This window comes from Phyllobates terribilis, unplaced genomic scaffold (assembly GCF_046119375.1).
Source record: "Phyllobates terribilis strain yellow unplaced genomic scaffold, ASM4611937v1 Scaffold_5__5_contigs__length_657084704, whole genome shotgun sequence".
Lineage (NCBI taxonomy): Eukaryota > Metazoa > Chordata > Amphibia > Anura > Dendrobatidae > Phyllobates > Phyllobates terribilis.
In genome coordinates, this window is record NW_027362765.1 from 263,354,866 (window position 1) to 263,426,954 (window position 72,089).

Sequence of the window (72,089 nt, forward strand, 5' to 3'; positions counted from 1 at the left end):
GGGCTTCTAGCAGTGTGTGGGACTTGGTCTATTAGTCCATCTATACTGACCTCCATCAGGTTGCAAATTAAAAATAATTTTTTTCTGCATCTAGCTCTGAAAAAATATTTGGGCTTCTAGCAGTGTGTGGGACTTGGTCTATTAGTCCATCTATACTGACCTCCATCAGGTTGCAAATTGAATAAAAAAATTTTCTGCATCTAGCTCTGAAAAAATATTTGGGCTTCTAGCGGTGTGTGGGACTTGGTCTATTAGTCCATCTATAGTGACCTCCATCAGGTTGCAAATTAAAAATAATTTTTTTCTGCATCTAGCTCTGAAAAAATATTTGGGCTTCTAGCAGTGTGTGGGACTTGGTCTATTAGTCCATCTATACTGACCTCCATCAGGTTGCAAATTAAAAATAATTTTTTTCTTCATTTAGCTCTGAAAAAATATTTGGGCTTCTAGCAGTGTGTGGGACTTGTTCTATTAGTCCTTCTATACTGACGTCCAGCAGGTTGCAAATTGAATATAATTTTTTTCTGCATCTAGCTCTGAAAAAATATTTGGGCTTCTAGCGGTGTGTGGGACTTGGTCTATTAGTCCATCTATACTGACCTCCATCAGGTTGCAAATTAAAAATATTTTTTTTCTGCATCTAGCTCTGAAAAAATATTTGGGCTTCTAGCGGTGTGTGGGACTTGGTCTATTAGTCCATCTATACTGACCTCCATCAGGTTGCAAATTAAAAATAATTTTTTTCTGCATCTAGCTCTGAAAAAATATTTGGGCTTCTAGCAGTGTGTGGGACTTGGTCTATTAGTCCATCTATACTGACCTCCATCAGGTTGCAAATTAAAAATAATTTTTTTCTGCATCTAGCTCTGAAAAAATATTTGGGCTTCTAGCAGTGTGTGGGACTTGGTCTATTAGTCCATCTATACTGACCTCCATCAGGTTGCAAATTGAATAAAAAAATTTTCTGCATCTAGCTCTGAAAAAATATTTGGGCTTCTAGCGGTGTGTGGGACTTGGTCTATTAGTCCATCTATACTGACCTCCATCAGGTTGCAAATTAAAAATAATTTTTTTCTGCATCTAGCTCTGAAAAAATATTTGGGCTTCTAGCAGTGTGTGGGACTTGGTCTATTAGTCCATCTATACTGACCTCCATCAGGTTGCAAATTAAAAATAATTTTTTTCTTCATTTAGCTCTGAAAAAATATTTGGGCTTCTAGCAGTGTGTGGGACTTGTTCTATTAGTCCTTCTATACTGACGTCCAGCAGGTTGCAAATTGAATATAATTTTTTTCTGCATCTAGCTCTGAAAAAATATTTGGGCTTCTAGCGGTGTGTGGGACTTGGTCTATTAGTCCATCTATACTGACCTCCATCAGGTTGCAAATTAAAAATAATTTTTTTCTGCATCTAGCTCTGAAAAAATATTTGGGCTTCTAGCAGTGTGTGGGACTTGGTCTATTAGTCCATCTATACTGACCTCCATCAGGTTGCAAATTAAAAATAATTTTTTTCTGCATCTAGCTCTGAAAAAATATTTGGGCTTCTAGCAGTGTGTGGGACTTGGTCTATTAGTCCATCTATACTGACCTCCATCAGGTTGCAAATTAAAAATAATTTTTTTCTTCATTTAGCTCTGAAAAAGTATTTGGGCTTCTAGCAGTGTGTGGGACTTGTTCTATTAGTCCTTCTATACTGACCTCCAGCAGGTTGCAAATTGAATATAATTTTTTTCTGCATCTAGCTCTGAAAAAATATTTGGGCTTCTAGCGGTGTGTGGGACTTGGTCTATTAGTCCATCTATACTGACCTCCATCAGGTTGCAAATTAAAAATAATTTTTTTCTGCATCTAGCTCTGAAAAAATATTTGGGCTTCTAGCGGTGTGTGGGACTTGGTCTATTAGTCCATCTATACTGACCTCCATCAGGTTGCAAATTAAAAATAATTTTTTTCTGCATCTAGCTCTGAAAAAATATTTGGGCTTCTAGCAGTGTGTGGGACTTGGTCTATTAGTCCATCTATACTGACCTCCATCAGGTTGCAAATTGAATAAAAAAATTTTCTGCATCTAGCTCTGAAAAAATATTTGGGCTTCTAGCGGTGTGTGGGACTTGGTCTATTAGTCCATCTATACTGACCTCCATCAGGTTGCAAATTAAAAATAATTTTTTTCTGCATCTAACCCAGCCAATAGTTTTGGCCTAATACCACAGTTTGGCCACTCAGCTCTGCTCGGTTACCATCCATTGTTTTTTTGTGCAAACAACTCCAGAGTTGTGAATTAGTTAACCACCAAAATGAGTGGAAAAAGGCCTGCTGCTGGTGGAAAGGGGAATAGGCGTGTTGGGAAGTGGAAAAAAGGTTGTGTCCGTGGGGTAGGTGCAGAAGAAAGACCATCTTCCAGCCAAACTAAAATGTCTACTTCTTTTAGCGGACAATGTGATAAGATCCCTTTCTTACGGCCACGCCAATCGCTACAAATTCCTGATGAGGCACAAAAACAGCAGGTGCTTCAACGGATATCAAGTGCTACTTTAAGTGGGCTCTCCTCCACATCAACTTCAACATCACAAATACTCCAGTCCTCAAAGGTGTCACCCAAATCGCACTTGCTTCCTCACAGCTCCCAAATCTCCAGCTGCCCGTCTGAGTATGAGGTAGAACAGATGGTTGAGTCTGCAGAGCTGTTTACTCATACTATAGCCTGGGAATCAGAGGTCGACTCCAGCGCTTCTGTGAATCCAGACGAGGAAATGATCTGCACTGATGCCCAGAATCTTTATGAGTCGGATCCAGGACCAGACGCAGAAGGTTCTGACCATAATGTAGACCCTCATTCCCAAACTGTAACTCCTGTTGGTGGAGACAATGAGGAAGACGATGATAAGACTCAAATACCTGATTGGAGCGACAACTTTAGTTTTTTGTCAGGGCAGGAACAGGTTGGCTCTGAGGACGACGGGTGTGATAACGCACAGGGTGATGATGATGAGGTCGGAGATCCCACTTACTGTCAACCCACAGTCAGCCAAGAGATGAGGTCAGCAGAGGAGGTGGAGGAAGATGCTAGTGACGACGAGGTCAGGTTGCGCCTTCCTGGACAGAGACGTAGTACTGGAAGCACGTCAACAACTGCATCCTCAAACACAACTCTGCCTCTCACCACAAGTCGTGGTGGCTCTTCAGGTCGCATGGGTGCTAAGCCTTGCATAGCCTGGGCATTTTTTCAGATCGATAAAGATGACCCAACTCGTGTTATCTGTAACATTTGTCAGCAAAAGCTAAGTAGAGGCCAAAAAATACATAGTTTGAGTACTTCATGCATGAACCGGTACATGGACATGAAGCATAAGTTGCAGTGGGAAGCTCAGTGTGCTACAATGCGGTCTAGCCGGCCGGGCCAACCACCGTCTGCCATATCTTGTGCATCCGCGGCCTCTTCATCCTCTGTGACTGGGGGGACAGCAGTCACACCTGTTTTGGGGCGCAGACCTGCCACCTCTTTACCCGCAACAGCCAGCGTGATTGGCAGGTCATCATTTTCTTTGGAGGTGGTAACACCAGCTGGTCTTGAGCGCTGTCCGACATCGATAGCACCACCTTTGGATCAAGGCAACCTAACATGTCCGCCTGCATCTTCCTCACAGACCGGCAGTTTGCCGGGGACACCCTTATCAACCCCGTCTAAGCACAATAGCCAGCCCTCGGTCCCTCAGATGTGGACAAGTAAAAGACCATTTCCTCCTAGCCATGAGAAAGCTAAGAGGTTGAATTTCACCATCTGCAAGCTCTTGGCTACAGAAATGCTGCCTTTCCGCCTGGTGGACACAGAGGATTTTCGAGACCTTATGTCCGTCGCAGTGCCCCAGTACCAGATGCCCAGTCGGCACTACTTCTCAAAGAAAGGTGTGCCTGCGCTCCACCAGCATGTCGCACACAACATCACCGCTTCTTTGAGAAACTCTGTGTGTGACAGGGTGCATTTCACCACAGACACTTGGACGAGTAGGCATGGACAGGGGCGTTACATGTCGCTGACTGGGCACTGGGTAACTATGGTGACAGCAGGACAAGGGGCTGCTGTCCAAGTCTTGCCGTCCCCACGAGTTGTGCGTCAATCCTCTTTATGTCATTTTTCCTCCACTGCTTCTGCCTCCTCAACCTCCTCTCGGTCTTCCACCTGCACCCAAAGCCTGTCTGGTCATGCCACAAGCTTTCTAACTGCGCAGAAGGGATCCTGCACACCTCCTTACTATGCTGGCAGTAGGGCTCAACGTCATCAGGCGGTTTTTACATTGAAATGTCTGGGAAATGTGAGTCACACAGCTGAGGAGTTGTGGTCAGCTCTGGAGAACCAATTTCATGAATGGTTGTCTCCACTGGACCTGAAACCAGGGAAGGCCGTGTGCGACAATGCTGCAAACCTGGGTGCGGCCCTTCGCCGGGGCAATGTCACACACGTGCCTTGTATGGCTCACGTGTTGAACCTGGTTGTCCAGCAATTTTTAGCCCACTATCCCAGACTAGATGGCCTTCTGCAGAGGGCACGGTCGCTGTGTGCTCACTTCCGCCGTTCGCATCCCGCAGCTCAGCGACTTACATCTCTACAGAAGTCGTTGGGCCTGCCACTTCACCGGCTAAAATGCGATGTGCCTACCCGGTGGAATTCAACTCTGCACATGTTGCAGCGACTGTGGCAGCACCGACAAGCCCTGGTGCAATACGTTCTGACGTATAGCCTGGGCCAACGAGATTCAGAGGTGGGGCAAATCACGCTGGAGGAGTGGTCTCAGATCAGGGACCTATGCACCCTTCTGCACAGGTTTGAAATGGCGACGAAGATGTTTAGTGCTGACGATGCCATTATCAGCATGACTATTCCGGTGATTTACATGCTGGAGCACATGTTAAACAGAATTCGGAGTCAGGTGGTGGCACAAGAGGAGGTGGAGGAAGTAGAGGAGGAGGAGTTGTATGCGGAAGGGCTAACATCTGCAAGGTCCAGACGGTCGGCAGCACCAGGGCGGCAGGCATGTGAGGGTGGGGGAGATGATTTTACCAGGGCGCATGGTAGCAGCCAAACTAGTGAGGAAGGTGCAGGAGCCCAGGAAGAAGTGGAGGACGAACTGATGGAAGACTCATCAGATGAGGGAGACCTTGATCACATTTCTGTTGTGCGAGGTTGGGGGGAGAGGACAGAGGAAGGAAGCATGATTGTTACCTCGCCACCAACACAACAGGGACTTGGTGCTCCTGGATGCGCAACACACATGAGTGCCTTCTTGCTGCACTACCTGCAACATGACCCTCGAATTGTGAGAATTAGAAATAATCCTGACTACTGGGTTGCCACACTGTTAGATCCCCGGTACAAAAGTAAATTTGCAGAAATTATTCCTGCCATAGAAAGGGATGCACGCATGCAGGAGTATCAGCAGAGACTGTTGCAGAATCTTACATGTGCTTTTCCACAAAATACCAGTGGTGCACGTAGTGAATCTCACAGTTCCAACTTGCCAACCGTGGGACCGTCAAGTGTTCAGCACTCAAACCGTAACAGAACCACAGTATCTGCTGGTAACATCAATTTTGCGGAATCATTTCACCACTTTTTTAGCCCATCCTTTGCAAGGCCACAGGAGACAAGAAGTCTGACACATAGTCAACGCCTAGAGACGATGGTACAGGAGTATCTCCAAGTAAACATTGAAGCCACGACTGTGTCACTGGACCCTTGCTCTTTTTGGGCTTCCAATCTGGATAAATGGCCGGAGCTAATCACTTACGCCTTGGAGATCTTGTCATGCCCCGCAGCCAGCGTTCTGTCTGAACGTGTGTTCAGCGCTGCTGGTGGTGTGCTGACAGATAAGCGCACGCGGCTCTCCACTGATAATGTAGACAGACCCACGTTCATAAAGATGAACAAATCATGGATCCGAAACGACTTTTCTACCCCTGTGTCATCCTGGGGAGAGTAAAAGCTTGATGATTGGTTAAAATCACCCTACCAACCGTTTTAAGCTTTCAAATTACTAATCATGTTTATCTGTATCTTGACTGGAAAATAATTTGGGCTTTGTAGCAGTGTGCAGCACTGATCCTATTAGGCCATCTATAATAAGCTTCACCAGATTTAAAATTAAAAATAATTTTTAGCTGCATCTAGCCCGGAAAATAATTTTGGGGCTCCGAGATGCGCAAGACACATAAGTGCCTTCTTGCTGCACTACCTGCAGCATGACCCTCATATTGTCAGAATTCGAAGTAATCATGACTACTGGGTTGCCACACTCTTAGATCCCCCAAACTTTTCGATCAACCTTTTCATTTTAATAAAGACCAAAAAAATGGTCATTTTTGAAATTATAAGCATTAGCAGGTTGTTAGAAACTGAAATCAAACAGTTTTCAACTCAAAACTTTATTCTAGGTGATGTTACATTTTCACATAGGACCCCTTGTTCGAAAGGAGCTTCTGAACTCTCTCGTCCATTGAATTTGTCAGGTTTTGGATGGTTTCTGCTTCAATTGTTTTGCATGAGGACAGAATACCCTCCCAGAGCTGTTGCTTAGATGTGAACTGCCTCCCGCCATCATAGACACTCCTTTTAATGATGCTCCAAAGGTTCTGAATGGGGTAGAGGTCAGGGGAGCATGGGGGTCACACCATAAGTTTGTCCCCTTTTATGCCCATATCAGCCAGAGATGCAGATGTTTTATGTGCAGCATGAGATGGTGCATTATCATGCAGAAAAATGATCTTGCTGTGAAATACACGGTTCTTCTTCTTGAACCATGGCAGGAAGTGCTGTTTGAGAAAATCCACATACATTATAGAGTTCATCTTTAGCGCCTTCAGGGATCCTAAAGGGGCCGACAATCTCTCTCCCCATGATTCCAGCCCAAAACATTACTCCACCTCCTCCTTGTTGGCGCTGTAGCCGTGTTTGCGTGGGGTGTCCATCAACCAGCCATCCTCCACTCCATTCATCTGGACCATCGAGCGCTGCACGGCACTCATCCGTGAACAAAACAGTTTTGAAATCAGTCTTCATGTAATGTTTGGCCCACTGGAGCCGTTTCTGCTTGTGTGAAGTGGATAGAGGAGGTCGACAGGATGGCGTATGCACAGCTGCAAACCTCTGAAGGACCCTGCATCTTGTTGTTCGGGGGACGTTGGAGGCACAAGCAGCTTCAAAAACTTGTCTGCTGCTATGACAAGGCTTTTTTGCCGCTGCTCTTTCAACCTGACGTAATTGCCTGTAGGAAAGAGTCCTCAATTTGCCCTTATCAGCACGCACACGTGTGTACTGTGAATCAGCTACATACTTCTTGATTGCCAAGACACTTCATCCTGATCATCGCACAATGTTGATTGTAGTCATGCCTTGACCTAAACACTCCACAATTTGTTGCTTCTCAGCAGCCGACACATCCTTTTTCTTTCCCATTTTGGCAGAAAATGTAGGCTGCTTAATAATGTGAGAGAGCCTTCTTAAGTAGTCTTGCCTTTCATTGGACACACCTGCCAAACTAATTAGCACAGGTGTCTGCAATTGCTTACAGTGATATAAAGAGCCCTGACACACATCACCATCAATGAGTTTAACTGACAAACAAACAAATTCTTCCCTTATCACTCCTAAACACTTTTTGCATAATAATTTGGAACGCGGTGTACATGTGCTTTTCCACAAAACACCAGTGGTTCACGTAGTGAATCTTACAGTTCTAACTTGCCAACCGTGGTCTGTATGGAATTGTTCAATAAAGGGCCCAAAATTAAGATAACATAGATGGGAGAGGTCTCTATGAATAGGAATTCCTAAGTATTTGATACCCTGTGAGGGCCAGGCAAAGGGAAAGTTGGACTGGATGGAATCCTATATGGATTTAGGGAGGGAGACATCGAGGGCCTCAGACTTCGCTGCATTGATTTTAAAATTTTACCATGTAACAAAGTGATCTATTTCAGCCATAACAGCAGGGATGGATATATGTGATTGAGTAATATATACTAGGACATCATCAGCAAATAGAGAGCACTTGTACTCGGTGCCTCCCACCTCAATCCACCTAATATTGGGGTTATGGCGAATTGATGAGAGCAGGTGCTCCGTCACTAGGATGTATAAGAGAGGGGACAGAGGACATCCCTGCCTTGTCCCATTGGTGATTGTGAAAGGTGATGAAAATGTTCTGACGCACCCCCTGGGCCTTGGGACACCCGGAGCCGGACCCTTTTTGGTGGATGCTGGTGGTTGTAGTCTTCGTGGCGGCGATCCGGTTCCGTGGCTCAGGGCGGTCAAACCAGTGGCGGAACTATTTATGTGGTTTTGATGTTTAAATGTCCGACTACGCCACCCGTGGATTGCGGTCAGAGTGAACCGCCGCTACAGGGCAGACCGCTAAGGCTGGTGTTGTGGGTGCAGCAGAGCGTAGCATAACTCCCCACGGGAGGAGTATAGCCTCAGGGCAGTGTATGCGGAGGATGGGGGTGATGGTGCAGGGCAGCAGCAGTAACAACACGGAGTCAGTGATGCAGTTCAGGGCCTTTACTCACAGTTCTTATTATCCAGACCACGTCTGCAGGTAACGGCTGCCCACGTCGTACTGTGATCACCAGGTGAGGGGCTCAGACAACTCCCAGATAACTTTGGAGCGCTTCACAGGACCCCCTTTGTGTGTCCTTTGTCTGGCCTTTCTTACCAACACTTCTGTCCGGCTGCCTCGGGCCTCCTCTTGGTAAACTTGGCGCCAGTTTCCCTGACCCTATGTGGTGCCTTCCTAGCGGGTGGAGCAAGGGGCTGCGCCACATAAAATGTCAGAGCCTCCGGTTTCTAGCTGAGGGTCGTTTCCTGCCTCCACTAGTTCGGGGACCGGTCTCCCCCTTTGGCCTGACCCCTCCACGCAGGTGGATTCGGGCGTGCGGTGGCGACTCGCCCGTCCGCACCCCTGGGATCCCTTCATTCCTCGTTCCTGGAGCCTTCTCCGCTCCTCTTCCTTCCTTCTCCCTCTTGCAGGCCTGGGCCTCTGTTACTAGGCCCGCCTCCGGAGCAGAGCTCATGCAGAGCCCCTGCTCCCTGCCACTTCTGCTCAGACTTCTCTGCACTGAACTAAGATGGTGCCCACCTTTTATACTCCCTTCTCAATGCACCCAGGAACTGCTTCCTCCCTGCTCCTGCACTGCAGGGTTCCCCTTCCTCAGTGTTCCCTCCCCCCACTCCAGCCAGGGACAGGGACTGTCGTGCCCATCTCAGGGGCATATTGGTCGCCCTGCCCCACGGCAATGTGGTGTAATGCATGCAGGTGTCGGGTCCTGATCCACACTCCATCCTTATCTGAGAGTGAGATATCACACCTCTGGGTGAGGTGCAATACGTCTGTAGCAACCGAGCCCTCGGTGCTACAGTTCCATTTATCTTCAGCCTAGGTGACGTATTGTGATACAGGGCCGTGATTTTGGCTATAAAAGGGTCCCCTAGACCCCTACCCCAAGCTTTTTAAGAGAATCATATATGGCGTGCCAGGAGACTCTATGGAATGCTTTCTCAGCATCCAACGAGAGTATCTACTTACAAATTTTTAACTGCATCTAGCCCAGGAAATACTTTGTGCCTAGTAGCAGTGTCTGCTAGTCAGCGGATTATCCCGGCTGTTAAGCAAGCTACACCACCTGTAGTTTGGACACTTAATTTTTTCAAAGGAAATGCTTCGGGACCACGGGATACTTAGTGAAGAGCATCAGGAGGCACCCCAAGGCATAGGGGCTGGGACTGGCACTAGGATGCCTTGCGGTGGACAGCCGAGCTCGATCCTTATAAAAGCTTTTTAACTGCAGCAGCTTTAGTGGACGCTACTGGAGCTGGAATTACGCGGCTGCTGGCATGAGACTTGCCCTCCAATAGATCCTTGTAAATGGATTTAAAGTGTATTCATTCAAATTAGAGGGACAATTTAAATTAAAAAGCTTAGAGCTGCCTCCACCACAGGGGGGCTCTCTCGACCCACCAGCGGACAGGCACCAGTATTGGGAGAGGGGGGCTGGCCGTCAGGGTTCACCGCGGCTCTGGCACAAACCCGGCGACACGGAGGTGGCACGGGCAGGAGCGGACTGGCCGTCTCGGCTTCTCACTTTTTGGATTTTAGAAGGGCATGACATGCCTATATCTGTGTCTCCCCCTCCTTTTACTCCTCCACCTCTTTTCTTTTCGCATGACTATATGTACTTGTCACTTTTCCATGTGTTAGTTGTGTCTTCTGAGCAGTTTGTCAGCTTTTGGACACCTTTGAAGGTGTTTTCTATGTGTTTCTATGTGTTTTTGTTTGCCTGCCATTGGTTTTAACGGTGTTCGAAGGTGTTCGACGAACAGTTCGGCGAACACACGGGTGTTCGACGAACCGAACCGAACTCGAACACTACGGGGGTGGCTCAACACTACTGCCTGTTTCCTGCCAGCCTGCCTGGAGACCCTTCCATCACTTGCTGTGACCACCTTCCTGGTAAACCTAAAGACTGCTACTTGCCCTGCTTTCTCGAACTGTGACCACCTGTCGGCTACCAGAGACTTCCGCCTGCTTGCCGTGTCCATCCGCCATGCCGGTCAGTCCCAGCCATCTGACCCGTGGGAGCCACCTGCTCTCTTACAAGGTGGTCCCCAGAGTAGCACCTGGTCCATCAGCCCGGATCTTCCCTGGTCACGGTGTCGTTAGCTGCCGTACGACCAGGGTCGGTTCGGGTGGATACTTAGTCACTCCCCTCTGGGTCCCTTGCACCTTGGCACAGAGGTTCCACCACCCGGACCCGTAACATGTAGTCTTTCAACCTCCGTCACGTCAATTCGTCAATGCCAAAACATTAGCAGCAGCAGCAGAGAAAGTGGCAGAAGCAATTTCTGTGAGTCCTTTCACACATTTTTTAGACCAACTCGTGCACCAGCACAACAGAGTACAAGTCTGACACGTGGAGAATGACTGGAGAGGATGGTGGAGGACTATCTAGAGCTCAATATGAATACCATCAGTGAGGATTTTGAACCTTTTACATTTTGGTCTTCAAAAATGGATGAATGACCTGAGCTCGCCTGTCAAGCCTTGGAGGTTTTATGATGCCCAGCAGCCAGCGTTCTCTCAGAACGTGTGTTCAGCGCTGCTGGTGGTGTCCTGACAGATAAGCGCACCCGACTGTCCCATGAAAGTGTTGACCGCCTAACTTTCATCAAGATGAACAAGTTTCAAAGGACTTTTGCACCCCAATTGCAGACTGTACAGAGTAGGCGATGTTGTAGTTTTTAGTGTGCTGCATTGATTTTGCGGAATTGAAGTCTTTGATATGGCTTTTGTGCCCGCTCTTGCTGCGGCTGCAGGTTTTAGGCCCTAATTTTTGGAAATGTGGAGAATACAGATTTGGTCTCTCAATCCATTGGGTTGGCTGTAGTGGAAGAGGTGTTGGTCCTCATTATACTACTTATACTCTAGTGAAATTGATGCCTCTTTAGTGGTTTTAGGCCCAAATATTTTCAAATGGGAACAGTCCTGGTTGGGTCTCCATCTACTGTGATGGCTGTAGGAGAAGAAGTATCGTTCCTAATTGTACAATTTCTACTGTACTGAAATTGATGCCACTTTGTTGGTGTCTGCCAGTAATTTTTGGAAATGTGGGGAATCCTGATTGGGTCTCCATCCATTGGGTTGGCTGTAGTGGAATAGATGTCGGTCCCCATTTATACTACTTATACTCTAGTGAAATTGATGCCACTTTGGTGGTTTTAGGCCCAATTGTTTTCAAATGGGAACAGTCCTGATTGGATCTCCATCTACTGTGTTGGCTATAGGGGAAGAGGTGTCGTTCCTAATTGTACAATTTCTACTGTACTTAAATTGATGCCACTTCGGTGGTATTAGGTCCTAATTAAGGGAAATGTGAACACTCCTGATTGGGTCTCCATGTGCTGGGTTGGCTGCAGTGGAAGAGGTTTTGGTCTCCTTTACAATAGTTATACTCTAGTGAAAATAAGTTTTTGGTGCAGATATTGATCTCCACACAGGGGTACACAGGCCTGATAAACTCAACATGGGTATACAAAGCAGACTGCATCTCAGCTTAAAATTGTTTGGGGCAGATATTCTTCTCCACACAGGGGGAAAAAAAAGGTTGTGTCCGAGCAGCTTCCTGACCCTCCACTTTACTGTGCTGTCAGGGCAAGAAGAAGAGGAGGGTGACTCTGAGGGCGAGGAATGGGATATCACATTGGATGATGATGAGGTTGCACGTCCAACTTGGTGTGAACCCAGAGGCATGCAGTTGAGTAGCTCATCTGAGAAGGTGGAGGAGGAAGATGAGGAGATTACTTTGCGTGACTTGCATCTTATGGTTCAGACACAGAGTGATGCAAGCAGAAAGAGCACTACATCCTTTGCCACAACCGTGGTAGTGACCAGCAGTGGCCGCTGGTCTGCAGCTCGCAGGGGCGGCAAGGGTTGCCTAGCCTGGGCCTTTTTTTGAGATCGCAAAGGATGAGCCAGCTCACGTTATCTGAACCTTTGCGATAAAAAACTCAGTAGAGGGAAAAAGTGCAATACTTTGACTACTACATGCATGAACCTTCCCAAGTGCAATCAACATGCGTTTCTCTGGCATCTCACTGCGATTAAATGCGGACCTCAACAACCATCCGCTGCCCCATCAACAGCATCCGCTGCTTCTTCCTCCTCCTCTGTTACCATGCCAAGTATTGGCACACAGGTCTCCCACTGCAGAACCTCTGCTTCTCTACCTGCTCCAGTCTGGCTGAGTGAGAACCTGTCAGCTGTAACGGAAGTGGACATGCCTGCTGTGTTTGTTTCACCGAGCACACCACATCTTTCTCAATCCACCGTAACATCTCACCCTGCACCTCATTCACAGTCCAGCAGTTTGTCCGTTTCACCGTACTCCGCCGTCTCTCAGCACTGCAGCCAGCTCTCGGTCCCATAGTTGTGGTCACGTAAAAAATAGTTTCCTCCTACACATGACAAAGCTAAGAGGTGGAAATCTACCATCTCCAATCTGTTGGTCACGGAAATGGTGGTGTCAGGCTCTAATTTTTTGATTTGTGAACACTCCTGTATGGCTGCTTTTTTACTGTGGAGGTAACCGGAAACCCTGAAGGAAAACCCCGCAAACACGGGGAGAACATACAAACTACTTTCAGATGTTGTCCTCTATCCTCGTGAAGGAGTTAGCTCGTTGTCTAGGAGACCGATCACCGCTGCTGTCTACCTTGTGAACATTGTGTTGAAGCTTGCAAGGTGTCACTGGTTTACCGTGACATTGAAGAGCCAGAAGACCTCAGCGTCTAATTCCCCCCACTCCTGCAGTCATTAAAAAGAAGCCTTACGCCTTCATATTAATCGGTGCAGGGGTTAATCTGCTCTGTTGTGAGCTCCAGGAAGTTTACCATTATTTAGGCTCTCTATAGATTTGTCCCGTGCATCTCCCCTCCTGTGATAACGCTGTACCCCAACACATCAGACTGGCGCCTACCGTGGAAACCTTGAAAAGGAAGCTGTAGACCCACTTCTTGTGACAAGCGTACAATCTGCGGTAACCTTCACTCCAGCATACCGCTGCACAACTTGCTGTACCCTGACCTACTGTATCCTCACCCATCCCTTGTAGATTATTTGTGCGCCCTGGTGGGCAGGGTCCTCTCTCCTCTTGTACCATTCGGTGACCCCTTTTGACATGTAATGCGCCACGGAAAAAATGTTGCTGTAATAGTAATAATAATTATAGTACTTGTACTCTTGGTCAATTGATGGCACTTTCCAGGTGTCTGCCCCTAATTTGATTTGTTTGGGCTTCTTTTGGGCCAGTTTTAAGGTGTTGCGTATGCTTTTTTTTTGTCCCCCCATTGAATCCTATGGCGTTCGGTAACATTTGACGAACATTCGACGAATAAATCGGCGAATATTGCAAATTCGGCGATCGTAATCCGAATCGAATATTGAAACATTCGCTTATCTCTACTAGTAAACCTGATTTGTATAACCCAGCTGCCACCTTTGATGGGTAGCTTTCTGCCTATGCACAGTGTACAAAGAAAGCTACCAATCAGTGGTGTGGGCAGAGTCAGGGCGCAGTCAGATGGTCGTATTACTCGAGCGAAGATCTCATTGCAATCCACGGACTGGCCCGCCGGCTCTCCTGACCTGAGTGTGTATTTCAATGCAGCTGTCACGCTCAGGGCATGACAGCCAACAGCCAGTCTGATGATTGCGATGTGATCCTCGTGCGAGTAATACGGATATCTGATTGTTCCCTCAGGCTGCGTGCCCACGTTGCGTATTACAAGCGTATATGCTGCGGAATTTCCGCAGCGTAAACGCTTGTAAAACGCATGTATATCCGCACCCCATGGTCCCCAATGGCATTCCGCAATGTCAATGCCCATGCTGCGGATTTTTCCGCAGCGTATATGCTGCGGTCAAAAATCCGCAGCATGTTCATTAATTTTGCGTTTCCGCATGCGGATGGTACCCAAGTCTGGAGGAGAGGAGACTCTCATCCAGACCCGGGTACCAAAGAACCTGTGAAAAAAAGAATAAAATAAAATTTATACTTATCTTCTGATGTCTTCCCGGTGTTTTCCCGCCATCGCGAGGTGTGTGAAGGACCTGCCACGTCATTGAGTCATGTGACCCATCACATGACTCAATGACGTCACCGAAGGTCCTGCACACAACAGCGTGAGCCGCTCAAGACTCCGGACGGGGCACAGAATGCATCGGTAGGTGAGTATAAACTTTGTTTTTTTATTTTTTACCATTCTGATTCTTTTTTTTAACTATTACTTGGTCACACTATATAAATCCATGCCGGTTGCATGGATTTATATAGTGTGAACAAGTTGTCAAGCACTTTTCCAAGTGATGCTTGAATAACCCGCATGCGGAAATGCATGCAAAGACGCTGCAAAGACTCCTCACATACGCTTCTACCTGGCGGGAAAACCGCATGTAAAATCCGCATGCGATTTTCCCGCCAGGGAGAAGCGTAAAAAATATGCTTCATTTTCGCAACGTGGGCACATAGCCTTATGCAGAGCTCAGCATTTGGAAAACTAGTAGATCTACAGCAGATAAAACAGTGATTTTATCAAAATGGCAACAAGCAGCCCAGTAAGTGACACATCACTGGAATCCGGGTCTCTGTCCCTACATTATGCTCCTCTGAAATGAGGTAGCACAAACCTTGTGACAGATTGCTTTAAATAAATTCCCCCTTAGGCTAAACACTCTAAAGATGCATTAAATATGAACCACTGGCACATTTTAAGAATGTGTTTTGATTTGTGGCAATTTTAGGAGATTTGGCTTTTTTTTTGCAAAGCATGTTTTGTGTTTGTATTTTTTGTGTTTTTTTTTCCCTTCTCCCAAGATGATAAACGCCAGAAAAAAAAACATGTTTTTAAGTATAAAAATAAAAATTCACAACCAAAACCGCGTGCAAAGATGCTATGAAAACCACTTGAAATTTATGGTGCTTAAAAAAAATACAGATTGTTTGAGGAACCCTCAATAAAAACTTATTTTGAAGCGTGTTAACATCCACATGGTTTTGCAGGTAAGCCTGTTGTTTATCTGTCAAAGAACAGTCAATAATTTGAATTGGTGCTTATTTGCAGAAAAACAGCATATTGGTATGTTTTTTGCCTACAATATGGGCACAGCCCACCGCACCGCCATTACATATGTCTCTATTCTTACTGAGTACATATTACAGAAGCCCGTTACTTCTTTGTGGCGTCCACAAGTTTTCCAGAATATATGTCACTGCAGATCCCGGTTGGGTCCTGTCGGTGCCACAGGAAAGTTTTCTCTTCTGAATTTTTTTTACGCAAGAGGATAGACTGGAATCTACAGTATATGTAAAACACTACACTAATAATTGTATTTTGACCAGTATTGTTTACTACTAGTGATGAGCGAGTATGCCTCATTAACCCTCATTAACACGATCATGCTCGCTGAGTATTTTGGCGTGCTCAGCATTTCATTCTCCTGCAAGTGTCACGGCTGTTAGACAGCTGTTCGACACTTGCAGGCTCGGCGACAATGAATGAAATGCTGAGCACGCCAAAATACTTGGTGAACACCCAAGCGCGCTCGCCGAAAGGATTAATGAGGCATACTCGCTCATCACTATTTACTACCCGTGTTACCGGTGATCACTGCATCATATGTTACAGGATAAATCACAGAAAATGTGTAGTGTAAAGACTTTCATACTTTTCTTAGATTAGCAGAAATGAACTGGATATATTTACCTAAAAGGAGAAAGTATAAACTACACCCCAAACTTATTTAGGTGGCAAGTAATCTGCGACCGACTGGGAATGTTACACATACTGAACAAATTCCTAAAATCTTTGCACATATTCCCAAACTCCTGCGCACCAGAGAAAAAGCTCCAGCCAGGAAAGGGAGGGGGGATTTTAGCTGACGTTGAGTCTTTAAGAGGTCTAATTCTTCATAAGTTATATTCATTTCTAAATCAGTGTGCAGAGGGAAGAACCAAAATGAAGTTTTTTGTGGCACTGATCACTTTTATGGTTCTTCTGGCAATTTTTGCAGGTAAGCAAATTCTAATGAAGAGATCTAAATGTCCATTAGTTTGAACAATGTTTTTTTTATTTAATTCCATGTATGTTTTTTTTAGAATTTATACTTAATACTATAAAATTTGGTTGCATAAACATCATCTAATATAATATTACATTTCAACAACTTTATAATTATTCTGTATTACAATATATAGGGAAATGTTTAATACCTTTGTAAACAAGTGGTCAGAAAAACACCTGCATGCTGAGAATCAGATATCGCGAAGATTTAATGTCTGATCTGGGGGGCCACAGAGTTTACTGGGAATACGTAGCATTGGTACTAAATATGTGTCATACCACTTTGTCTTTAGCACTCCTCAGAGTTTTCCCATCTCTGTTGTCACTTTGTTTTAGCAAATAGTGAAGGTCACCGACCGTAGCCATTAGACGTTGGTGCCATATCCTTTTTGAGACTTGTTCTCAATGTTAGAGTTGGAAGGGACCTCCGGGGTCATCGTGTCCAACCCCCTGCTCAATGCAGGATTCATTAAACCATCTCAGACAGATGTCTGTCCAGCCTCTGAAGACTTCCATTGAAGGAGAACTCGTCACCTCTCGTGGCAGCCTGTTCCACTCATTGATCACCCTCACTGTCAAAAAGTTTTTTCTGATATCTAATCTGTATCTTCTATCATTCAGTTTCATTCAATTGTTTCTCGTATTTCCAAGCGCAAATGAGAATAAGACATGTGCAGACAGCTAATAAGTCTCCTCTCAGCCTTCTTTTTTGCAAGCTAAACATTCCCAGATCCTATTTACGCATATAATGTTATGTTACAAAAAGTCAGAGACATCTCCCTTTTTTCTTAAACACACCAAACACAGATGAAAGCCTACTTGGTCCATTCTGTAGCTCATCTTGTTCTGTTTCTTCTCTAATACAAACCGTGAGCGTCTCAATCGTCTCCATCACTGACCAGATTGAATATTCTATTCATCCCATTTGGAATCTGATTTCTCGGGAGAGGAACACTTCTCTGAAAGAAGACTTTTGTCCATTCATTTTTTTAAGAGTCTTAAGTCAACACACTGTAGAAACAAGCTTTCCCTGTTGTATCCTGATTTTGCATATTTTTTTCAATAAAGAGCAGGGCCAAAAATTCTTTAAATATCAGAAGAAAAATTATAAAGTATTGGCATATACTAATAGTATTCAATCACTTTCTGAGATGGAAAAATTCATTTAACAAATTGCAATTAAACTATTTAATTTGATGTTGATGGTGTACTCTATTTTTCTGCGACAGGTCCCCTACCCCATGAGGGTCTTTCCTGCTATAGATCGCTATCACTTTCTTATGCCCAAAAAATGCATTTTTTTTGTAGGTTCCATATCCCTTTTTTTGTAAGAATTCATGCAATTAAAAATGGGAGAGGGCTACTGTAATAGCATTGATAAGACCCGTGGTCAGCTTGTTTGCATTTATCGTTTAGCTCTACTCAGATTTTGGGCATTATGTCAGCAGCAGTGCTCAGAGCCTGACAGGTGCAGAGGCTTCCCAGGCGTGGGTTCAGCCACCCTAATCCTGCTGAGCTTCCCTGCTATGCTCCTAGCAGGTTCCAACATAGAACAACACTAATCTTTAGTGCAGGGATTTTAAAGGACCTGTGGCAAGAGCCACTGGGAAAACTCGGGTTGGAGGGAGGAGGCCGCCCCACTGCCTTCCTGTAGCCTCCTCCAAGAAATGAAGGCCCTGCCGGGTTTTACTTAATCTGCCTTAGCCAGGTAGTCTGACCAGGTCATTGCTCACCTTCATTCCTGCATTGCAGCCGCTGCTGTGTCTGTGACTGCAATGCACTCCAATGGATTTAATAGGTCTCTGTACACATTCTGGGCGATATATAATGTCCCTCGTATACGATCCCGGTCACTGCCTCACAGATCCTAATTAATACTGTCTTAACATAAGTCAATGTAAATGGTCAGGCTGGTGATTGTGGAGCTACTGCGCCACGGACTGGGGAGAGCCTAGAGGGGTGTAACTAAGTGACCACCTGCTTCTTCACTAGACCCCCTGATGGTGTGGTTAGACTTGGCCACAGGTGGATGCCAGGTATCACTCCAAGACAGATCACGGAGCTGCAGCAGCTGACCCCCAAGAGGAAGGGAAGCAGGGACGGTCTCAGAGATTTGGACCAGTCAGGAACTGGTTGACAATAGGAATGGATACTGTACAGCTGGTTTACAGAGCAGGCTCTGAATAGGACAGCATGGCTGGTAGACCGAATGGATACTGGATCAGGCACGGATGGGATAGATTCAGTAACGCAGGGTGGACTTGGGTGGAGGATCACAGGAGCAGGTTGAGACTAGACTAGTGAGGGTAGCGGTACAGGTGGAGACTAGGTGGATCAGGACTGGGTAAAGGCAGGACGGGTTCAAGAACAGGTTCAGGAGTACGGACAGGACCAGGTTCAGGCAGGATGGACAGGGTTGGGTTTAGACAGGACAGACGGGATCAGGTACAGACAGGACGGACAGTATCAGGTTCAGGGAGCACAGATACAGGGACCTTACAACGAAGTAGCAAGTGTACACACTGATCACTAATGTTGCTCAGACACCTCTCTATAGGGGAGGGTGCCTGAAATACCTGATGTTTCCCAGCTATTGGCTCGGGACATTTCCAAAAGCGGGCGCTCCCCTTTTAAGAAGCGGGGAGCGCGCATGCACATGCCTTAAGCACACTCCTAGGAGAAATATGCACCGTGCGCAGGTCCTGGGAGGAAACAGACACGATGGAGACCGGAGCAGAGTGGGTGCATGAGTGGGTGCATGGGTGAGCATATTGGGGTGTCTGCCGGGAGGAGGAAGAGGGATTGTGGACACCGGCGCTGTTATTACATACATCCTCATGGTGTCATCTCTTGAGCATTTCATTCCCGTACTTTTATTTGAATGACGGGCCAGTACTAAGTTGTAGTTTGATTTTTTATGGCATTTGTATTGAAAGCCTCCAAATGTATTTACTAGTCATGGTGGTCCTTCACTTCTGCCATTCCAATCTTATATTTTGTTACAGTGTGAGAAAAAAATATACAGTAACTGAAAATCTAAAAAATGGGTATATCAGGAGTGGGTAAGTAATCACTATAAAGGTACCGTCACACTTAGCGACGCTACAACGATCCCAACAACGATACGACCTGGCAGGGATCGTTGCTGCGTAGCTATGTGGTCGATGGGGAGATGTCAAACAGTCAGATCTTCCAAACGACGCAGCAACGATGCGGCGACCCGTAGCGACCTCTATAACGATGCAACGCAAATGCACGCCTATGTGTCTCAGTTCTGAGTTGCCAACGAGGTCGTTGGTAAGGTGTCAAACACACCGATGCATGCTACCCAGCGGGACCTCAACGATCAAAAAATGGTCCAGGCCATTTCGACACGACCAGCGATCTCACAGCAGGGGCCTGGTCGCTGCTACGTGTCAAACTTAGCGAGATCGCTGCTGAGGTCGCTGTTGCGTCACAAAACTTGTGACTCAGCAGCGATCTCGCTAACAATCTCGCTTAGTGTGACGGGGGCTTTAGATCCCACTGCTGGGACCTCCACTGCTCACTAGAGTATGGGAAGATAGCACGAAGATAGCTGCACTTGGCTATCTTCATCAATGTTATAGACTTGATGCACCATTCACCTCCTCTCTGCCCACGCAGATGGAACGCCTCGCAGTGATTAACTACTGTACTGATGATGTCATATCAGCATTGCAGCCAATATCAAACACTAGTAGCAGCATCGGGTACTCAGCGATGGACCAGGGAATGATGTGTTTAGCATGGTTTGTATTTTTATAACAAACCGCCCAGGGACCAGTGTTCTCGGAAAGGGAACAACCTTTTTAAGTACTTAATGCTGCAATGGGTTCTTTTTAGGGGAGATTATAATATCTGCTGCTGTATATAGTGGCTATGTAGTAAAATCATATACAATAACACAATCCTATGTTTAATATACAGCATACTTCATCATAATTTGCAATATGTATTATGAAACATTTCTTAAAATTGCAATCAGAATCACTAGGTAATTAGGTAATTACTTCCAAGATATAGAGAAAGAAGATTAACTGTGCACTCAGTGGTATAACTTTCTGTCCCCAAGAAAGTTTGTGAGTAGCAGCAACCTGCTAAAATAGTCTGGAAGAAATTCCACTCATGTCCTGTGCATTCTGATTTCCCATGAGGAAGATGCTTCTCTGAAAGAAGACTTTTGTCCATTTATTTCAGCGTAGTCACTGTAATAACAAACTGCTCTGCTGTGTTATACACAGGATCGTTTCTAAAGGTTTTAGAATCTCTCAGTAGCTCAGAGATTTTTTTTTTAAATTATAGCAATCAGACTAAAATACAAATATTTGCCACCTATGGAGAATTTAACTTTCAATATACGACTAAGGGTATTGTGAAGATCTGAGGTTGTGGGTTGTAATAATCACCTAGGCAGGTTAACGATGCAACTATTTTTTATTCCTTACATCCATGGTTTTACAACACCTCTGTGTAGATGGCCAAAATACATTGCCCCCAGTCTACAAGATCCCCTCCCTGGGGCCAGGAGTCCCACTGCCCCCCGTACCAGGCAATACTCACTGTCTCTCAACTTTTGAATGACCCACAGATTTCGTATCTTCCGCCAGTATAGTCTGTAGTCACAGTCCACGTTCCCCCAGATGACAGATAACATGACCGAAGCACATGTACCCAGCAGCAACAGTCCTTAAGAAAGTTCCTCAAATCCAGACGACAGATCCCTCAACGGTAGCACATGTATCCAGCGAAGCCGCCAACTGATTTCCAAACTCCATAGGCCATCCATACATGGGCACCAGGACCTCAGTAATAAACCCTCGCCCCTTGATGTCACTCCACCAACTCCTCACTCAGCACATGGCTTATTATCCTCCCTCCCCGGGATCAGGTCCCTGAATGGGCGAAAGTGTTTTCACCCTCCCCCAAAGCTAACTGTGCATTGGTTGGGGTATTTTCCTCAGGCCAAACCCATCTTCTGAGACTGCATGTGAGACCCCATGAGGTGATGGCTCCGCTCGGTCTACTATCCCCATCCACACAATGGGACTAGTGCCTGGCAGAACAATGGAATGATTGCTTTCCTTTTGGGTCTTTTTTTCCAATTTGGGTCTGGCCTTATGTATGCACAAGATGCAACCTGCACTTCTTTATCTGCTTACTGTCACTGAATGGAAACATTGATTCCTAAGCTGACGAGCAAGCAAATCTCTAATAGAACACAACAATAAGATTGACGTAACTGGTGCTCTGTTCTGAAAAAAGTCTGTATCCCTTAGAGCCGCGGATTCCGCTCTATGTCCATTGGTCCAATAGTCTTCAGAACAAGGCCACATGTCGGCTCCCCAGGAGCTTCTGTCTGAAGCCCTGAAAAAATGGGATTCGAGCAGAATCTCTGACAGAATCATTGACTTTAACGACTTGTTGCAGTAAATGTGGAATGTGGTGGTTTCAAATTCCGCGCTGCCCAATAGTTCAAATATGTGATCACAATTGAGGTTTGGTCCTGATGAAGAGGTTTGAAAACCTTGACACGCGTTGACATAACAAACAGCATTTATGCTTCACTTTCGTGTGTGATCGCATATTTGAACTATTGGGTAATGCAGAATTTGAAACCATTGCATTCCACATTTACTGCAACAGATCTTCTTGGTGGTCCTGCAGCAGCCCTCATATGCCTCTATAGGAGTTGTGACTGGCACAACCCTATCAGGTGAGCGTACCTCTAACAGTTCACACCATCCGTTTTACCAGATAAGAGCTTATCTGCGCTTTTTATCTTTCCAGTTTTTCTAGTTTGCATTGACTTTAATGAGGCACCCGGAGTCACCTTATGCTCTGTCTGGCCTCCATTTTGGCAATGTTCATCTTCCTTATACAAAACTACAGTCAGCCACTGCTAAAACAGCAGTCAGACTGACCACAAAGTTACTCTGTCTTCATTAAAGGTAATGGCCCTAAATTGGGGGTTCCGCCCAAATTCCATTTTTCAAGACTTCAGACCGAAGACCCGACAGAGCCACTGTGGTGGCGAAAAACAAATGTGGATCCAGTTGGATGAAGCATGTTAGGTGGCGTGCATTGCCGGAGTGAAGCGATTCTTCAAGAATGAAGATATTAAGGTTTTATGCTTAAAAAGCGTTTCAACGTACTACCAAAGTCTTTATCAAGTAAAAAAAACGAATTTTTGTTTTCTTCACATTTGTTTTTTACTACTTGATAAAGACGCTGGTATGTCGTTGAAACATATTGTGAATAAAAAAAAACACCTTATAATTATCATTTTTGAAGAATCGAATTACTCCAGCAGCGCATCCCACCTAATGTGCTTCATCCAACTGCATCCAATATTTTATGGAGGATATATCCACCAGCCACGTGGCAGCAGCAGCTGTTTTTCTCCATGCCTACATAGGAGTTGTCACAACTTCAACAGGTGAACGTAACCAGCACTTACCTCTCTCCCTCCATAGGGTATTGTATACTGTGTACCGGGTGATCTCCCCAGGATACAGTGGACCGTGGACAAAGAACACGACCAGACAATTTGTCAAGGAATTATTTTCTACTGAAAATGGAGCCTGAGTTCCTCTGACAACACAAGGGAAAAACACAGTAAAGTTTCACACACACCTAATTAGAATCAACTAGGACCCCTGTGCTGCACAACCGATAGGCCTGGAATGTTCTATCAGGTACACTATAATTTGCCTGACGAATGCTTCCGCCAAATGCGGTAGCCGAGAAGTTAACCCATGGACAACTATGTAATTAGACGAGTGCAAGGGGCCAACCCAGCAGTGATGCAGCACAACAGTTCACAAACTTAGCAATTCTCTAACCCACCCTTTCCTCCCACCCATAGGTGATTCTCCAAGGGGAGGGTTTTGTTAAGAGTATATATATATATATATATATATATATGTCGCTCTAATGCTGTGAGCAACTAGCTCTAGTTTGTACAATTCTGCTAGCAAACAATGTCTCTGCCTGACAATTTATGTATGGAATCAAACTCTCTCTACATCCGTGTGCATGCTCCCACTGTGATCACTGTGGTGGGGCCTGAACTCATGACTTACCGACCGTAAACTGGTCGCGGAGAAAGCTGGCTGATCTTCCATTTGGCCGTTAGCTTAGAGGCTGAGCAGGGGATGATGGACTTGTCACACAAAGCGTGGATTAACCGTTAGACTATCAGGAGGCTTTCCACACATGTCACAGCAGATGGCTTGTGGGTTATCTGACTCTGCATCCAACCATAGTCGCCCCCAAAGGAACTCTCTCTCTCTAACAGATGTTACTGGAACAAGTACACGATTTTTAGGTACTTTGGACAATTTCTGAGACACGAAAGGCTCCGAGGTCTAAAGATGGCTACAGCTCTAGCTCACGCATGTCCTCACCCTTTAAGCCCTATCAGAGTTCTCGCTACACCATAAGGTCTACAATAAAGTGTATGCAAAAGACGACAGAGACCTCTTGTGGCCAGAGGCTGACACTGCAAGTGTATTCTCCTCCATCTCACAGTATCACCCTATTGTGCGCGCTATTCCTCATATCTAGATTTATTAATCAAGAACTAAATGAGAACATACGCCTGGGCTTGGTCATATATTTTCTCTTGCTCTATCAATACTCTAATAATAGAATTGGAGAATAAAGTTTTACTGTTAATGCAATGTTATATGGTACCTACTCGAAACACTAAGGCCGTTCCGGGCTACTCTCCTCTCTGCTTCCATGGATCTGGTTTGCAAAGTAAAATTATCCATTCCTTGTAGTCATGCCACATGGTTCTGATCTAGAATATATGGTCTATTTTTCCTCTTTCTATATCCAACTCCCAAAACCTTTGGTGTGCTTTTCTATATTTTAAAACAGCTGAATTCACAACTTCTCAATTCAATCTTTTGTCATTCGTATTCCTTGCTGTCAAACAATTGTAAATGCTTTCAAAAAGCCCTTTATCTTATCTGGAGAAGTGAAATCCAGAATTGATGGTTTGCTAATTAAAGATAAACGTAGCAGTATTTTAATAGATAAGCAGAGTAAATTTACCAAAATCTGGTCACTCTGGATTGCATATGCTTATAAACAACTTGCGGACAATGTTCTGTAATTATAAGGATATATTATTGCTTCTACCTTTTACCTTCCCAACTTTCCATTTTGTTTCCCACTTCACTTTTTTCTCTTTGTTTCTTTTTTTCATCAGTTCTTTTTTCCTCATATTTTTTTATGTGTCATCATACTGTATTTTAATAAAAAATAGTATATAATGATCTGTTGCTATTTTGAGTAAATATCCATATAACATTATTATTTTATTAGAATTCAAGGTCAGGTTTTATATGTCTATTTTTGTAAAACTCAAAAAAAATTGTTAAAAAAGGAGAAGGATATAAAATATTGCTAAAAGTATTATTCAGGACTTTTATGCTTTTTTGTCATTTTTTTCTGTTAGATTATTTGAAGGGGTTTTCTCAGAACTTTTGTTTTTTTTTCTCCTAAAGGGCTAAGAACTTACAGACAAATAGTTGCTAACTACCTACTGTTTTGTCAAGCGACGATCTCTTCTGGCTCAAAGTGGACACAGACCCCTTCTGCTGGCAATTCTCCTGCTGCCTTTAACCTCATGTCTACAGAGTAGCTCTTCCTCTTCTGCACTGTTGATGGGGCGCCACTGCTGATGACATGCTGATTCACATCTGGCTCTCCGCTGCCTAACTGCGGGAAGCCGGCTATCAATCAGCATAAATGTTACACTCCTGTTCCGGGTATCCCAGGCTTTGCTCCATTCACCTCTGTCCGCTGTCGTCTGTTGTGCTCCTCATTGGGTTTTGCAGGTTGCCCGGCTTAGATCTGTTATTTATTATCTCCCTAGTCCTATTTAAGGCCACTAGGACACACACCTGTTTCTTCGGATTGTGATTCAAGACCCTAGTTTTCTGTTCTCCACCTCCTGTACACATTGTGCTTATCTGCTTCTATTCCTCCTGACTTCACTTCATCCGTCCTGCTGCTGCCAAGACTCCTGTGTATGTCACGTCCTCGCTCCCCATGTGGCATTACCAGCTGTACCAATGCTCAGGGCCCATATACCCACCTTGTCCAGAGGGCTTAGTGGGTCCACATCACAAAGTGAGCCTAACAGAATCCAAAGACCATGGTTCCTAAAGGTACAGCAGCAACAACACTGTTGCCATTGTATATGGACAATCTACCTAGACTTGTCATGCAACTTGCTGTAAGTCCAGACAATGTGAGATCTCACAGTTCATATGAACGCACTGTCCCAGATTCCTGTAGCCTCTCCACCAGCTCAACACCCGCTACAGCCTAATATCTTCAATATTCTGTTTGGGAAACATTTTAACATTTGCTGACTTCTTCACGTTTCAATGGAGACATTAAGACATGCAGAGGCTTGGTAAACCAATGCACCGTACACTTTGAGTTATGTCCCCAGCAATATTTTATTTAGTGTCAGGGAACGATTTGACGTGTGCTGCGCTATTGTAGCAACAGGATGACCCTATAATGCGTTCTCTACCATCTTTCCTGTCACTTCCGTAAATCGTTTGACAAATCGGATAGTGTCCACTCCACCGCTGGTTCCAAACTATGGTCAGACAAGGGACTATACGGGTGCATCTCAGTAAATTAGAATATCATCAGAAAGTTAATTTATTTTAGTTCTTCAATACAAAAAGTGAAACTCATATAGAGTCATTACAAACAGAGTGATCTATTTCAAGTGTTTATTTCTGTTAATGTTGATGATTATGGCTTACAGCCAATGAAAATACCAAAGTCATTATCTCAGTAAATTAAAATAATTAACAAAAAACACCTGCAAAGGCTTCCTAAGTATTTAAAAAGGTCCCATAGTCTGTTTCAGTAGGCTCCACAATCATGGGGAAGACTGCTGACTTGACAGATGTCCAGAAGGCACTCATTGACACACTCCACAAGGTCCCAGAGTTCCATTTTTAATTTGGAAGTAAAGGTCCCAGAGTCTGGAAGAAGACTGGAGAGGCAAACAATCCAAGCTGCTTGAGGTCTATTGTGAATTTTCCACAATCAGTGATCATTTGGGGAGCCATGTCATCTTCTGGTATAGGTCCACTCTGTTTTATCAAGAACAAAGTCAGCGCAGCTGTCTACCAGGAAATTTTAGAGCACTTTTTGCTTCCCTCTGCCGACAAGCTTTTTGGAGATGGAAATTTCATTCTCCAGCAGAACTTGGCACCTGTCCACACTGCCAAAAGTACCAATACCTGGTTTAAAAACAACAGTATCACTGTGCTTGATTGGCCAGCAAACTCGCCTGACCTTAACCCCATAGAGAATCAATAGGGTATTGTCAAGAGGAAGATTAGAGACACCAGACCCAACAATGCAGACGAGCTGAAGGCTGCTATCAAAACAACCTGGGCTTCCATAACACCTCAGCAGTGCCACATGCTGATCGCCTCCATACCATGCTGCATTAATGCAGTAATTGATGCAAAAGGAGCCCCGACCAAATATTGAGTGCATTTACTGAACATACATTTCAGTAGGCCAACATTTTGGATTTTAAAAACATTTTTCAAGCTGTAGTTATAAAGTATTCTAATTTACTGAGATAATGACTTTTGTGTTTTCTTTGGCTGTAAGCCATAATCATCAACATTAACAGAAATAAACACTTGAAATAGATCACTCTGTTTGTAATGACTCTATATAATATATGAGTTTCACTTTTTGTATTGAAGAACTGAAATAAATTAACTTTTTGATGATATTCTAATTTAGTGAGATGCACCTGTATCTGTGGGACATTATGCCATGTAGTTTCATACATTATGACATCCAGTTCCGCACCCTATTTGCTGACTTGACTTGGTACAATGATGCTCTCCTGGATGTTTTCTATGCCGGCTTATCCAGTCAGATCAAAGATGAACTCACTGGTAGAGGCTTGCCATCCTTCATTGATGACTTGATTTCCCTTGCCACCTAAGTAGACTTGTGTTTTAAAGAACGTTCTAAGGAAAAAATGCTTGTTTGCTGTGTCTCACATTCCGAAACGTCATCAAAATCTCCTCCCAGACTGGCTGAACTGGGGAGGAGACCCATGGGAGTCGGCTGGGACAGATCATGTCCAGCTGTCAGATCCCATCATCTTACTGGTTGATTCTGTTTGTATTGTTGTAAATGGGATAATTATTGCACAAATAGTTCCAAACTGAAGGCCAAATGGGGAGAATTACAGACCCTAGGCGAAGAAGGAGATATCACCCTAGGATTAACACTTTTCTCCACTAAAGGGAAATTACTCATGCCCATGTCTGTTTCCTACAGTTTCTCTGTGTTCACGCGACAAGTGCTTATTGATTCTGGAGCAGCATAGAATTTTATAGACTTCTCTCTGGCCAGAAGGCTGAAAAATCCTTTAGTTTCTTTGCAGATACCCCTGAAGCTAACCTCCATGAATGTCCAAACAATTCCTGGTGGTCGTATCCAATTCTTGACAGTGAAGGTAACTCATCAGATTGTTGTACTATACATTGAGGACATTTCTTTTTTAGTTTTTCCACTTTCTGATGCACCTGTGCTTTTCGGACTCCCATGGGTACGACTACACGCTCCAGTCATTGATTGGTCATACAACCAGATAGACCAGTAGGGATCATATTGTTGTCATAACTGCTTCAAAATTCCACCTCGACCACCTTCTTTGAAACTCTGCTCTGCATCTGCTACCTTGAATGTTTCTGCCTCCTATCAGAACTTCACAAATGTCTTTACCAAGCATGGGGCCAAAGAGAACCACAGAGAAGACGTGACTGAGCCTGAGTGTGTCCTTGCTTCTGCCTTTTTGTTTTCCAACTCTCCATCTCCTGGTTGTCCTCTGGCCCTCAACAAATCCTCTTTTACAGTCAAAACAGTTCCTGCTTCTACTTCTGATCCAATCACAGAATATGAAATCAATCATGTTCTGGACTGTGAAATGACTTGTGGTCCTGAGGAGAGATACTGGGAGCCTAAAAAGTACATAGATGCTCTATCTTGCTCAAGAAATGTCATGCCAAGCATCCTCTTCCTGCTGTCACAGACTCATCTGGAAAGGACCCTAAGAGGGGGGATACTATAACATTCCTGTCCCACTCCCGGATATATCGGGCCTTGCTCCCATCACCTCAGCTTGCTGCCCTCTGTTGTGTTGTACGTTGGGTTTTGTAGGTTGCCCGATGTGGATCTATGACATTGTCTCTCTAGACGTATTTAAGGCCTATTAGTACACACACCTGTGTTTTTGAATTGTGATTCAAGACTAGTTCTGTGACTCCTCTTCCTGTGCACATGATGCTTACCTGCTTCTATTCCTCCTGACTTCACTTCATCCATCCTGCTACTGCCAAGACTCCTGTGTGTGCAGTGTCATTGCTCCTGCTCCCCACATGCCATTGCTAGGTGCACCAATGCTTGGGGCCCGGCTGGCTGAGCTGGGAGAGATCATCTCTGGGCAGAACCAGCATGCACTTAGCAACTACCTACTGGTAAATTCTTAGCCCCATTGGAAAAAAAACAAAAGTCCTGGATAACTTCTTCAAATAAAAAGACACAAAAAATGACAAAAAATAAAGTTATCAAACCCACGGCTAGCGTTAGGGGGTAAAACTGAGCATTTTCTTAGGTGCCCCCAGCATTAAAGCAGAAGCTACATTTATAATAGTAGTTCTGCATAGCCAGAGTAGTTTCCAAAGTTGAAAATGCATCAGGACATTTGGTGACATCTCAGTCATGTGACCGTGTTGTCGCAAAAGGTCTTATGCCGTGCAGAAGTCTAGAAGAACTGAAAAAGAGAAGACAGACTGGTATGTCCTCTAAAGTGTGTTTGAATGTCTGTATGTGTGTGTCACGGGGATACCGCGACAGAGTGGGATCAGACGATTGCATCGTCTGATTACACATACTCCTGCGGTTGTCAGAATGGCTTCACCGTCCTATTAGCAGTTCTGGCTTTCTTTGCTCTGTTTCTGCAAGGGTTAAAATGCTAGTGGGACTCCTGGAGTTCTCTGTCTTTTTGTATCAGCTGTTCTGAATTTGTTATTCCCCGGCAGGTTTAAAAACCCTCCCTCTTGCTTCTTTCTTTACCAGTGATAGCTTACCACTTCCTGGTTTGGAGTTGAAGGAGAGTTCAGAGTTAGAAGCAGGCGGTTGGAGTCGTTTACAGGAGATATCTGTGTAGAGTTGGTTTTGGTGTGTTTCTCCTAATCCTCTTCCCATTTGGTTTGTTCCACCTACTCCTCCCTTGTTTCCTACTCGGTCGTTTGTAAGTGTATTTGTATGATAGTAGTTTTCTTTAATCCCTATCTGTTTTCCCATGTCTGTCTGGTTTGGAGTCGTTTACAGGAGATATCTGTGTAGAGTTGGTTTTGGTGTGTTTCTCCTAATCCTCTTCCCATTTGGTTTGTTCCACCTACTCCTCCCTTGTTTACTACTCGATCATTTGTGAGTGTATTTGTATGATAGTAGTTTTCTTTAATCCCTATCTGTTTTCCCATGTCTGTCTGGTTTGTATTATTTCATACGCTCCTGTTCCATACCTCCCTGTATGGGGGAGGAATCAGATAAGCATTCATATAGGACTATCGCCAGGTACAAGACCCCAGCATCCTCACCTTCAGGGATAATGTGGGGAACAGAGATAGTCTAGGGTTCCCCTAACTTAAGGGACAGGGTAGGAGCCCATTGTCCCCTGAAATCCTTCTGCTAAGTCGTAACAGTGTGTATGTGTATTTATATACGAGTGTGTGTATGTATGCATGTGTTCTGTGTATACATACTGTATGTGTGTATGTTAACTTCGTATACATGTATGTGCTCTGTGTTATCATATGTGTCTTTATGTGTGTGCTCTATGTATACATGTGTTTGTATGTGTGTGCTCTGTTTTTAGATATACAGTGCTGGCCAAAAGTATTGGCACCCCTGCAATTCTGTCAGATAATACTCAGCTTCTTCCTGAAAATGATTGCAATCACAAATTCTTTGGTATTATTCTCTTCGTTTAATTTGTCTTCAATGAAAAAAACACAAAAAGAATTGTCCTAAAGCCAAATTGGATATAATTCCACACCAAACCTAAAAAAGGGGGTGGACAAAAGTATTGGCTCCCTTTGAAAAATCATGTGATGCTTCTCTAATTCGTGTAATTAACAGCACCTGTAACTTACCTGTGGCACCTAACAGGTGTTGGCAATAACTAAATCACACTTGCAGCCAGTTAACATGGATTAAAATTGACTCAACCTCTGTCCTGTGTCCTTGTGTGTACCACATTGAGCATGGAGAAAAGAAAGAAGACCAAAGAACTGTCTGAGGACTTGAGAAACCAAATTGTGAGGAAGCATGAGCAATCTCAAGGCTACAAGTCCATCTCCAAAGACCTAAATGTTCCTGTGTCTTCCGTGCGCAGTGTCATCAAGAAGTTTAAAGCCCATGGCACTGTGGCTAACCTCCCTAGATGTGGATGGAAAAGAAAAATTGACGAGAGATTTCAACGCAAGATTGTGCGGATGGTGGATAAAGAACCTCGACTAACATCCAAACAAGTTCAAGCTGCCCTACAGTCCGAGGGTACAACAGTGTCAACCCGTACTATCCGTCGACGTCTGAATGAAAAGGGACTGTATGGTAGGATGCCCAGGAAGACCCCACTTCTTACCCCGAGACATAAAAAAGCCAGGCTGGAGTTTGCCAAAACTTACCTGAGAAAGCCTAAAACGTTTTGGAAGAATGTTCTCTGGTCAGATGAGACAAAAGTAGTGCTTTTTGGGAAAAAGCATCAACATAGAGTGTACAGGAAAAAAAAAGAGGCATTCAAAGAAAAGAACACGGTCCCTACAGTCAAACATGGCGGAGGTTCCCTGATGTTTTGGGGTTGCTTTGCTGCCTCTGGCACTGGACTGCTTGACCGTGTGCATGGCATTATGAAATCTGAAGACTACCAACAAATTTTGCAGCATAATGTAGGGCCCAGTGTGAGAAAGCTGGGTCTCCCTCAGAAGTCATGGGTCTTCCAGCAGGACAATGACCCAAAACACACTTCCAAAAGCACTATAAAATGGTTTTAGAGAAAGCACTGGAGACTTCTAAGGTGGCCAGCAATGAGTCCAGACCTAAATCCCATAGAACACCTGTGGAGAGATCTCAAAATGGCAGTTTGGAGAAGGCACCCTTCAAATATCAGGGACCTGGAGCAGTTTACCAAAGAAGAATGGTCTACAATTCCAGCAGAGCATTGTAAGAAACTCATTGATGGTTACCGGAAGCGGTTTTTCGCAGTTATTTTGGCTAAAGGTTGTGCAACCAAGTATTAGGCTGAGGGTGCCAGTACTTTTGTCCGGCCCTTTTTTGGAGTTTTGTGAAATGATCAATGATTTGATTTTTGCTTCATTCTCTTTTGTGTTTTTTCCTTGCAAGCTAATTAAATGAAGAGAATAATACCAAAGAATTTGTGATTGCAACCATTTTCAGGAAGAAACTGAGTATTATCTGACAGAATTGCAGGGGTGCCAATACTTTTGGCCAGCACTGTATGTCTGTATGTGTGTGCTTTGTGTATACATGTGTGTATGCATTTTTTTAAACATTTTTTAATTATTAATAATAACAAAATAGTAACAATAGTGTGTATGCACTTATATGCTCTGTGTATACGTGTTTGTGTCTGTATGTGATCTGCATATACATATATATCTGTAGGTTTGTGTTTTGTGTATACATGTGTGTATGCATGTAGGTGTTTTGTGTATACATGTGAGTATGCATGTGCTCTGTGTATACGTTCGCCTGTATGTATGTGCTCTGTGTATTCATGTGTCTGTATGTGGTGTGTATATATAGATATGTCTGTATGTATTATCTCCGTCTATACAGGTTACAGGTGTGTTTGTATGTGTTCTGTGTAAACATATGTTTGTATTTATGTATGTGCACTCTTTATACATATGCCTGTATGTATGTTCTCTGTGCATACATGTGTCTTTGTGTGTGTTCTGTGTATACATATGTCTGTATGTGCACTGCATACACATGTGTCTGTATGTATGAGCTCTGTGTATACATATGTGTATATGTATGTCCTCTGTGTATACATATTTGTTTGTGTTACGCTCGCACCCCGACTGACTGGCGTGAGCGTGATTAGTGATCCCACTGGACCATAAACCGAGGAGTGCCTGGAGGGGCATAACTAAGTATCAACCCTGTCCGACCAAGGTTGCACGGCGGCTCAGTCGACTCCATGAACCAGGGAGGAACCGAGCAGAGGGACCATGTGCTACTCCAGGTCAGATCCCGGTCACAGCTGTTGACACACACCTGGGAATTCAGGAACAGGCAGGTTAGCTGGTATGCAGACAGGTGGGTACTGGCAGGCATGGCTGGTACGACGGCAGGTGGGTACTTAGCAGGCACGGCTGGTATGAAGGCAGGTGGGTACTGGCAGGCACGGCTGGTATGCAGACAGGCGGATGCTGACAGGCACGGCTGGGATGCAGACAGGCAGATACTGGCAGGTATGAACACAGGCTGGATAGGGACCAGTACAGACTGGGATACAGGAACAGAGCCGCAGGTGCGGTGGACTAGCAGAGCAAAACCGCAGGAGCGGTGAACAAGCAGAGCGGAGCAAAGCTGCAGGTGCAGTCAACAAACAGAGTGGAGCAAAACCGCAGGTGCGGTGAGCAAGCAGAGCGGAGCAAAACCGCAGGTGCAGTGAGCAAGCAGAGCGGAGCAAAACCGCAGGTGTGGTGAACAAGCAGAGCGGAGCAAAACCGCAGGTGCGGTGAACAAGCAGAGCGGAGCAAAACCGCAGGTGCGGTGAACAAGCAGAGTGGAGCAAAACCGCAGGTGCGGTAAACAAGCAGAGCAGAGTGGAACCGCCGGAGCGGTGAACAAGCAGAGCAGAACAGAACCGCAGGTGCGGTAAACAAGCAGAACAGAGCGGAACCGCCGGAGCGGTGAACAAGCAGAGCAGAACAGAGCAGAAGGTGAAGGCAGACAGGACAGGGCTCTGTTCACATGGAACAGACTGGAAAATACAGGAAGATGGTTAGAACACAGGAGGTAGATACGGAGGCAGGGAAAGGGGACAAGCAGAACCAGATACACACAAGGTACTTACAATGAAGTAGCGAGTGGACACAAAACTCACAAACAGAAGTACAGAGACAACGAGTTGGAGTTAGGTGTTGGTTCAGACACTGCAGGAAAAGGGAAGGTACGGACATAGAAAGAAACAAGTAACGGGCTAGGACACTGTTCAGACAGTAACTGAACCGGGAACAAGATACAGGAACGAGCCTGGGAACTCAGCCCCCAGGGTGGCAGAAACAGACTAGAAGTCAGAGATACAGGTAGTGGCCCTGGGTACTCAGCCCCCAGGGTGGCGGGAACAGACTGAAAGTCAGAGGTACAGGTAGCGGCCCTGAGTACTCAGCCCCCAGGGTGGCAGAACAGACTAGATACAGGACAGGACCTGGCAACTCAGTTGCAAAAGACAAACTGAGTGAAAGTGTTGCTCAGGCACCTCCTACTGGGTGGAGGGGGTTTAAGTATCCAGTGACTCACAGCAATAGGCTGGGGACGCATTAGGACTGTGCACACAGTAGCTATAAGAAACAAGCAGAAAGCCGAGCCGATGCCCTAAGCAATCAGACAAGATACATGGACACAGCAGGTACTGGAGCAAAGAGTGCAGCATGGACTGACAGGTAAGATTGCGGTCTTGCATGGTGGGAGGTGGTGCACCATGCAAGCACGCCGCCAGGGATGTTACAGTTTGTATGAGCTCTGTGTATACATATATGTCTTGTAAGATGGCCATCGGACAGGTCCTTGAGGAGTAATATGCATCATCAAAGTTGGTAGCTTCGGTGATATAAGCCCGGAAAAGCATGCTCCAGCACATATAGTTAATAGGGCATATCAGGGCTGGGTTTTACAAGCAGTCATAATAGATGGGTGGGAATGGCTGCTCACATATCCCCACCCCAGGAGCATGGGTTTGGTAAATAAAATGGAGACCAAGTGTCTCATTTAGTGTCTGTGCCTGGAATTGTGTGAATCTCCAGTGTGTTGGTCTGTGCTAAGGACTTGAGAACTGGACACTGACCGGAGCGGGCAAACCCACAATATTGTATGGACATTTTACTTTGTGTTTCTTCTTTGTGCCTGAAAAGGTTGATTTTTTTTTTGCTTCATGAGCAGTTTATGATGTCTTAATAAACCAGCCTGGATATTCTAATGAAAATGCTTCCAGTGCCTACCTCAACCGCTGCTGAGTGAGTGCAAACCCTACAGTCTTATGTATGTGCTCTGTGTACACGTTTGTTTGTATGCATGTGCACTGTATATACATATGTATGTATGTGCTCTGTGTATACATGTGTGTTTGTATGTTCTCTGTGTATACATGTGTGTATGTGCTTTGTGTATAAATAGGTCTGTATGTGCTATGTGTATACATATGTAAGTATGTGTCCTGTGTATACATATGTATGTGCTCTGTGTGAACACGTATATCTACATGCTCTGTGTATACATATACATCTGCATGTATTTTCTCTATGTATACATATGTCTTTGCATGTGTGCTCCATGTATATTCATATATGTGTATTAGAGATGAGCAGAACAAGCAAAATTTGAATTTGCCTGTTTACTTAGATTTTTTATGCAAATTCGATATGCAGAAAAGTTATTCTCAATGAATTGAATGTCCCTAATTATGGTCTGGGTTCTCTCCAGGCCCCAGAGCTTAACTAACATTATATATAAACCAAAAAGAAAAATCCTTATACTCACTTTCGTGTCATGGTATCATGACCTTTGCGAGAACATGCATAGAAGCTTTGCCGATCTTGTGAAACTCAGAAGATTTGGCCCATCATGAGAGGCCAGGGATTTCAGCATGAGGATCGGAAATGTGACATGAAGACCAGAGCGGCTGAAGAGGTTAGCAGTGAAGTGAGTATAAGGATGTTTTTTTTAACATTTGGATGGCCCTTTATGTTTCAATTTATGGCTTTTGCTAAATCCGGTTTATGGATTTTCCTGAATCCATAGAAAAGCGAATTACAAAAAAATCTGAATTTTGATGAAAGCAAATTACTGTAAAATTCGAGTAGAATTCATTTCCACTTGAATTTATTCGCTCATCGCTAGTTTGTATGTATGTGTTTTAGTATACATGTGTGTATGTGCTCTGTGCACACTTATATGTGTATGTGCTCTGTTTATACATATGTGTATGGAAAAATATGTGTGTTTATGTGCTCGGTGTTTACGTATGTGCTCTATATTTGTATGTGTATGTATGTGCTCTGTGTATACATAAATATGTGTGTATGTGCTTTATGTATACATGTGTGTGTGCTATGTTTATATAAATACAGTATGTGTGTGTAACATGCAGTGTGTGTATATGTGTGTGTAACATACAGTGTTTGTAACACATACACACATTGTTGTGTCACATACTGTGTGTGTCTGTAGCATCTACATTTATAAATACTGGCAGCGCAGATAAGAGTTCATAAGTGTAAACCTGTCAGCGATTGCCCAACGAACGAGCAAAATGATGTTCATTCATGGGGTGATTGGATTGTTTATGCCGAAAAAAAAATGATTGTGCTCAGTGCTCAGCAGAACATCACCCAGTGGAAACTGCAGATGTGCTGCTGATAACATGATACTGTATGGGGACAGATTGATTTACTAGTGTTTGTTCTGTCCCCATTATTCTTCCACAGCCTGTGTAAAGTGGCCGGTAAACAAGCACCAAACAACTTGAATAATGTCGATAGCGCTGATTTAACATTCTAAACTCTGCATGTAAATGCATCCTATATGTTTCTGTGTGATGGTGCAATATGTTACCATTTGGTGCCCCACTTTTAACTTTTGTCCAGGGGTCCACTTTGTTGATGGCCTCATTCACACATCAATATTTTTGCTTCAGTGTTTGTATGCCAAACCCAGGAGTGGAATTTACGAAGAATAACTAATTGAAAGATTGACACATTTTCTGTGTTTTGGAGACACTCCTGGTTTTGGCATACAAATACTGATGAAATACTGATCAAAAATACTGATGTTTGAATGCCTAAAACCAACCCTGATCAAATCTAATTTCACCAATGAGCGGCATGTAGCTGTTGCTGGAATGTATCAATAGAAACCTAGATAAACATGGTGGAAATATATCATATTTTTCAATTATAAAATGTACTTTTTCCCCCCAAATTTGGGAGGAAAAAGGGGGTGCCTCTTAGAATCCAAAGGTATATTACCTGGGGGAGGTAGCAGTGGAGTGGGATCACAGTAGCCAGGATCGCTGATTTAGGAGGCTGGCAGCGGCGGCAGGAGGAGTGAGGCGATGCTGCTGGCCCCGTCTTCTCAGAAGATGCCAGCGCTGGTGAGCGGAGGTCCCCTCTCCCATACATATCCCTAAGGTGGGCTTCGGGAAAATGGTCATCTGAGATCTTGTCTCCCGAGATCTCAATCTGTGCATGCGCCGGCTCAGGCTGCCATTTTCCCGAAGCCCACCTCCAGGATATGTACAGGAGAGGGGAACTCTGCCAACATCTTCTGAGAGGACAGGGCCAGCAGCATCGCCCCACTCCTCCTGCCGCCGCCACGACGACCTCCTGAATCAGCGACCCTTCTGGGAGGACGGGGACCACGTCATCTCCCCACCCCTGCCACCACCGACCTCCTGATGCAGTGACCTTGTCTCCTGTAACCCCGCTCCACTGCCGCTGCCCCTCAGGTAAGCTACCGCTTAAATGGATAATAAGGAGCACCACCATTTTATTTAAAAAATTTTTTTTAGATTTTCCACCCCAAAATTTGTAGTGCGTCTCATAACCCACAAAATACGTTACATCATTTATCAAAACAGGCCTTGCTGGCCATGGCAACTTAGAACAATGAAGTTTTACATTTTTAATAAATGAAAATATAACATTAATTGATTAATACAGGTAACAAGGCAATTTTTCTGTTAAATCAGGCCCAAACTTTTTGCAATCACAAAGCAATACATTTTTGAATACATATATTCACCACTTTATGAAATTTTAACATCTTATAGCTAAAATCAGGCAGTGAAAAAAATGCTCAAGTAAGAATTGCTAAATATGCTATTTTTTATTTATTTTTTAAAAATAAATTCTTAACTGAGCAGCGTATTGTAATTTTTTACTTGGATTAAATTCATAAATAAAAAAGGTTTATTTTGTAGCCATAAGTCTAAATACTGTAACTGTTCTTTCATTGATTGCAGATGCATCACCAATTCTTACGGAAAAACAGGCCAAACAGGTTTTACGGACTAAGCGATCTGAAAGATCAATGAAGCCAGGATATGCCGATGAACCAATGAGGGTATATCTATATTTCTTTTATCATATTTTAATATTTATCTAAAATGAAGCATGTCCTTAGAAATGAGGGAAAGTAAGAAACAATATCTTATGAAAAGGCGATATTTATACTCTATTGCCACCAAAAATGCAAGCCAGAAAGTGTCACAAAAATGTATTATTTTTATTAATCAGTACAACCACAGCAAACCAATGGTATATAAAAAATCTGAACTTAAAGAAATATTAGCAAACTATTTAGATGGTCTTACAGGTGTAAATGCAAAGTATATAACACACCTGTCACGCAAGGTGTGGGAAAGTCTAAGTGCAACACGAAGGGGAGAGAGAAAGGGAGCCCTGACTCTAGGGAAAGGGGAGAGTGGAGACCTACTAGGCTGATCTGATATCACCCTGTCTCCCCTACCGCCCCTATATTGGTTCTTCACCAATCGCCGCACAGGAACCTATCCCTGTATTTCCCTAGCACTTGGCCCTGGATAAGGAAGGGGGAAGCTGAGCACTAGTCGATCCCCCCTAACAACTAAAGACAACAAGGTAGACAGACACAGGGGAAAGATAACTTAGCTTGAGCCAATTTCAGAGAGATAACACACACGTCCTCTTAGCACCAGAGAGGAAGTAAACAGACTGCACTCGCTCCAAGCTTTCACAAGGAAACATGTGAATATCAAGGGCACTTTAAACACCCAGGCAAGAGTGTCAATTAGAGCAGGAGGGAGGTAGCAGCTGGGTTCTAGAGTGAAACAGCTAAGAAGGTGTCTATAATGCCAAACGAAGAGATCTTCTACAGCCAACTGCAGGGCGACTGTCTGTCACATCTGATACACTTGTGACAGTACCCCCTCCCCTCTAAAAGTGGCCTCTGGACACTCAGGACCAGGTTTCTCAGGATAAGAGGGGTGGAATGAACAAACCAACCTGAGAGCGTTCACCTCTGATGCTGAAACCCACATACTCTCTTCTGGACCATAACCCTTCCAGTGCACCAAGTATTGTAGAGAACGACGTTGGAGACGAGAATCTACAATCCTCGAAATTTGAAACTCCAGATTACCATCAACCATTACTGGGGGCAGTGGTAGAGATGAGGCTCACATATTTATTGAGTAAGGACCTGTGGAGAACAATGTGGACCTTAAGGGCCTCAGGAAGCTCAAGACGAAATGCTGCTGAATTAATGACGGCGGTTATTTTATAGGGACCAATAAACCTAGGTACCAGCTTCTAGGAAGGGACTTTCAACTTAATATTCCTGGTAGACAACCACACAAAGTCATTCACATTCAGGTCCTGGCAAGCGTTTTCTGTCAGCCAGGCGTTTATACCTGTCTCCCATGATCTTTAAATTACTCACACCCCCTGCCACACCGAGGAGAGCAACGAAGCAAACCGTTCCTCCTCAGGAACTCCTGAAGCGAAACCTTAGAACGCGCGCAATTACTACAAGCAGATACGTGTTCAATCACATTGTGATGCAACCCCGGCCACCAAAAATGACGAGAGAGGAGGTCCGCGGTTGCCATACCACCTGGACGACCAGCAAGCACAGAGTTATGATGTTCCTTAATTACTTTATGGCACAGATATGATGGTACAAATAACCTTCCTGAAGGGCAGGAGGCAGGAGCGTCCCCCTGAGTCTCCAACACCTCACCCTCCAGTTCAGGATATAATGCAGAAATGACTACCCCTTCTGTAATATCGGGGCAGGGTTCTCATGGTCACCGCCACCAGGGAAGCTCCGGAACAAAGCATCAGCCTTGACATTTTTGACCCCTGGACGAAAAGTGACAACAAAATTGAACCTAGTAAAAAACAGGGACCATCTGGCTTGCCTAGGGTTGAGACGTTTAGCTGACTGGAGATATGACAGGTTCTTATGGTCAGTAATAACAGTAATAGGATAGACAGCCCCCTCCAAACAATGTCGCCATTCTTCGAACGCCAATTTGATCGCCAAAAGTTCCCTATTACCCACGTCATAATTTCTCTCAGTCGAAGACAATTTTTTAGAAAAGAAAGCGCATGGACGCCATTTACCAGGGGATGGACCCTGAGACAACACAGCCCCAACCCCCACATCCGACGCATCAAGTTCCACAATAAAGGGTTGGGAAACATCGGGTTGACTGAATATAGGAGCAGTAGCAAAATAATTCTTTAAGGAAGAAAAAGTCTGGAGGGAGGCATCCGACCATTTGGAAAAATCAGACCCCTTCTTAGTCATGTCAGTAAGGGGTTTCACAATTACTGAGTAATTTTGGATGAATTTCCGGTAAAAATTAGTAAAGCCCAGAAAACATTGTAGAGCCTTCAGGTTCTCGGGACGGTCCCAATCACGGACTGCAGAGATCATCTCCGGATCCATCCGAAAACCCGAAGATGACAACAAGTACCCCAAAAACTGCAACTCTTGAACGGCGAAAACACATTTTTCTAGTTTGGCATATAGGTTATTATCCCTTAATATCTGGAGCACCTGTTTTATATGCCCTTGATGTGTCTCAAAATCAGATGAGTAAACCAAAATATCGTCCAGATAGACCATTACAAACCTCCCCACCAAATGATGGAAAATATCATTTATGAAATGCTGGAATACCGCAGGTGCATTGGTCAAACCAAAAGGCATAACCAGACTCTCGAAATGCCCTTCAGGGGTATTGAATACCGTTTTCCATTTGTCCCCTTCTCTGATTCTAACCAGATTATAGGCTTCCCTAAATCCAATTTAGAGAATACCTTAGCTCCTACAACCTGGCTGAACAAATCTGGTATCAGGGGAAGAGGGTATGGATCTCGGATGGTAATTCGATTTAATTCCCAGAAATCTATACAGGGACGTAGACCGCCATCTTTTTACTTCACAAAGAAGAACCCTGCCACCACAGGCGAAGATGAGGGCCTAATTTGTCACTTCTCCAGACTTTCTGCAATGAAATCCTTCATGGCTTGTCTCGCAGGGCCAGAAAGATTATACAGTCTGGACTTCGGTAGTTTAGCTCCGGGGGTCAGGTTAATAGGACAGTCATATGCATGATGAGGAGGCAAATCCTGACACCCCCTCTCAGAAAAAACGTCCTCAAAACCAGACAGAAAAGCAGGTAATATTTCCGTAGAGACTGTATCAAGGGAAATTTGTAAAAAGTTTTCATGGCAGTAATCTCCCCATTCAATAATCTCCCCCATTTGCCGATACACCAACAGATTATTTTTTACACGCCAGGGGAGACCCAAAACAATTGGGGTGGGAAGATTGTCCATGACATATCAATGGATTATTTTAAAATGAATCGACCCCACCCTCAGTTTTACATTATGTGCAATCTTAGTAAATGCTTTCTGTGCAAGTGGTGCCTAGTCGATGGCGAAGATGGGAATAGGCCTAGCTAAAGCACAGCAAGCAAGACCATGAGTTTTCATATACTGCCAAAGCATCTTTCAACCTTTCAGTAAGACCCTCACAAAATTGGCTTCTAAGGGCTGTCATTCCATTTAGAATCCGTTGCCCATCTGCGGAATTCAGAACTGTACGTCTCCACTGACCGATTCCCCTGCTGAAGGCGACGTAGCCTAGACTCAGCCAAGGCAACTATAGCCAAGGGTCATTATAGATGAGGCCCCAAAAAAACCCTCTACAGACTAATGACAAACCAAATCCTGCGGTAAAGAAAAAGTCCAGGATTGTGGATCTCCCTGCAAGAGTGAGCTCACAATTCCTACTCGTTGCTTCTTACTTCCGAAGGAGTAAGGACGACGTTTAAAATTTTCAGGCCTCCTTGAAGACAAAAAACTTGTCCTTACCTCTTAAAAACCTGTCCGGGAGGGCAACCTTGGGTTCAGGCTGGATAGGCCTACCTGCAGAGACCCCCACATTAGCGACCTGTCACTGCTGATGCTGTTGCTGAACTCACAACGGAGGTCATTCACCTCCAGAGACAGACCGCACAGCCACTCTGCGAGCTCTGCAACTGAACCCATACCAATGAGAAAGGGAAAAAAAAACACACCCGAAAAAAACAACAACACACGATTAAACCCAAGTGTTAGTTTATTTTTTCTCTAAATGTGCACGGCCGGTGATAATGTCACGCAAGGTGTGGGAAAGAGTAAGTGTAACACAAAGGGGAGAGGGCAAGGGAGGCCAGACTCTAGGGAAAGGGGACAGTGGAAGCCTCCTAGGCTGATCTGATATCACCCTGTCTCCCCTACCATCCCTATATTGGTTCTTCACCAATCGCTGCACAGGAACCTATCCCTGTATTTCCCTAGCACTTAGCCCTGGATAAGGAAGGGGGGGGCTGAGCACTAGTCGATCCCCACTAACAACTAAAGACAAGAAGGTAGACAGACACAGGGGAAAGATAACTTAGCTTGAGCCGACTTCAGAGAGATAACACACACGTCCTCTTAGCACCAGAGAGGAAGTAAACAGACTGCACTCACTCCAAACTTTCACAAGGAAACATGTGAATATCACCGACACCAACCTGTAGGAAAGTGAAACTATTTAAAAACCCAGGCAAGGGTGTCAATTAGAGCAGGAGGGAGGTAGCAGCTGGATCCTAGAGTGAAACAGTAAGAAGCAACTAACTGCAGGGCGACTGTCTGTAACATCTGACACACCCGTGAAAACACCCTCCTAAAAGTGTAGAATAGCGGCAAAATGAAATGGGGCAACCAATAAAATGGTAAGACGGGATTCTGGTAAAAATTAGCTCTATTGTATAAGTATTCTGTGCTAAACCATCTCATCAGATGCAAACCAGAGTAACAAAGCATAGAATCCTACATATCCACACACAGGGGCTGATATCCTACATGTGCAGACTGCACTGCTGTTTATAAGGTGACTATATGGTGGCCCGATTCTAACGCATCGGATATTCTAGAATATGTATGCGGCCAACCGGGCGCAATCAGCAGAGCGGTGTTTAAATTTGGCGCCAAAATAGCTGATTGGTCACGGCCGCAAACCGTATTAGTGAGGACCGGGGAGCGGCGCTGCCTGTGCGGGTACTTCCGCTGCGAGTAGCCGGGAGATGACCGGCTGCTCGCAGCAGAAGTGTCCCGACCGGCGGCGCCGCTCCCCGATCCTCCCTTCACACTTGCCGTCGGGAGATCAGCGGAGGGCCGCTGATCTCCCGACGGTAGCCGCATGGAGGTCAGCGGCGCTGCCGGTCGGGGTACTTTGCTGCGAGCAGCTGGGAGATGACCTCTGTGCAGAGCGCTGTTTAAATTTGGCGCCAATATCGCTGATTGGTTGCAGCCGGCGTCCGTGAGCAATCAGCAGAGTGGTGTTTAAATTTGGCGACCAATCAGCGAACCGTATTAGTGAGGACTGGGGAGTGGCGCTGCCTGTGCAGCTGCCGGCTGCTCGCAGCAGAAGTATCCCGACCGGCGGCGCCGCTCCCCGGTCCTCCCTTCACACTTGCCGTAAGGAGATCAGCGGCCCTAGCCGCTGATCTCCCGACGGTAGCCGCATGGAGGTCAGCGGCGCCGCCGGTCGGGGTACTTCTGCTTCGTGCGCCGGTCATCTCCCGGCTGCATCGCCGCTGACCTCTGTGCAGAGCGGTGTTTAAATTTGGTGCCAATATCGCTGATTGGTCGCAGCCGACGTCCGCGACCAATCAGCAGAGCGGTGTTTAAATCTGGCGCCAATATCGCTGATTGGTCGCTGCCGGCGGCCGCGACGAATCAGCGAACTGTGTTAGTGAAGACCGGAGAGCGTGTTTAAATTTGGCGCCAATATCGCTGATTGGTCGCGGCCACCGGCCGAGACCAATCAGCGAACCGTATTAGTGAGGACCGGGGAGCGGCGCTGCCTGTGCGGGTACTTCCGCTGCGAGCAGCTGGGAGATGACCGGCTGCTCGCAGCAGAAGTATCCCGACCAGCGGCGCCACTCCCCCGGTCCTCCCTTCACACTTGCCGTCGGGAGATCAGCGGCCCTAGCCGCTGATCTCCCGACGGTAGCCGCATGGAGGTCAGCGGCACCGCCGGTCGGGATACTTATGCTGCGAGCAGCCGGGAGATGACCGGCTAGCGCCTGTCATCTCCCGGCTGAATCGCCGCTGACCTCTGTGCTGCAGGTGAGCCGCTAACGGCCGCCATCTTGTTCTGAAATCCCAAGTCGCTGATTGGCCGCGGCCGGACCAATCAGTGACGCGGGATTTCCTGGACAGAAGGACAGACAGACGGGATAAGACGATTATATATATTAGATTTTCTCTGCCTAAAGAGCTAAATGGTATTCTTCTTCTTTACAGGCACAATGTTCTTGTATATAAAGATGCATCTTTATATACCAGTACTTTTCTATATACTTTTATTTCTCCATGTATATTAGAGGTAAAATGAAAGTCCAGAGATTTTTTTCCCTATAAAATTACTAAAAAGTTATGAAAATATATTACAAAAATCTAATTTTTAATAGACTTTTTAAAAATAAATGTCACAAGCCAGTAAATAATATGGACATATTTGGTATTATTGTAATCGGAACAACAAATAAAATACAGTGAACAGTTTAATAACGATTATTGTTAAAATGGCATACAGTGGTGGCCAAAAGTATTGGCACCCCTGCAATTCTGTCAGATAATACTCAGTTTCTTCCTGAAAATGATTGCAATCACAAATTCTTTGGTTTTATTATCTTCATTTAATTTGCTTGCAAGGAAAAAACACAAAAGAGAATGAAGCAAAAATCAAATCATTGATCATTTCACACAAAACTCCAAAAATGGGCCAGACAAAAGTATTGGAACCCTCAGCCTAATACTTGGTTGCACAACCTTTAGCCAAAATAACTGAACAACCGCTTCCGGTAACCATCAATGAGTTTCTTACAATGCTCTGCTGGAACTGTAGACCATTCTTCTTTGGCAAACTGCTCCAGGTCCCTGATATTTGAAGGGTGCCTTCTCCAAACTGCCATTTTGAGATCTCTCCACAGGTGTTCTATGGGATTCAGGTCTGGACTCATTGCTGGCCACCTTAGAAGTCTCCAGTGCTTTCTCTCAAACCATTTTATAGTGCTTTTGGAAGTGTGTTTTGGGTCATTGTCCTGCTGGAAGACCCATGACCTCTGAGGGAGACCCAGCTTTCTCACACTGAGCCCTACATTATGCTGCAAAATTTGTTGGTAGTCTTCAGACTTCATAATGCCATGCACACGGTCAAGCAGTCCAGTGCCAGAGGCAGCAAAGCAACCCCAAAACATCAGGGAACCTCCGCCATGTTTGACTGTAGGGACCGTGTTCTTTTCTTTGAATGCCTCTTTTTTTTTCCTGTACACTCTATGTTGATGCTTTTTCCCAAAAAGCTCTACTTTTGTCTCATCTGACCAGAGAACATTCTTCCAAAACGTTTTAGGCTTTCTCAGGTAAGTTTTGGCAAACTCCAGCCTGGCTTTTTTATGTCTCGGGGTAAGAAGTGGGGTCTTCCTGGGTATCCTACCATACAGTCCCTTTTCATTCAGACGCCGATGGATAGTACGGTTGACACTGTTGTACCCTCGGACTGCAGGGCAGCTTGAACTTGTTTGGATGTTAGTCGAGGTTCTTTATCCACCATCCGCACAATTTTGCGTTGAAATCTCTCGTCAATTTTTCTTTTCCGTCCACATCTAGGGAGGTTAGCCACAGTGCCATGGGCTATAAACTTCTTGATGACACTGTGCACGGAAGACACAGGAACATTCAGGTCTTTAGAGATGGACTTGTAGCTTTGAGATTGCTCATGCTTCCTCTCAATTTGGTTTCTCAAGTCCTCAGACAGTTCTTTGGTCTTCTTTCTTTTCTCCATGCTCAATGTGGTACACACAAGGACAAAGGACAGAGGTTGAGTCAACTTTAATCCATGTTAACTGGCTGCAAGTGTGATTTAGTTATTGCCAACACCTGTTAGGTGCCACAGGTAAGTTACAGGTGCTGTTAATTACACGAATTAGAGGAGCATCACATGATTTTTCAAACAGTGCCAATACTTTTGTCCACCTCCTTTTTTAGGTTTGATGTGGAATTATATCCAATTTGGCTTTAAGACAATTCTTTTTGTGTTTTTTTCATTGAAGACAAATTAAATGAAGATAATAATACCAAAGAATTTGTGATTGCAATCATTTTCAGGAAGAAACTGAGTATTATCTGACAGAATTGCAGGGGTGCCAATACTTTTGGCCACCACTGTAAAAAAGGCATAAAAAGTGTTTGGTGAAATGGCATTTAAGAAAATGGCAGATCATTTTGCCAAAAAATCGAGACCTGATATACTGTAGTGAAGCGTCATTAAAAACATTAATAATTAAAAGATATGGCTGTACAGAAAGGCTTTGATTCTGCACTTGAAAGAGTAACTGCAGTTTTTTACATGGCTTTTTTTAGGCTCCACATAGAAACCTATGGAGAAAAAAGGCACTAAAACCGCACAGTTCAGCAGCGTCTTACTAATGAAATCACATCCACTTTGCTTGGAAAGTTAAACACAGCAGATTTTCTGTGCCAAAAGAGTAGCAGAAAAAACACAGCATTTATGCTACATGTGAAAACGTCCTAAATATCCAAGCTAAGTGGATGTGATTTAATGAAATTTCCACCCTCTGTGCTTTTGAAGACACGTTTGTACTGTGCGGTTATAGTGCTTTTTTTTCTCTATAAGCTTCTAGGTGGAGTCTAAAAAAAACAAATGTTAAAAAAAAACATTGTTGCATCTTTAAGATTTTCTGTACTATTAAAAAAAAGCTTTAAAAATGTTGCTTTAAATCTTCACCAAAAACGCATCAAATCAGGGGGAAAACACATAAAAGTAACGCAGCAAACACGCAATAATCACAGAAAATTGTTATTACGTCGTGCAGTACAGACACCTGCAGAAAACGTACATAAAAATAGCATTATAAAAAAGCAGTATTTACGCTACGTGTGAACACGGCCTCAGCGTTACATTTTTATTACATTATGGGATTTTATTTAAAAAAATCAATCATGACATTTTTTACTCCATTTACCGATCGCCATAAATAATTTGATTGCTGTGTTGTGCGCGTTGTTACAATTACAGGGACACCAAATATGTCTATTATTTGCTGATTTGTGATGCTTTTTTTTTTTTTTAACGTGCAGTAAAAATTACATTATTGTAATTGTTTTTCATAATTTTATAGGAAGGAAAAAATCTTTCTTTTATATTCCCCATAGACTATAGGTACATAGAAATACACTGCTATGTACAGATGAATCTCTATGTGCCAGTATAATCTGTCTGTGGGTTTGAATGCTGCACTGCAGCTTCAGGTTTACAAAATCCTTCCATGTCTGTTAGTGTAGGCTGTGGCTTATAGCTTTAGCTACAGCCTGCAAAGATAGAAGTTGGGGGTTCAATTCCCAGGGAAACCACAACAAAATAATTGTTTATTAATGTAAGTGTGTGCGGAGAGATGCAAGCCCCACCTCTGAGGAGGAGCTGCAGAGCAATTAAGACATCGCAGGGAGAAGAGAGAGATGAAGTCGGGACAAAGCCTTGACCTGCCGGGACAGTGAAACTGGTCAGTGAAATCGGGACAGTCCAGCTGAATCCGGGACGGTTGGAAGCTATGATCTTAGTGTAGGAACTCTGAGAGACAGACACCATACAAGTAGTAGGAGAGTGTCACTGAGGTGTCAACTGTTCGGGTGGGGAGAGTAGTTTCTCTGTAGGCAACAGAGGTCTGGCGTAGTATTTTTTCTGTTAAACTGACATTACATTACACATATTGTGCCTTTTAATGAAACAAAATAAATTATGGACCACTGTGCTTATTACTGTATTCAATGAAGAGTTGTTGATAACATTTGTTTGGTCAATGATGTTATGCACACGTGGTAGCAAACGCGGGTAGAAGGATCCAACTATGAATAAACTGCACAAACCCCACCCGATTCCTGTACAGACAAAAGTATCCGGTAACGCAGGCCCTAGTGGCTTCAGCGCAACCTGGAGAAAACAGGTAAAACTAGAGGTGACCACTCAACCTGGCTCCCCGAAAGGCCGTCGAATGTATCTCGTACCTAAGGAACCGAGGGAGAGTTCCATGTTAGAAAGAAACCCTAGCAGTATACTTACCTGACTGGCCTAGGTACCCAGAAGTAGGAACAGAACTCCAAGCAGAATCCTCTAAAGACTATCACCAGAAGAGTAGACCAGCAGGGGGAAGGTTTAAATAGAAGCACCTGCAGTGTGATAGGACAGGCTAAATAACAACAACAATAAATAACAATAACTGCTGGCAAAGGCAAAAGGTAATCAGCACCCAGACAGCAATAGTGTGGCTAAATGGACCGAGGAGCACAGGACGGCAGGATTGAATCCCGAGACATGACAGATGATTGTTTTCCTTTAAGATAAACCATACCTTCTAAAACCATACTAAAGTGATGATCTAAGCGGCTGCCTGTCAGTATACCAATGAAAACATATTACAATACACTGCACCATATGGATAGTGAAGTGTATTATCTAAGTGATCAGAAGGTTGCATGTTCAAATTCCCTGATAAAACTAATAGAATTGTAATAAGTTTATAAAAAATGTGTGTAAGTGTATAATAAATGTAACCCCTCCACTCCTAAAATTCAAAGCTTCAACAATAAAATATGATTTAATTCAGAAAAAAACTGCTCTAAAAAAACACCAGATATAAAAATTAAAAACTAATCCAGAATAGCTTTTTTCTTTCAACACGCTTTGTAAAATATGAAATAAAAAGTGATCAAATACTGTAGTTATTCCAAAATGGTACTGGTAAGAAGACCTATGAATAAAATTCACATGTCAATTACTTTGGTTGTTTTTTTTTTATGTATCCTTGCTGCCAAAAAATGTAATAAAAAGCGATCAAAAATGGATCTGTACCCAAATATTAATGAAAACTAAAAATTGCCTTGCAAAAACAAACCCTGCTGGGTCTATTGAAAAATAAACAGCTGTGTCTATTGATAAATATAAAAAGTTACGTGTCTCAGCAAATGGCAACTCAAAAGATATTGTTTTTTTAAGCATTTTTTGCGTGCAAAAGAAGAAAAAATAAACAAATAAAATTGATATAATCTTAAAGGAAAGCAGGTGTTTGTTATGTAATCTGAAGGCAGGAGGAGAAAGAGGCTGAAACACAAATTTCAACAATGTGTCACTTATCAGGCTGTGTGCTGTTGTTTACTTACAATGAAAGTTTTATCACCTAGTGATTATCACTGCTTTGACTAGCTGGCATGCGCTTGCTATACTGACACCGCCCCCTCCTGTGATAAGCAGCTCACTGTCTATAGACTAGGTAGAGCCTGGTGTGGGCGGGGTTAGCTTTCTCAGCTCTGCTTCATGCTAAATTTAGGAACTCTGATTGTATCAGGATCGTTGCACCCAGTAAATTAAGTGATGCATAGTTGGATTCAAGGTCTTTTTTCCTACATTATGTTGCTCTCAGATGAGGTAGCAAAAAAAAATTTGGTGATTTAATTGTATCAACCTACAGATTTAAGATAACATATCAATTATACCGAATAATATCTGTGTTCATTTATTATTTAGAATTGCTGTTTTTTCTTCAGTCCTCCTTTTAAAAATTGTAATACAAAGTTGTAAGTTATATTCAATATTGGTAGAAAACAGGGATCTGGCACTGTTCACCATTCACATATTGCACAACCAGGCGGTAACCATATATGACATCATAGACTTGATTGCAGCTGAATCGCTTTGGTGGTACTCACCAGGAAAAAAGTCCACTTGTAAATGAGAAGGAATGAGAAAGGGGGCACTCACCACTTAGCATTAAAAAAATATTTTATTGCGGTTCCATGAAATAGAGATTGTGGAGACCAGTGTGGCTGACAGGCTCAGAGGAAGTATGATTTTCAGGCGAAACGGCTGTCAGCCACATTTGTCCATTTCTTTTAATGCTAATTGGTGAGTGCCCCATCTCTTCTTCTTTCTCATTTACAAAGTTGTAGGTGCCTCACTTCAATATCTGTCAGTGAAAACTACAGCTTGTTTTGTCAGAATGCAGTAAATCCTCAAATAGTTCCATTGGTGGAAAAAATGTAGAAATTATGGCTCTCAGAATATATGTTTTTTTCCCAAACTGTATTTATTGTACTAAAGTAATATAATTTAAATGTTAGTATCATTGTAACTGTACTGACCCACATAATACTGTAAAGATAGCACTTCTGTGTGCAGCTTAGTGAATGGTGTAAAATGTAAAATAGCAAAACACCAATGTCAGAACTGCAGTTTTTTTTTAATCCTTTCAATCAACAGTTAATAAAAGTTAGTTATTAAGTTATATGTCCCCTAAAATGGTGCCACTGACAAACACAACTCATCCTACAAAAGTCAACCGCTCATACAACTACATCTTTGAAACAATTAAAATGGAATACAATGATGAAAAAAAAAATTGAAAAAAAAAGACATCCTAAAAGCTCAAAATAGATCAGTCCAAAAGGGATTTAATGCTTTTTTATGGATTTTAACTCAGGTACATAATTCTGTTAATATTATACTGATAACTTCCAACACAAACCAACAGGTTAAAAATGGCTTATGTTCACCGAGGGACAGTATCAAAGATACTAAAACAACATTCTTCTAGATCATTAACCAAGTAGTTCTGGACTAATCTATCAAATGTGTCTGATAAGTTTCGAATAACGACTAATGACACAATGCTAACATATCGTCAGTGTCCACTAGATGGCAGTGCATTTTGATAAATTCAAGAGTTACAATAATACTATGTGTTCTCATAAAAAGGAAACACACTTTCCATAAGAAGCAATGGCATGGTCTATTCGTCTTGTAACTGGAATGCTTGTAACACTTGATTGGAAAAGAAATGTTTCTTTTGCAATCAAGTGCGCATTGGACCTGCACATTGCTATTCACTTTGAGGGCCTGATAGCACCATGCCGTGAATGCTATTTGCATTTTATATGCAGTTAAAATATGATCCAGTGAGAGTTATTATGACATTTTCTTACATGGTATGGTGCCACCTGGTGGTCAACATGTATAGCAGTGTGCAGGTCCATTATAAGTGCTGCTGGTCACTCTTGCTCAGGCCCTCTGCTGTCAGCAGTTTGTCTGTTCACAACAGTGGAGCCAATATAAAAAACAAGCATCCTACAAAGCTATTTCTAGTGGCTGGCCTGCAGTAAACAGTTACTTACTATACAGAGAACAGGCTGTGGGAAGAGTAAGTATGTGAGACTGGACATTGTTTGTTATATGGACCTGAATATTGCTATACACTTTGAACACTAGATGGTGCCATATTATATTCATAGATTGTGAGCAGGGCATCACTCCTCTTGGTATGTGTTGGATTATGTGTTACGCTGTAATTTCTGATATTATCTGTACAAGTCCCCTGCTGTGGAATATGTTGGTGCTATAGAAATAAAAAATATTATTATTTCACTAATTTATAACTGCATGTAGATGGAAAATATGATTTTGTAATAACTTCTAAATATTAGAGGGAATATGCACATTCGTAGGCATGGAAATAGTGGTATGGCTATGTAGATGCTGGTCCAACATTATAAATGATACAATTTTTGTAGAGATCTGACGTGGTATATCTAGAAGTTCTATGCAAGTCAGGCTGGAAGTGCATTGGGGGCGTGTCAGTGCACTTAGATAGCTTCTTCCAAATACACTGACGCCTCCGGTGCACTTCCAGTCCGATTTATTATAAATGGCATATTGGATCGCTACAAAAAAAAGTGTAATTTTTATTGGGGAACAATCACCTACACAACCATACCAATGCTTCCAAATACAAAAACATACTGACAGGTTTCCCTAAAAACCTTTACATTCAATTTATACAGCTGTGGTCACCATTATTGGCCCCTTGTTTATTATAAATTATAGCCAATATCTTCAGTGGATAATGCACCAATTGTGTGGCATTGGAATATCTTAAAGGGGTTGTCTGGTACTTTTAAAAAAATGCCAGTGTGTTTAATGATACATACAAGCTTCTTTCTAATTACCTTGCGCTGCTGATACTGCCTGTGAGAGGCGCTGTCGGTGGCCGCTCACAGGCAGCACGTGACCCCCGCTGACGTCACGACAAGTGAGGCGTGACTCAGCGCTGGGGTCCCTGCGGTGTCTGCTGGGTTGTGGGCGGGGTTACCTCGAGCGTCACACCCGGCATCCACTGCGCGCTTTCCCAATGAATGGGGTGGATGCCGGGTGTGACTCAGGGGAATCTTGGATGCAGTCGGGAGTCATTAAGGAAAGAGAGAGGACGTGCCAGAGAGGAATCCAGCAACAGCCGCCCGTAGAAGCATCCCAGTGAGACCAGAGCAGCGGCTGAGTGGAGCTGATTGTGTCCGTGACCAAATCCTGTCCAGATTAGAGGAGATTTCTGCCAGGAACACTACTGAAAGACGGAAAAGGACTTAGCGTGTTGGATGTCGTTGAGGAGTCAATCCACAGTTATCAGCGGTACCGTTCACCTGCTAGAAGGACCCCACATCCATCCGTATTCACCGATTGTTTGTCTGGAGCGGACCTGGGTTGGTAAGAAAACTAAGGCCCACTGCGCCGCCACAGTGGGTAACCATGCTCACACCTCACCACATTCTGACACCAAGATACTTGAGACTGAGAAAAGGCCTGTAGTTAGGTAGATAGGCATATTGACTGTTTCAGGCCATGTTTATTGCCAAGATCAGCGTCCGGAACTTCAGGATTCGCTGGTATGTTTCCTATTTGTTCTGTAATTAGGAAATCTAATTCAACCCTAGGTGCCAACACGGCACACAACCGACTTCAGACCAAACTCAAACTTCTTTTTATTTCACGAGAGAGTTTCTGAGGAACATTAGAGCACATGCTTGAAACAAAGTTGTTTACCCACAATTTTGGGAAGGTGCCAACAATTTTATCCGGCCCATTTTTGGGGTTTTGTGTGAAATTATATCCAATTTGCCTTTTTTTTTTTCTTAGTTTTTTTGTGTTCCAATACACACAAAGGAAATAAACGTGTATAACAAAACATGTGTAATTGCAATAATCTTCTGGGAGAAATACTTCATTTTCTGAAACAATTTCAAGGTTACCAACGATTTCTGCCATGACTGTATATACATGAAAACATCTTCACAAAACCTTTTATTTCAGGGCATATTTTACATGGTGTGCTCAATATCCAGGGATGCCAGTAATGTTGACCACCACTGTAGTAACGGCAAATTAATTTAATAGGGCTAAGTTTATCTTACTTAGCTCTCCAGAATCACTTTTCCATTTTACAAATGATCTCCGAATATGCTGAAGATAAAGAAATAAATCCAAATAGTGGGTGACTTAACTGGGCTAGGAAATACGGAGCCACTGAAATCAGATATTAATTGAACCTAATGTACAGCTTGACATTTCCTTAAAACTTTTTAAAGACGCACATTGCCACATTTGTTTCAACACCATGTCATGGATAGACACCAGCATGAAGACACTGAATTGGATTATGTTCCATTTATACATGAGATGATGCATGTGAGATTAACTGTTACAACAGCAATGAGTAATGAGACTAATACAAGGTGACTGTTGGGTATGGGCAATGCAATCATTTTCTCCCTGAGCTATTACTGTGGGCCACAGCTGTCTCTCTGCATACGTGTTGGAGCCATTAGCACCTACAGTAGGTTGTTCCTCCAAAACGTGCAAAAATGTACTTTAAATGGCAACATACGTAACAGTGATATCTGATGAGTCCACTTATAAATGTCAATTATAAACTGCGAGTTTGTAAATCTGTGAGTCAAGCTGTGGATGCCAACTTGTATGAATCAGTGCCCGTTATTTCATTGTCAAAATACACAAATATAGTTCACAAATAGTTATAGACATTATCCCATAAAGGACTTCTCAGAGTTAAGAAAAAAGGGTCAGCCATGACTAAGGTCTGTTCCTGCATTGCAGCTCAGCCCCCTTCAATGAATGTAGATGAGCTGTGACAGCTTTTAGTTTTGGTCTTGACCCCAAACCGAATGGAGAGGGGCAAAAAAAAATGTTTAGGCCAAAATCAGCTACACTATTAAGGAGTTAATATGCATTAAAGTCACCAGAATTCTGCACTAAATTTCTGACATTAAAAATGACACTTTGGAGCTTATTTTTGTAATTTTATTGTGACAATGGTTAAAGATAATTTGTCACCAGTTATATGTTGCCCAATCTGAGAGCAGTATAAAGTAGGGCAGAGACCCTGACTCCAGCGCTGTGGCTCTTACTGGGCTTTTTGCTGTAGTTTTGGTAAGATGCTGGCTTATCTGCTGCAGCTCCGCTAGACCTCTCAGTGATGAACTTTTGTTATGTAGCCCTCGATATTCATAAACTCTGGTTATCCTTACCCTCCAACACTGATTGGCAGCTTTCTGCTTTTGCATTATGTAGGCAGAATGCTGTCAGTCAACTGCGGTTTGGCTTTAGACACAGCTCATCATTAAGAAGACTAGCAGAGCTGCAGGAGATAAAACAGTAATGTTGCAAAAATGCAGCAAGAAGCTCAGTAAGTGAACCAACCCAGGAATCAGGGACTATGACCATACTTTATGCTACTTTCAGATGAAACTGATGACTGATTCCCTTTAAAGTGTCTAAAAATCTGATTTGGTTATTAGTAAAACCAGAGACATTCATCTACTCTGTGCATATAACATTACGCCTTGTGTCTCCCTTAGGAGTACATGCTGTACCTGCAGCGCCTGGAACAGAGGTCTGAGGAACAGTTCTATGAGCATTGGTGGAATCCTCACTGCCAGCCTCACTGCAATCGCAACATCATAAACCCTGTTTAATATATACCGTGTTCCGACACATGAAGGTATAAATCATCAAGATCCATGTCTGGTCTTTTTTTATTGGTTTAAAATAGGCTACGCAAGAACTGCTATGCTTATTAAGGTACATTCCCGTGAATTCACCCATAGGGGATTTGCTCTAGAATATTTTTGCAGCAAATCCAGATTTAGATTGGGTCTACACAGCGACTTTAGCTGCAACACATATTGAATGGCCATAGATGACTATGTTGCGCTGCTACATCGCAGTGTGATGCAGGTGAATGGGGTTTTGCATTGCGGCACCTAGGTCACCGCATTGGCGATAAGTCACAGTTTTTAGATATTTTCTTGTCACTTTACCATATTCTCCTGCATTATGCTGCGATGTAGCGGCGGCACATAGCGATCTTTGGCCATGTGACCTGTGCCACAACCAAAGTCGGCATGTAGCCATAACATTCAGAAGATTCTTAGTGGCAAATCTTCATCAAATAGTGTGGATTTTAGGGTAGAAATTTGCAAAAAAAATACCAGGGACTTGAATTATTCACTTACAGAGTACCTAAACATTTTTTATATAGTTTGGAAAGTTATGAAACTTTGCAAATTTCATTATTAGGGTATTCATCTTCATTCTTGTAAAAACTTGCATGCAAGTGGCTTGAACACACCGGCTTTTCCCCTGTTTGTTTGCCGGTTGTTTAGCTGTATTGATATCAGAATGTACTCATGTGGAGTACAGATGATGGCAGTGAAAAGGTGCTGACCCCCTCACTGCCATCATCTGTACTCCACATGAGTATGCTCTGATATCGAAGGCAGACAAAAAGACTAGGGAAAATCAGGGGTTTGGAAGCCACTTTTATGCAATTTTTTTACAGGAATGAAGACAAATTCCCTAATAAAGATAAATGCAAATTTTCATGACTTCCCTTGCTGGACAAAATTATTTAGACATAGGAAAGTTTAGTTATTATTTGAGTGAAAATAAGCTTTTGTGACACAATCAGAAGCAATGATACAGCACATTTTAGGGGAATACCCCCCTTTTTTAATTTGAAAGGACATGTATCTGTGTAGCTGCCCCTTTTTCCCTTTACATAGACACAAATAAGTTGACAACCACGCTGCTTCAATCTTACTAGTTAATTGGAGGAAATATACACTGCCAGCACTTAGTGAGTAGTATCAGACTGTGCAGGAACACACCCAATTGACAAAGGCAATGGTATGACCCAGTTCTCAATTTATTTGGGTATTTCCAGGGCAAATAACAGAAGAATAGCACAATGCAGAATTCTAAGAAAATATGCTATTGAATGCAAATGTTTATCAAATTGATAGGAGAGTCATGTCAGGAGAGCTAACAGGTCCTCTTTAAAGGGAATATGGTCAGTAGAATCAAACCTCCTAAGCCGTCTGTATGGGCATGTAGGTCATAGGAAGGTGAATAAAATGATACCTTGATATCTGTGATCCGAAGGCTTATTCCAAAGAAGTCAACATATTTTTAAATCTGTAAATGAGCTGTTACGATCTATTGGCCAGAAATAGATCTCCCTGAGAATCTGCGTCCAGAGCTTATTTTAAATGAAAGGGGAATTACCAGTGTGAGATATATAGATAATGAGAGCAGACTGTCAGTCATTACATGTCTCACACTGGTAACACCTCCTTTCATTTAAAATAAGTTCTGGAGTCAAGCATTCTCAGGGAGATCTATGTCCGGCCCATAGATCCTAACAGCTCATTTACTTATAAGAAAAATGTAAATTTCTCAGGAATAAGACATCGGATCGCAGATATCAAAGTATCATGTTTCTCAACTTCCTATGACCTTCATGCCCATATAGATGGTTTAGGAGGGTTGATCCTATTGTCAGATTCCTTTTAAAGATGAGAAACTACTCCATGTAACAAATATTCCATTGCCATAGAACTGTATCAGTGAACTAAAAAATTTGTATCCTGAAGAAATATTTTGTCTATTTTTCTTACAGATCTGAACCTGATCAGAGGAGATTGCTTTAAAAATGCATAAAAAAAGAATTTGCTTAATGATGACTCCCAAATATTTGTCTAGGCATATAAGCCTGGTATCTGGATCACACCAGAAATGTTGGTACATTATATAATGTAATAGGAGCATCCTATCAACCTCCATTGTACCAAAGTAATCTTATTGTGTATTTACGGGTCAATATTATTAAGTGGATGAAAACTTTTGCTTTTGATCATCAATGAACATATATAGTTTCAATTGTATATTTTATGCTAATGTTATATACAAATGATAAAAAGCCTTAAACATTGTATTCCATTGTATATATGCATGTATGCAGTATAACCATATAAACTCTTAAAGTGTCTACTACAATAAAATTATTGTAATTTCAAAACCCCAAGCGTGATGTTGATTGGGAGACAACCCCTTTAAGGTGATTTTCTAGTATTCCTTACCGCATAGGAACGTAAAAATCTTGAGGTAATTGAAAAAGAAAATACTTCTGCTGCAACTAGGGGCAATCTAGTTTATTTAATCTTAGAGGGGTTGTCCGGTCCAGATCGATAAGTCTGCAGCCACTCTGTGTGACTGCAGATTATAAATCCCCCCATCACACACACCATGAACTGTGGGGATTCACCGGTTTCCAGCACCGGAGGGTATGTATGAGTTATACATACTCCCGGCCAGAGTCCATCCAGTGGACGTGGCCTAGCTCAGTATAAGTGTATGGAGCGAGGCTGCGCCCGCTAGTTGGGGTCTGGCCTGGAGTTTGTATAACTCATACATACGCTCCGGTACCAGCTCAGAAACCGGCAAATCTCTGCAGCGCACAGTGCCTGTACTGGGGGGATTCATAATCTGCAGTCACACAGAGTGACTGCAGACTTACCGATTTGGACCGGACAACCCCTTTAATAGGAGCTGTGTAAATCCATATACAGTTAGCTCCCTCTAGTGGAAGCTGTGGGAGACAAACTTATGATTTAGGTGGTTTGTTATGTGATATGACCTGTATAAGAATCATATATAAAATGAAATCTAGATTAAGTTAAATGATAAATTACCTTTTGTGCTCTTGACCATCACCATTAACCTCTTTACAAGCGTATAACCTTTTATAATAATCCAGTGTATAATTAGTCCTATTCAGGGTGGCCAACTTGACTTTTTATTATTTTATGGACAGTTTACCAAAAAATCATAGACAGGCAATATTTTTTATGGACTCATTGGAAAACCACAATAAATCACTATGATTATAAGGGGTACATGTATAAAGCCCCTAATTCTGATATAAAGACATCAGCTGCATTCACTATAAACTGATGATAATTACAGTCACAATAATCTGTATAGCTTCAGCTTCAATAAAATCAAAGACTCCTTAAATTTTTACAGACAGGTAAAAAAATTGACCTATTTTTATGGACTGTCCTGTAATTTCAGGACAGTTGGCAGCCTTGGACCTATCCTAGGAATAGGTCATCTATTTTAGATATGGTGAGAGTCCAATATCCCCACTGAGCACCGTTTGCAGATCCCATTGTGCACCCCGAGCCACCACTGCATAGTTCTCAGGTGCTGCAGCTTGGCTCCTATTGAAGTGAACAGAAGCTGAACTGATGAACAGAATGATCTGCTGTGTGTGCGGTACACCCATTACTGTCCTAAGGATAGGTCATCATTATCTAAGTCCTGGACAACTCCTTTAAGTGATAAACAATAATCAACTGTAGACCGTTGTAACCCATCAGTATGAAAAGGAGTGACAGGAGACATCATAAGCTTCTCCCCTAAAGACAACTTCTGCAAGGAGTGTATTTAAATATGTGTTGTGACATGGTTTTATTGTATTTTGTGAGTAATGTGATTTGTGAATCTGCATAGAGATCTATAGGCACTAAGTGATACAGTTACTGTAATGCAATGTGATTAATGTGTAGTGTGAACAACCTATGGTATATAAGGAAAGCCTATGGTTAGGTTTAGAGTATAAGGCATAGCATAGTACTTAGGGATTAAGTTAGAAAGGGGAAATATTAATTTGTGGGCATACTAGATATAGAAAGTAGGACGTATATTGGTATATTGCACAGGTTAGTATACTGTTAAAATGTTTGGGGCTAGCCCAGCATGGGAGGGGAAAGGATCAGTTAAGAAGGGGGGCACTTCCTGGTTAGTGCAGTGAGTCTAGAGTGAGAGATTAGATTAGATAAAGAAAGTGAGAGCAGTGTTCAAGGCCAAAGGGCTGTAGGGCACAAGAAGTACGAACTGTTCAGGCAGCATGAGAACATCGATTACAGTCTTCTGCGGACATCCCTGCAATGTTCGGGGCCTACAGCCAGAACTAGGTATTGGAAAGTGTGCCTTATTCCCTTCCAACAAGTGGAAGCCGAACAGGGAGATGCAAGAGGCAGACAGGACGGGTCTCATGAGAGCTGCAAAGCCAGATGGAGTATCCTAGGGGCCAAGGGAGCTATTAAGCGAAGGGATAGCTCAGGCTGAGCATGCAGAGAACATGGAAGCGTACTGTGCTGAATCAGCAATTGAACATTAATTACTAAGTAAAGTTTAACTGTTTGGTATGAAGCAAGTGTCCCCTGATTTATGTGTGGCTGATCCTGGCTCAGAGGACGTGGGTGCAGCGGAGGGCTTTGGCCTGAATGTGAGTACACCGCACCGTACACAGCCTAACACTAAGGGACTGGGACACTGTTTATTTGTGGGGTGCCATGGCGTGGGAACGCAGCCCCTTGACAAAGACTTCTGCACTGTGCACCTTACCAGTATTCATCATTCATTCATGTTTTCTGACTCTGGCGCACTAGAAGTTGAAAGATGCATCAAATTTTACTCTAGCAGACTGTGAGTTCAGATTGGTCTACATGAATTTTCCTCCATTAGTTTAAAGAGAACCTGTTATTAGGGTTATGCTGCTGCATATTAAACTAAAGGTATGCCCATAATGGCGCTGCTTTACTGAGTTAATACATACATTGAGTGAACATATCCGCAGCCTGGTCGTTTTAAAATCATCATTAGAAGTTTTGGTCTCCGTGCATCTGGGTGGGAGTGTGGGTGGGATCTTCCGCTCTGCCAGGCCCTTCCGCAGAATCTGGTATCTTTAGCCTCTTCCTTATTTAAATTTCGCGCTGGCGCCGTCCTAGCCACAGACGACTCTTGCGCAGATTGATCTTGTGGTGGACTTCAGTAAAATGGCGCCTTTATTGGCGCATGTGCAGATTGACCTCCAACAATCTTCAGTAAAATGGCGGTGGTGAAGGTGCATACGCAGATTGAGATTTCAGCTTGTTATTGAGCCTGCACCATCCATGGTTACGACCACTCATAAAGTGACAGTTAGTGGTCGTAACCATGGATACCGGAGCTACTGCAATGCCCTGCACATGAGGAAAGCGACATAGCGAATCAGAAGAACTATACTACATTTCTAATTGGAGGTATTTGCTTATATTATTATTATTACACCTACTACATATTGGGATAGGATCTTGGCGATGGGAATACCCCTTTAAAACAAATAAATGTTTTTAAAGAGTTAAACATGGACACAAGCCTGGTAATCACATTAGTGACAGCCCAGATTCTCGTCATTGAAAGGTCACTATAAACTATTCATTGTACTGTCATGCCTAGAACAAACTGTGAAAACTGCTCAACAAGTAATGACTGACTCATCACGAAGTACACGTGTCACAATCAAAGCTGCAAAGCTGGAAAATCGTCCGGTCAATCCGTGCTAAAACTTATACCATGTACTCATATAAAAGTATAAGAGGTTTTTCGTGGACTGAAATGTGATAAATATTGTATCTAGACGTGGCCAAATATTTTGAGACTGACGCAAAGTTTGCTGCTTCATTGTTTTTAGATCTGTTAATCAGATGTTTCTGTGGTTACTGAATTAATTAAGCATTTCAGAAGTTTTTATACTTTTATTAACAAATCCATCAAGTTTATGCAAAGACTCAATATTTACAGTGAGGGACGGACTGGAACTGAAATTCAGCCCTGGCATTTGAAAGCACACAGGCCCATGTTGTCCCCTCCCCCGAGCCCCAAATGGGGGTCTCTCTTACTAATATTACCCTGCCTGGAGGAAATCAAGATTCACTACAAGACCAATATTCTAATAATATCGCTATATAAGATTGAATAATAACAATACGCCAATAATAATATTGCAGTATAACAGACAAATACCAACTAACCCTAACCAAATATTACCAGCATATACAGTATTGATAATACCACTATACTGATTGTTAAAAGGGATTGTCCAGGCTTGAGGTTGCAATCTATGTGACTTCAGACTTCTGAATTCTCACAGCGCACACTGTCAGGATTCTCCGCTGCTGGCGTTGGCAGTGGGCGGTCACGTGTGCTATTTCCACATGTCCAGCCGCATACCATTCCGACTTCACTTACTGCTGTATTCACTTGTATTGAGCGAGGCCGTGCACGTCTAGTCAGCAGTGACCACATGTATGTGTGGCGCCCCTGCGGGTCCAGTCGCCCACAGAGGTACTGCATCTCACCCAGAGGTGTTGTACCCCACTCTCAGGTAAGGAAGGAGTACTACCCGGGACCCACACACCCACATCCAATACACTCCACTTCAGTAGGGAAGGGCAAGATTGCTCCTGAGGGAGAGCACAGTCCCTGGTCCCTAGCTGAAGAGTGGAACTAGGTAAAGGAGGTGGGTGGGGGGAAGTAGATCAGGGGAGCACAGACAGAAAGGGTATAAGAAGAAGGGGGAACCATTTAGAAGCAGTCAGTTGTGAAGAGAGCAGAGGGAGAACTGGGAGTAGGAGCTCAGTAGGAGCTCTGCTCAGGAGGAGTGAAGAAAGGAGCAGGGACCAGTGAGAGAGGCCCAGGAGAAAGAAAGAGAGAAGAGAGGAGCAGTGAGGAGGGCTCCAGGAGGAACAGAGGGGATCCCAGGGGCACGGTGAGTGCAGGAAGCCACCTGTGCGCCCGAATTCACGTGGAGGGATCAGGCCGCAGAGAGGGGACCGGCCCCTAAACTAGTGAAGAACAACCAGGCTCAGCTAGATAAACGGAGGCTGCTGCATTTTCAAGGTGCTGAAGCTAACAGCCACAATTACATAGCCGAAAAGGTGGCCGCATAGGGTCCAGGGGACTGCACGTCGCCCGACAAGGCCCGAGACCACTGGCTTGGGACACTGATTGTGAGGCGCAGGGCAGGAGGGTGAGAGCCAGTGCAGTGAGACAACCTGGAGAGGTACATAGAACAGGGTCCCGTCCAAGTGCTCCTGAGATACCTGAGTGTTTGCTGGACCCCTACCCGGGAGGACACAGGACAACGTGGGTGGTTATAATCCAGAAAGTGTAACCTGAGGAACTTAACAACTGTGAGTAAAATCTGAAGACTGCACCCCACTGTGTCCTTGAATAATTGTTGTGCCATCACCAGCCCTGCACTACACTGCACCAACAACATGTGCCTCTACAATTCATCATATACTGCCCTGGAGCTTAGCTCTGCCTGTGGAGAGCTGAACCAACTCTGTTGCGTCACCATCAGCTCCAGGGGATCTGCACCGCAGCGGCGGCCCCATATAGCCGCATACCAAGGGTGGCGTCATGAACATTATCTCTAAAAACTTTATTCCCCTTTCACTTTCCCTTTAATTGACCGCCCTGGGTCACGGACCGGGTCACTGCCACCGTGACTTCCCCAGCACCGACCGGCCCGGCTACTGAGTACCCCACGGCCCAGGGGCCCGTTATACGCAAATCACATACTTGAGGTCACATGATCGCCCACTCCCAGCTCCAGCACCAAAGAATCTTCACAGCACGCGACGTGTGCACTGTAAGGAATCACAAGTCTGCAGTCACACAGAGTGACTGAAGACTTTAACTTCAAGCCTGGACAACTCCTTTAACCAAAACCACTCTACTACCACTGTACCACTGTAATATTACCTTTATACAGTGACCAAGTGATGGTAATATCAGTTCTACACCAGTGCTCTACAGACTATATATGTGTGTACTGTGCAGGTTCTCTCCAGTGACATTCTTGCTGCTTGTTGTCATTCATTTTCTGTTTTCCTTTGCATGCAGCCCAGGCCGCCATGACCATCCATAATTTGTCCCTGTAAAATTTAACACAGAGACATCTTTAGTTTACTTCTTTCCCAGAACCCTCCTCACATTCTACCATCTCTATGCAAATCATATGGTCTTATTACCAGTGACAGTAATAATGCCTCTTCTTTGTCATATATACAGGTGCATCTCACTAAATTAGAATATCATCAAAAAGTTAATTTATTTCAGTTCTTCAATACAAAAAGTGAAACTCATATACACACTGTCGTATGTGACCCTACACAGTTATGCTTCCTCTGTACTTCCTTATAGTACTGTACTGTATGGGGGACTATGTTGTGCTCTTAATACTGAATGGAGGACTATGTGGTGCTCATAATACTGTATGCAGGACTATGTGGTGCTCATAATATTGAATGGAGGACTATGTGGTTCTCATAATATTGAATGGAGGACTATGTGGTGCTCATAATACTGTATGCAGGACTATGTGGTGCTCATAATATTGAATGGAGGACTATGTGGTGCTCATAATATTGAATGGAGGACTATGTGGTGCTCATAATACTGTATGCAGGACTATGTGGTGCTCATAATATTGAATGGAGGACTATGTAGTGCCCATAATACTGTACGGAGGACTATATTGTCCGGTCTAAAATTAAAACCTTTGAATCCCCCCAGGGCATGCACTGTGTGCTGGGAGGATTCGCCGGTTTCTGAGCTATTGTAAAATTTACAATACATATCACTCATGTAATGTAAGAAGTGAGTGAAATCTTTGGCCTTGTACTATATATATTTTTATCTGCCGTATCTGTGTGACGCGCCCCTGGGCCTGTGTCGCGCTGCGTTGCGCACGCGGGAGCTTACCCGGAGCCGGATCTGTTTAGGGTTGTAGTCTCGTGGCGGTGACCCGGTCCGTGCCCAGGGAGTCAAACTGGACGGCAGTCTGTTAGCGGTAGAAAATGGTTGATGACTACGCCACCCGTTGAATGCAGCCAGGGGGCTGCTGCTGCAGGGCAGACCGCTGAGGCCGGTGGAAGGATGGTGCAGCGTGATAGTATAACCCCCAACGGGAGGGGTATGGCCTCAGGGCAGCCGACGTGGATGATGGGGGTAGCAGGAACCACTCAGAGACGGTATGGTAGCGTTCAGGGTCTTTACTGGTAACAACGATAGACCCTCCCGGAGTACTTGCTAGCGAACGGGGCCTGGTCAGTCCTTGAGCAGATGGGATCTCCCCTGGCCAGGCGTAGTTGTAGGCCTCCCAAGCTGACTGTACTCTTCTGGCTACCTTGCTAGAAGCTGATGTAAGTAGCCCACGTCCCTGAGTGTACCGTGTGGTGCTCACCCGTATGGCCGGTGACTCGGGGCCTTCTAATGGCTTCCGCTCCACGATGGCGGTGCTGGTCCCACGCGTGCGACCGGGCCTTCGGGCTTCTGGGCCAGGGGACCTGAAATCCCCTGCCTGACGGATTCTGCTGCTGGGTAGAAGTTAGTCCCCACAGCCTCGGACTCCGGGTCCGGTAAAGAATCTTCTTAGTCAGGGCGAGCTCTTTAGCTGCCAGCCCCTGACTCCTTGTGACTCTGCTGCTTCCTATGCTGCTCTTGTCTCTACTCTTCCTGGACTCACTAACCCTGCCTCAGCCCCGGGTTTATACAGGGGAAGTTCTTCCCCTCCCAAGGCTGGGCAGGAGGTGTGGCATGCACAGGATCCCTGACCAAAGGACCTCCCACCTGCTCTCAGACGTAATATCTCTATCACTGTGACAACCAGACCCCTGGGGTGTCACACTCCCCCCTAGTGAAATTTAGTACTCCGGGACTAAACACTTTTTAGAAAAATATAACAAGGTATATCAAAGAACAATAAAATACAATAAGGAAACACAATAAGATGGTCACGGATGTCCGCAACCGGGTGCAGTCTTTGAAGAAAAGCAAAGGTGTCCATTTCACCAACACAGGGAGACGTAACCAGGTAGGGGTCTGTCCTACCCCGAGTCCTTAACAGTCTCTAGTCCATCCTGGGTTACGCTCCAACTATATACAAAGGATTCCCGGTAAATCCACCGAAGACTCCTAAAAACAACTAGAAACACAAAATTACACACAAGCAACAATAAACAGGTAAACATTGTAAAACAACTTAAACATTTAGATCCTCCAACGTGCGGGTAACTGGCCTCTAGTGGCCCTAGTGGACCTACGGAGCTGACTGTCTGGCCCTGAACTACAGGGTGTAGGAGCTGTCAAGGGTAAACTGGGCAGCTGTCTACCGGCTCTTTGTCTCACTAGGGGTACGGCAGGCTCACTATAAGCAGAGGGTGGATTCTCCTGTTCCGCTTGGGTGGAGTCTTCTGCCTCCTGGACCGGCTGCTCTTCCAGCTCTACCCGTTGCTCCGTAGGTTCTTGGGATGATGGTTGGAGGAAGGTGAGTACGGGTACCACAACTGCACCATTGACTTGAGTCCAAGACCGAGGGAAGTCCCCGAGCACGGTACTAACCATATCTTCCCTTTCTTCCACGGGTCGATGGTCTTCCTGTTCCTCCTCAGGGTTCCTCAGTTGTTCGGGGCACTTCTTCAGGTGGTCCCGGGATACAATGGCTGTGGTTTCCCCTCCGTCTTTACTGATGGTACAGACCTTCGGGTTCTCGTGGCTTGAGGGCAGTACGGTGTACGGGTCCTTCTCCCACTGGTCGTCCAACTTGTGGAGCCGTATCTTCCTCTTCAAGACCTGCTCTCCGGGTACCAGGGGAACAGCGGGAGCATACTGGTTGTAAGTCTTCTCTTGTCTTTCCCTAGCCTGACAGAGACTTCGCTCCACGCTCTCCTGTACTTTCCGGTACTGCTGCTGCCTCTCTGTGTCCCAGTCTGTTTCTGGTGAAGTGTCCTCGGGCGTCAGGACTCCCATTTCCAGGTCAACAGGTAACTTACCAGGTCTTGCCCTCATTAGGTAAGCCGGGGTACAGTTGGTGGAACCTACCGGGATGTGGTTGTATAGGTCCACCAGATCGGGCAACTTCTCAGGCCACAGACTGCGTTCTTCCAGGGGCAACGTTTTTAGAAGATCCATTACCACCTGGTTCATTTTCTCACAAAGTCCATTAGTTTGCGGATGGTAGGGTGTCGTCCTTATCTTCCGGCAGCCATACAGATTGCAGAATTCCTGGAAGACCTCCGCTTCAAAGGCAGGTCCCTGGTCCGTCAGCACTTGGTCCGGGTACCCGTGTGGACGGCAAAAGTGCTGCTGGAAGGCTCTAGCTGCTGTTCGAGCCGTTAAGTCCTTGACGGGGACGACAACCAGAAACCGGGAGTAATGATCCACGATGGTTAACGCGTAGACGTAGCCACTTCTGCTGGGGGTCAGTTTTACATGATCCAAGGCTACCAGTTCCAACGGTTGCCGGGTGACGATGGACTGCAGGGGAGTCTTCTGGCTGGCCCGGTCCTTCCTTCTCAGATTGCACGGGCCACAGTCTCTGCACCACTTCTCGATGGTTCCCCTCATGCCTACCCAGTGGAACCGCTCGCGCAGCAGGAACTCCAGCTTTTTCCACCCGAAGTGTCCAGCTCCGTCGTGGTATGCCTCCATCACCATGGCTGCGTCTCTTCGTGGCACCACTACTTGCCAGAGTAGTTCATGCGTCCTGGAGTTAACCATTCTGCGGCACAACTTCCCCTTGTAAAGGAACAGTCGACTCTTCTCTGCCCATAGTTGTTTGGCTTCCTCTGGAGCGTCTGATTCCAGGCTAGCCTCCGGGCGAGTCAGCATCTCCTTCACCAGTCGGACGGCAGGGTCGCTGTCTTGCGTTTCCGCCCAGTTGTAGTGAGGTAAGGGGTTCAACGTAGCAGCCTGCTTACTCCTTACCCGGTGGGAATACTGGATAGTCCCATGACGGTGGAACGCAGGGAGTTCAACTTCTTCCAGTCCCTCCGGATCTTCTCCTCCGTCCGGCAGGTTGGGCATCCTGGACAGGGCGTCCGCGTTGGTATTGGAGCGCCCTGCCCGGTATTTAATTGTGAACTCGTAGTTGGACAGACGGGCCATCCACCTCTGCTCCAGGGCACCGAGTCTTGCCGTGTCCAGGTGTGTCAACGGGTTGTTATCCGTGTATACGGTGAACCGGGAAGAAGCGAGGTAATGCCTAAAGCGCTCGGTGACTGCCCATACCACGGCCAGGAACTCTAGCTTAAATGAGCTGTAATTTTCGGGGTTCCTTTCGGTGGGTCGCAGTTTTCGGCTGGCATAGGAGATTACTCGTTCTCTCCCCTGCTGAATCTGGGACAGTACGGCTCCTAGCCCGATGTTACTGGCGTCGGTGTAGAGGATGAAGGGCTGGCTATAGTCCGGGTACGCCAAGATTTCATCCCCCGTGAGGGCCATCTTCAGCTGGCGGAAGGACTCTTCTTCTAGCTTTTCCCATTTGAAGGGCGGCTTCTGGTTCTTGGCCTTCCGGGACTGGCCTATCAGGAGGTCCTGCATAGGTGCTGCCTTTTTGGTGAAACCGGGAATAAACCTTCGGTAGTAGCCTACCAACCCTAGGAACTGCCGCACTTCTTTTACGCTGGAGGGGCTTGGCCATCCCTTAATTGCGGTGATCTTATCGGGGTCGGGAGCCACTCCGTCAGCGCTCACCACGTGTCCCAGGTATTGCACCTTTGGTTTCAGGAGGTGACACTTGGAGGGTTTCACCTTTAGGCCGTAACTCGCCAGAGCTTCGAACACCTCCGCCAGGTGTTTCAGGTGGTCCTCATAAGTTTTGGAGTATACGATGACATCGTCCAGGTACAACAGGACCGTCTCGAAGTTTCTGTGGCCCAGACAGCACTCCATTAATCGTTGGAAGGTTCCTGGGGCGTTGCAGAGTCCGAACGGCATGCAGGTGAACTCGCTAAGTCCCATCGGGGTGGTGAATGCGGTCTTCTCCCGGTCCGCCTCTGCTACAGGAACCTGCCAGTACCCGCTAGTGAGATCCAAGGTAGAGAAGAAGTTAGCAGATCTTAAAGCAGCCAATGACTCCTCTATCCTTGGTAAGGGGTACGCATCCTTGTGTGTGATACGGTTGATTTTCCGGTAATCTACACACATCCTCATGGTGTTGTCTTTCTTTTTGACTAAAACTAGTGGGGCTGCCCAGGGGCTACAGCTATCCCGGATTACCCCAGCCTCCTTCATGTCTCTAAGCATCCCCTTGGCGTGTTGGTAATGTGCAGGGGGTACGGGTCGATACCTCTCTTTTATGGGAGGATGATCTCCCGTGGGGATGCGGTGTTCTACCCCCTTGACTCGCCCGAAGTCTAACGGGTGTTTACTAAACACTCTCTCATACTCTTGAACCACCCGATAGACTCCTTGTTTCTGGTGTGAGGGAGTGGAGTCAGTACCCAGATGTAGTTGCTGACACCAGTCCTCCATGTCTTTCTTAGAGCCGTTACCTTCCTCCGGGTGAGATGGAGGCAAGGGTTCCACAGATTGTATAGAATTTTGATTAGTGGTATATAATTTGGCTAGCGTGGCATACCGGGGCAGGTACACTTCCCTCTCCCCGATATTTATTATGCGAACGGGCACCCTCCCATGGCGTACATTGACCACCCCCCGTGCTGTCAAAATGGTGGGCCTACTGTCTGAGTAAACTGGTTCTACCATTGCCTGGTAATCTCTACCTCTCAGACCAATAGCTGCCCGGCACCAAATCATCATTTCACTTTTTGGGGGCATGGCAATAGGAAAAGGGTCACACATTCTTACGCTACCAATCTCACCGCCGGAGAGTTCCACTTGTTGCCGTTGCATCAGTGCCCGGATCTCTTTCTGGAGCACCCGCTGCTCGCCGGAGCTGGCATTCTTGGCAACCTGCTGTAAAAGGAAAATCACCTCTGCAAGACAATTTTCAATTACATTAGTTCCTAGAGTTATTTTTGGGTGACTCTCATGTTTGTCAATATCTACAATGATCAGTCCCTGTGCGGCCAGTTCGACTCTACCAATTTTGATGGTCACCTCTTTAAATCCAATCTGTGGCACGGGCTGACCATTGCTGGCGATGATACTCAAGTCGTCGTCAGGGTAGCGGGTAATATCCGAGTCATTCCAGTACTGCTTGAAGAGCACGTACGGGATGGTGGTGACCTGTGACCCGGTGTCCAGTAGGGCACTCATGGGAATGCCATCCAGTACCACAGGCAAGACTGGACGTCCTCCCACATATCTGTCGCGCCAGTTCGATGGGCCTGGTGATCTTTTTCCTGGGGGTTGGCCCTCTACCCCAGGTTGTGCCCGTTTAAAGAACAGTACCTTTCCATATGTCCGGGTTGATTGCAGCGGCGGCAGATGGGTCGTCCGTCCTCGCTGTATCGGTCACTGGGTCTTCCTCTGGCCGGTGGGGTCCTCCTTGGTCGACGCCACGGGATGTCCTCCGGTCCGGATGCCAGCTGGATCTTCCCTGGAGTGGAAACCTGTAAAGACTGCACAGTTCGGGTTAGCGCAGCAACGCTTTTAGCTAGCTCTTGGACCTGATGGTGTAGGTCTGGAGCCGGGTCATTGTCCAAAGCCTGCGCATCAGCTCCCACAGGCCCTGCTGACAAGGGCGCCGCCTCCTGGTAGTAAGTGGTAGTGGGGCGTCTGTGGGTCACAACGCCACCTGGTGCCGGTTCTCGGAGCACCCGGATGGCTCTGTCCTTGAACTGTGCAAATTCTAGATGAGGGTCCTGTAAGGCCATTGCCCGCAACTGGGTGCGGTGGGCATTGCAATATAAACCCTCTATAAATTGTTCGGTCAACAGCCTGTCCTCGTTTCCCACTCCATTAGGGTCGGTCTGCTTAATGGCCCTCAGGGCCTCTTGTAGGTTGAGTGCATAGTCCCTTATACTCTCATGCGCTCGCTGCTTGCACCCGTAGAATCTAAGTTTAATCTCGGCTGAGGTGCGGGTATCAAAGGTGTCCTTCAGCCGGGTTAGTATCCCTGCGACAGTCTTCCTCCCAGGTGGCCAGGATTTTACTTCCCTTTTGGCTGCCCCAGTTAGTTGGGCCACCAGGATGCTCACTTTTTGCTCTTCTGTGAGGGGGTACACCTGGAAGAGGCTATCCAGCTTTTCTCTAAAGTCATGCAGGGTATGTGACTCCCCTGAGTACTGGGGTAGCCAAGCTGCTCCCGGGATATAGGGCATGGTGAAGGGCATAACTGCAACAGCGGTAGCGCTGGCGGGGGTTGAGGCAGTGGAGCTCTCCTCCGTATCCGACATCTTCCTCCCCCCTAGTGGACCGTGGCCTACCTTGCGATGATCCTGTTCCGTAGGCCGCGGCTCCGCAGTGGATCGTCAGGGTTGAGGACCTTCCGTCGCGCTCCTGTGACGTCGGCGTCTGCTGGGCTCCTTCCAGGACCTTACGCAACGTCCGGACGTGAGGCGGGGCTTCAGTTCTCGCGCGCTTTCGGAGTCCACGCCCCTCTTCTTCCCGCGCGGCGTCCTCAAGATGGCGTCCAATGGCGGGAAAACTCCACGGATGGCGGGAAGAAGGCTGAAGATGGCGCCGGATGGCGGGAAACTTCACCGATGGCGGGAAGAAGGCTGAAGATGGCGCCGGATGGCGGGAATCTTCACCGATGGCGGGAATCTTCACCACTGGTAAGTTTGAACAGTCTTTGCTTTTCAGGCACGCAGTACCCGGTGGTTGCGGGCACGTGATCCTGCCGACTACGCCAAAGTTGACGCGCCCCTGGGCCTGTGTCGCGCTGCGTTGCGCACGCGGGAGCTTACCCGGAGCCGGATCTGTTTAGGGTTGTAGTCTCGTGGCGGTGACCCGGTCCGTGCCCAGGGAGTCAAACTGGACGGCAGTCTGTTAGCGGTAGAAAATGGTTGATGACTACGCCACCCGTTGAATGCAGCCAGGGGGCTGCTGCTGCAGGGCAGACCGCTGAGGCCGGTGGAAGGATGGTGCAGCGTGATAGTATAACCCCCAACGGGAGGGGTATGGCCTCAGGGCAGCCGACGTGGATGATGGGGGTAGCAGGAACCACTCAGAGACGGTATGGTAGCGTTCAGGGTCTTTACTGGTAACAACGATAGACCCTCCCGGAGTACTTGCTAGCGAACGGGGCCTGGTCAGTCCTTGAGCAGATGGGATCTCCCCTGGCCAGGCGTAGTTGTAGGCCTCCCAAGCTGACTGTACTCTTCTGGCTACCTTGCTAGAAGCTGATGTAAGTAGCCCACGTCCCTGAGTGTACCGTGTGGTGCTCACCCGTATGGCCGGTGACTCGGGGCCTTCTAATGGCTTCCGCTCCACGATGGCGGTGCTGGTCCCACGCGTGCGACCGGGCCTTCGGGCTTCTGGGCCAGGGGACCTGAAATCCCCTGCCTGACGGATTCTGCTGCTGGGTAGAAGTTAGTCCCCACAGCCTCGGACTCCGGGTCCGGTAAAGAATCTTCTTAGTCAGGGCGAGCTCTTTAGCTGCCAGCCCCTGACTCCTTGTGACTCTGCTGCTTCCTATGCTGCTCTTGTCTCTACTCTGGACTCACTAACCCTGCCTCAGCCCCGGGTTTATACAGGGGAAGTTCTTCCCCTCCCAAGGCTGGGCAGGAGGTGTGGCATGCACAGGATCCCTGACCAAAGGACCTCCCACCTGCTCTCAGACGTAATATCTCTATCACTGTGACAACCAGACCCCTGGGGTGTCACATGTGCATCATGAATCATGGTATATTTTAAAAGGGCCCACTGAGACTCTTTCGTCCCGGGGCCCCCAAAAACCTGGAGCCAGCCCTGCCCATAACTACCCCATACAGTATGATGGTCACTACAGCTGCCAAGGAGATATGCTTAAACAAGGTGTTAGCAGGCTAGGTACCAACATTCGGGCGAGGAATGGAGGGTGGAGTTGCCTGATATATCATCTTTCTTCTAGCAGGTGATTAGTTGGGGAAGCAAATCTCTGCAGGATAAAGTGGCTACAAATTCCTGCAGAGTTCGGCTACGCCCCCTTATGACTCACATCC

General features: G+C 45.0%; 1 protein-coding gene across 1 annotated transcript; it reads left to right on the forward strand.

The window, feature by feature from the left end:
• Nucleotides 1-16,485: 16,485 nt before the first annotated feature.
• CUNH17orf67 (chromosome unknown C17orf67 homolog) lies at nucleotides 16,486-57,277 on the forward strand. Its single transcript, XM_073681219.1, has 4 exons — nucleotides 16,486-16,618; nucleotides 38,039-38,139; nucleotides 54,879-55,021; nucleotides 56,981-57,277. Exons 1-3 carry the CDS (start codon nucleotides 16,564-16,566, stop codon nucleotides 54,993-54,995), a joined length of 273 nt encoding a protein of 90 aa, XP_073537320.1. The 5' UTR covers nucleotides 16,486-16,563; the 3' UTR covers nucleotides 54,996-55,021; nucleotides 56,981-57,277.
• Nucleotides 57,278-72,089: the final 14,812 nt, after the last annotated feature.

Excerpts from the sequence above, each read along its gene's own strand:
- CUNH17orf67 (XM_073681219.1), top strand. The coding sequence starts at position 16,564 with ATGAAGTTTTTTGTGGCACTGATCACTTTTATGGTTCTTCTGGCAATT. Across the intron at positions 16,619-38,038 it reads TCTTCTGGCAATTTTTGCAG|ATGCATCACCAATTCTTACG; the intron begins GTAAGCAAATTC and ends CATTGATTGCAG. Across the intron at positions 38,140-54,878 it reads ATGCCGATGAACCAATGAGG|GAGTACATGCTGTACCTGCA; the intron begins GTATATCTATAT and ends TGTCTCCCTTAG.